General features: G+C 39.0%; 2 protein-coding genes across 7 annotated transcripts in view; both read left to right on the top strand.

Annotated features, from left to right (window-relative positions):
* The window catches only part of sdk2b (sidekick cell adhesion molecule 2b), a 306,701-nt gene extending 275,733 nt beyond the window's left edge, over positions 1-30,968 (top strand). Inside the window, exons 25-46 of one of the 5 annotated variants that reach the window (XM_041974085.1) lie at positions 1-42; positions 728-843; positions 1,027-1,216; positions 1,362-1,460; positions 1,889-2,083; positions 2,225-2,426; positions 2,796-2,899; positions 5,925-5,995; positions 6,536-6,665; positions 7,318-7,374; positions 8,159-8,260; positions 9,865-9,980; positions 10,365-10,551; positions 12,161-12,298; positions 12,679-12,840; positions 12,935-13,060; positions 13,842-14,006; positions 14,162-14,302; positions 15,701-15,860; positions 22,514-22,643; positions 28,178-28,234; positions 28,764-30,968. The exon at positions 1-42 is cut by the window's left edge and continues 196 nt beyond it. In XM_041974085.1, the coding sequence (XP_041830019.1) occupies positions 1-42; positions 728-843; positions 1,027-1,216; positions 1,362-1,460; positions 1,889-2,083; positions 2,225-2,426; positions 2,796-2,899; positions 5,925-5,995; positions 6,536-6,665; positions 7,318-7,374; positions 8,159-8,260; positions 9,865-9,980; positions 10,365-10,551; positions 12,161-12,298; positions 12,679-12,840; positions 12,935-13,060; positions 13,842-14,006; positions 14,162-14,302; positions 15,701-15,860; positions 22,514-22,643; positions 28,178-28,234; positions 28,764-29,186 (3,113 nt within the window). In that variant the 3' untranslated portion in view covers positions 29,187-30,968. Of the gene's footprint in view, positions 43-727; positions 844-1,026; positions 1,217-1,361; positions 1,461-1,888; positions 2,084-2,224; positions 2,427-2,795; positions 2,900-5,924; positions 5,996-6,535; positions 6,666-7,317; positions 7,375-8,158; positions 8,261-9,864; positions 9,981-10,364; positions 10,552-12,160; positions 12,299-12,630; positions 12,841-12,934; positions 13,061-13,841; positions 14,007-14,161; positions 14,303-15,700; positions 15,861-22,513; positions 22,644-28,177; positions 28,235-28,763 lie in introns of all 5 variants that reach the window. The other 4 variants (XM_041974084.1, XM_041974082.1, XM_041974087.1 and 1 more) reach the window with 4 other exon arrangements.
* Positions 30,969-35,221: 4,253 nt separating this feature from the next.
* cdc42ep4b (CDC42 effector protein (Rho GTPase binding) 4b) lies at positions 35,222-57,463 on the top strand. 2 transcript variants are annotated; one of them, XM_041974400.1, is made up of 3 exons: positions 35,222-35,418; positions 37,133-37,217; positions 53,369-57,463. In XM_041974400.1, exon 3 carries the CDS (start codon positions 53,555-53,557, stop codon positions 54,551-54,553), a length of 999 nt encoding a protein of 332 aa, XP_041830334.1. In that variant the 5' UTR covers positions 35,222-35,418; positions 37,133-37,217; positions 53,369-53,554; the 3' UTR covers positions 54,554-57,463. The 2 variants fall into 2 exon arrangements, with proteins under 2 accessions (XP_041830334.1, XP_041830333.1); XM_041974399.1 differs by lacking the exon at positions 37,133-37,217.
* Positions 57,464-72,089: the final 14,626 nt, after the last annotated feature.

The raw sequence follows: 72,089 nt of genomic DNA, 5'->3' as shown, positions 1-72,089 counted from the left end.
GACCCTGGAGCCAGCCAGTTAGAGGCAGGACAAGGGAGTCTGGTGAGTGAGCATCCCATTTGTCAGTCTGTTAAAAAAAATGGTTGTCTACATATAATATACACACTGCATTGTATTCTTAGGATTACAAAAAGATAGCATTGATCTGTTAGAGAAATAAGCAGAAATGCTCTTTTATTGAGTGGACTGCATTCCCCTAATGTCTCACATTTTTACAAGTTTGCTGCAAATGAAGGCAGCCTGAATCATTTTTAAATAACTGCATTTCAGGCATCTGTGCAAATTATCTTCATTATTAGTCATATTAAAGGCAAAAAGAAAAAAAAAAACCTGCAGTTCACACTTTGCCATATGTGTGAGCAGATTGTTTTCTAGTCTGATGTCCCTCTTCATAACCCACTGAGATTTAGGCAGACACTGCGTTTACCTCTCTCACTTCAGCATCTTATCACTCTGAATGAAGTAGAATGGAAGGAGTCTGAGGAAACTGAGAACACGTGGACACAAATGTGGAATTTCTTTGCCCTTTTTTTCCACACACTCCAGCAAATTCTTAGAAATGGAGCATTAAATCTTAGGATGAATGCCAAGGAGGCAAAAAGGGTCCTATTGTTTAGTATTTTTCTTTTACATTTTCTGTTGGCCTGAAGAATACAAAAGTTCAAACACACAAACTTTTCCAGGTGCAATGTTTTCACCCTTTTTTTTATCTTTTATTATTTTCCAGTTCCCTCGAGTGGACCCACCAATGTGTCTGCCTTTGCCACAACTTCCAGCAGCATCCTGGTGCGCTGGTTTGAAGTCCCAGAGCCTGACAGGAATGGTCTCATACTAGGCTACAAGGTTGGGTGTGCTTGTTTTTTTCTGTTTTACAGATGTTCAGTATTTATTTTCTGAGCAGCCAAAGAGCCCCGATTAATTGGCAGAAATGTCAGTTATTTTAAGGCTCTGCAGAAATCAGCACAGCAGCAGTTTGTTCTTCATTTTCAAAGTCTCTTTTCCTAAACTGTCTCTTCACCTGATCAGGTGGTGTACAAAGAGAAGGACTCTGACAGTGTGGTCCGATCCTGGACAGTGGAGGGGAACACCACCCACAGTGTCCAGCTGACCGGTTTGGGGAAATATGTCCTCTATGAGATCAAGGTTCTGGCTTTCACACGGATTGGAGATGGACGGCCCAGTTCTCCACCCATCTTGGAGAGGACTTTAGATGATGGTAGGGATGACCAACATTGTGCATTACAGTTATGTACATGCAGATTTTCTTATTTTCATATAAGTCAAGAGAAAACAAAGTGGGATATGTGTTAAGTCTAAAAAGACTTGGAATTCTAGAGTGTATATCTGCTGCTTCCCTGCAGTACCCGGACCTCCAGTGGGAATCCTGTTCCCTGAAGTGCGCACAAACTCTGTCAGGCTTATATGGCAGTCCCCTGCTCAGCCCAACGGGATCATACTTGGTTAGTAACACATTTGGAAATATTTTATTTCTATATTCTGAGTCACAGAGTCTTAAAATGCATCAGGCTCACAGATGCAGCTCCTGATGACTCCCATCATATCGGTTATGATGGGTTTTTTAAACTAAATGGACAAGACAATGTTCAGTAGGGAATATTAAATCTTGGTTTTTTCCGGCATCGCTGAAAAGGGAGTTGGACTCCCTTGTAAGTTAATTTGGGATTTCCTTGTGAGAGTTTGATTCATCAAACATCTGGTGGATAAATCAGTTTTAATTCCATAGTGTGTCAGACCCATAAAGTAGCATGCAAGAGCAGCTGCTAATGGAGTCAGAAATGAAAAAGCTGCTTGTAGCACAGCTTGACTCTTCCTATATTTAGGGAAATCAACACACAAAAAAAAGTTTATTTCTCTTGCTCCTCCACAGCTTACCAGATCACCTACCACCTGAACTCCACCAACAGCAACACAGCCACAGTGGATGTTCTGAACCCCAGCGCTCGCCAGTACATGGTGACCAACCTCAAGCCAGAGTCCGTTTATGTGTTTCGGATCACAGCGCAGACAAGGAAGGGCTGGGGTGAGCCGGCTGAGGCGTTGGTGGTCACCACGGAGAAAAGAGGTAACCATAATTCTAAGTTTGTGAACAAACAAGTTGCACTTTCACCTTCTGTTGTTCATTTTGTTCTCATAAAGAGTGTCTTAGCCCAGTGGGTATCTACTGGAAGCCTCACATCCTCACTTGCTTTTCTGGTTCTTTCAGCTCGACCCCAGCCAACAAGCCGTCCCAGGGTCCCTCAGGCTAACGTTCAAGCCCGCCAGGTCTTCCTTTCGTGGGAGCCAGGGAGCGATGGCCTTTCCCCTGTGCGTTACTACACTGTGCAGCTGAGAGAGCTTCCTGAGAACAACTGGACAGTCCACTCTGCCTCAGTTAACCACGAGGCTAGCTCTTACATAGTATCCAGGTAGAGTTCAAACAGCTCTTGCTCTTTTTAGTAGCATAATGTTTTCTTTGTTTTTTCTCTTTAGATTGAATGGATCATAAAAAAAATATCACACGTCACTTTATCATTTAATATCCCCTTCTTGTCACGTTCGGTTTAACATTTTCTCAACTTGCAAATCAACATTATTCTTTTATGGAATAACATTTTTTGAGTTTATGGCCTGGAACATAAACAATATAAAGTTTCCAGTTTGGTTTAAAGCGAGCAAAGTAATCTGCTAGTTTTCTCGCTTGTATTACTTGTTTCACAGTGAGACAGTGTTTTTAAGATTTAGTGCTGTAATAAATCCTCAAGATTGATGCATTTTATTGTGCTCCTATCCCAAAGGCTAAAGCCCTTCACGTCCTATCAGTTCAGAGTAAAAGCAACCAATGACATAGGGGACAGTGAGTACAGTGAGGAGAGTGAAGCCATCACAACTCTACAGGATGGTAAGGATGAAATTTTAATTCTTTTTTCAAGTTTTTTGCTTTTTATGGGGAGTGATTGTTGGCATATCTAAGTGGCTTCCTAGAGTCTCTTTGGCTGTCTGATTTAAGTTTTAATTGAATCAAAAGTACTTAAGGCTTAAAGTGTTTTTAAGGAAGACAAAGACTCTTTCAGTCCAGTTGACTGCATTTATGCAGCTCTTTCATGAATATTATTACTCTGCTGGTTTGTTTGAGTGATTCTGTCTGAGCTACAGCACAGACAGAGACATTACACAAATTGGCAATGTGGCACCTTCTCACAGGGCTGTGCTAAAATCTATAGTGGAGATTTACAGTGAGATAAATGAGGGAAAATGTGGAAGTAAAATGCTGAGAATACTTAACCAATCAGAAGTGTTTAGTGACTTCTTAGCAGCATTTTCTTTAGTTACTGATCTCTATAGTGAAATGCAGGATGTCCACATCCCTCTTGAACTGTCTAAATGTTCCAACTTTCTGGTGAAATTTCCTGAAAAAAGTAGGCAAAATCCCAATGACAGTCTTGGAGAAAAGGGGGAAGAAACAACAAACATAAACTATTTCAAAATGTCGAGCTGTTGTGCAGAATAAATTAATATGGTAATGCACCAGATGCTGCATGATACTATATTTTGTGGTCTTTGTTTTTGTGCTTTGTTTATTCTTTGTAATATTTCCAGTTTTATTCTAAAATAACCCCTCCCTTGTGTCCAGTTTGTCATTTCATTTCTAATCTTTTGGTTTCTGATTCACACAGTGTTTCCATCTGTTACCAATTACTTTAATCTGTTATTAAGTTGAGTAAGTTTTCCCTCCTCTCTCTGTTTTGTTTATGAGTTGATGACCTGTATTTGGTCTTTTGTTTTCTCCTCCGTTTGTTTCCATATTTATGTGTTTGTCTAGCTCAAGCTTTGCTTGGTTGTTTTCTTGGCAACCTTTTACAGCTAATTTTATGATTACAGTCAAATACTAAAAGAAAATTCTCCCCATTTTCTTTTCCAGTGCTCATAGAGTTAAGAAAAGATGACAAGAAGAATTCATAATGACCAAGAAAAAAGTGACTTTGCTGCAACGAGAATCCAACCACACTTATAATAAGCTGTGATGTGGGTCTGCAGAAACCACAAGAGATTTAATAAATATTAAAAAGTGCTTTAGATACTCATTTGAATTCTTTTACACAGAGGCTCTACCATATAGTTCGTATTAGTATAATAAGTTATTATATGAAGTATTTATTATCAAGGTCTATAATGTAAAAAAGAAAGAAAAAAGCTCAAAAACTTTGTTGTCACAGGCTGCTCACACTCACCCTTCTCTCCTCATATTTATCAAATGATCCTTTGACAGCTGTATATGCAACTTTCTTTTTCTAAAGAAAATTGTGAAGGAAGAAATGTAACTCATTTCCTTACTTTAGGAAGATTTGATCAGCTTTTATCATGACTGCTACTGAGCTGCTTCTGGGTCATTATACCCAGTTGGGAACCATTCTAAGCAAGGGGGGAAAAAGATTCCAGTTCCTCATTTGTGAAAACTTGCCTTCCATGTCTTGTATCTGGGTCTGACTGTATAGTTATGTTATAGAAAAGAAAACAAAAAAAAAAAAAAAAACGGGTAAAATGGTGATCAAACTCACAGCAGCATAACAAAAACACAAAGAATTCAGGGGACGAACTCAACCAAAGACTCTAATATACACCGTAAAATATAACTTTGGCTTTAATACAATTTATTTAGTAGATATAACTTCATTTTAATTAAGCTGATAATAAGACTCATCTTGAATAGGTAATTTGTTCTTTGGAGTAAAAGGTTGAATAAATTAATTCAGTGTTTCCACACTGTAACACCTGGCTGAAATGAATGACTCGTTAAGAGGCTTGCAAAGAACCTGACGACAAGGTCCTATCTGAATTTGAATCAGGTGTGTTGAAGAAGGAAAGCATCTAAAACATGCAAAGAAGTGGTACTTGATGACTGGAACTGAGAAACACTGAATTAATGCACTTAAGCTGAATTATTGTAAATAAGGTTATGTAATAATGGTTAAGGGCGAGGGGATTGGTGCACAATGCTCTTGACTTTTATTTTAAAACCATAAATGAGAGGTATTCATTGTATGAAACTTTGTACTTTTAATACAGTAGCTTAATAATTATCAATTCAATTATCAGGTAGCTTTTGACAGTATTTTTGGGGGGTTTAAATAAACTATATCATGACCATTTTTTCTAATAATAAAAACTAAAATGTCTCAAAGTATCCTTTTTTTTTACTTTTACTTTTTTCTTGTTGGTTTTCTCCGTTATCATGAATAATGATATCATGATATCATGAATTCATTGTGACCCAATCCATATTTATTCAGCTTAGCTAAGGAAATGTGTGATCTGCCCACTACACAACTATTTTTATGTATTTACAGCATACTTAAATTGAATTAGTTCATTTAAGTTCAACAAACTCAAATCCTTCCACATTAGTTTTTAACACTTGATTTAACTTTTTTTTTCTTTTAGGCAACAAATTTACATTTGTTTTTCAGTAAAGTCAACTTGTTAGATTTTACAGTGTAACACTAATTACTCTACATGCTGCAGTTCAATTCTATCTGATGGCATTCCTGTATCAAATGTGACAGTTTATTACAATTAAAATATTGAGTAGAAACCAAATTCATTCCTTTTTTTTTCTTTTTACAGTTACTGAACATAGAAGTTCAGCATCTGCATGAATTAGTTTATCACCGTTGGCAGTAGCACCATGTGATTCATGTGTGCACCATCTGGATTGCCATGAGATAAGTGGGGCTTCCTGAAAACTTTGGCAGCAGCAAAAAGTTTGCAAACTGCTTTTCTCTACTCAGCGGTCAATGCATCTTCTGTTTTGGCCGTGATGTGTTTACGCTCCCCTGAATGCCACAATGCACGGACAGATTTAGCACCTTGAATTGTGCACATTTTCAGGTCAATTGAGCTAATCGCTCTCGTTTTTATTTCCCCAGCGCCAGACGAAGCGCCGACCATTCTCTCCGTCACGCCACACACAACGACGTCGGTGCTGATCCGCTGGCAGGTGAGAGCAGACTGAGTTCTCTTGTTTTCATTGTTTGCAAGAGCCAAGATGCGTTTGAGTCTGAGAAAGTTGGCTCTAATAAGAGAGTAAGGATGGCACGCAGCGAGCCCTGTACTTACAGAGTTCAGACTTTTACACACAATAAAATAAAAGCACCTTCTTCCACACTCACACCTGAATTAACAGCTCATAAAGAGGAAAACAGGAGGCTCCCAGACACTATTTGACTTTTTATGGAGAACACTTGTGGAGTTTATGGGGATAGAGAGGTACTTGTTTTTTCTCAATGCCTCTCCTCCATGGACTTGCCCTCTCATGTTCAACCATGGGGGATTTCACTGCATTAGTCAACCTGTGGATGAGCTCTCAGTCTGAGAGGAGATATTTTTCTGTCTGCATGTTTCAATTACTGTAAATCTCTTAGAGATAAACCACACGGTAATTAACTTGAGCCTCGCTGTGAAACAATCAGTTTCCTATGCTGCCTTTAAGGCTTTTCTTTTGTTTGTTTTTAACTCCAAATTTACCCCCCTCTCTTAGCCACCCTCTGAAGAAAAGATCAATGGAATCTCACTGGGATTTCGGATCCGCTACCGTGAGCTGCTGTATGACCGTCTCCGCAGTTACATTCATACGGTCAACAGTGTGTCGGCCTGGGCTGAACTCACTGGTGAGGAAATAAGCACTCCTAACACAGCAAATTCCACTTCTGAATACTAAAAGGAAATAAATTTTCCACTCTGTTTCCATTTAGAAGATCCTTTGAAATGCACATTATGAAAAAGCCACAATGAAGCATAAAGAAGCGACCAGCAACCTCAAAAATAAATTCAGCAAAAGTATTTTGAGAAAAATATGCAGTTTCTGCACTTTTCTTCAGTAACACATAATTATAAGAGTCACCGTTCCAGCTGATTATTCCTATGTCAGCAACACCATTATTTCCATTACAGAAAAACTGTCACACAGGCCCACTCTGTTGCCAAGATCTCCCCACCGGTCTCGACACTTCACAGCAAAACATTTCATCTTGTGATCAGTGGCTATCAGCCGCAGGCTATTATTAGGTTTACTCAGGAGCCGCTATGTTTCTACCACCCGACTACACAGCCTGTAATTTTACTCTTGTTGAATCATTCTGGAGCTAATTCAGAGTCATGATCACTGTGATTGTGTGAGGGTTTTTTTTCCCCCAAGATAATAATCCTGACTTTCTTAACAATGAAAGTATTGGACTTTGAAACCTAATTGTGCTGTTTCTGCATTACCACCCCTTCATTTTATCTCTTTAATCACTTCTTCTTTCTTCATATCTACTGCAGCCCCCTACAGCATCCGGAACCTGAGTGATTCAACTCTCATCCAGTACGAGTTGGACAGTAAGTTTTGTTATGTCTGACAAAAAATACAAACATGAACACATACGTCTGCTATTTCATTAAACCCTGAAAGACTTTTTTTTTTTTCCTTTCTCTTGAATCAAATTACGTCTCCAGTCCTTTCAAACAGTGATAAAGAGATTGCTGAGTGTCAAGCAAATGAACACATTTAGCTGTTTATAGCTACAGTACATCACATAAGTGCAAACACTTCTGCTGAGGGAAGTGGAGAATTTGTAAATGGTAAATTTTGATAACAGAGTAGCTACAAACGGATTGTCAGACATGCTTGTTGGTTTGCACTTTTCATCTTATTTGGATAATGACTACAAAAGTGGATGGTTACACATACTTATCTATCTATATCTCCTGAACCTCCACACTACAGAAATCAGCATCTTCATAATTACAGTGTCTCTGCAGGGATTTGTAATTAAAACAGAAATTATTTCTTCAAGCAAGATTATACAAAGCAGAAAAGAAAGACAAATAAATAAATTAAATAAAGTTTAATTCTTTGTAATTTTGTTGTCTGGGTGGGTAAAAAGCCATTGAGGGACTCTTAGTATTTAATTACTGACTTCAGCTAATTGTCTGTGTCCCTGGTGGGAGGTGAAAGGATTTGGGAGAAGAAACTAGGTCAGCTGATGTCATCACTATTGAAAGGAGAAGCAGTGGCAACCTTAACTAACAGTAAAATTTCTTTGAAAGTCAGAACTAGAAGTACAGATTAACCTCTACTTTTTATTTTCTATTTTTTTCCAAATTTTTAATTCTACCCCAGAGCTAAGTAAACACAAGCGCTATGAGATACGCATGAGTGTGTACAACGCCGTGGGTGAGGGGCCTACCAGCCCACCGCAGGAGGTGTTTGTCGGGGAGGCAGGTATGTGCATTTCCTGTCCTCTTGTTCACCATCATCTATATATAATAAATTACTTCATCACCCTTAGTATAGGTTAAGGTAATCCCATTTAGAAAGATGCAACAACTTTGCTTATAATTTTTCTTTAAAAAAATAAAGATTTTTTCTACTTTTTAAGCTGTAATGCCGTCTCTTCTCATTAGGAATGTGGAAGTTACAAATGGGTGAAAAACTAGAGGAAAATATGGGAGTTGCTGAATACACATTACCTACCAAACTGTTCTTTTAAGCTAGTCATTGTTCAGTGTTAGGTGATTAGCAGATGGCTAATTAGTATAGTCCCTCCTAGTCTTCAGTCATGTAGGGGGGAACAACTAATGGCTTATAAATAAAGACAGTGAGCACAGTGTATTTTATATAAAGCTGAGATATATAATCTGGACCCTTTAGTTTAGAGCTCTGAATGTTAAACAGATATTTTAAAATAAATCCCAAAATCTATTTGGAGCCAATGTAAGGTTTATAGCATTGGAGTAATGGAAGAGCATTTGCTAGAGTGAGTTAATAGTCTTACAGCAGGCTTTTGTATACTTTAGAGCGGTGAAAGAGATGATTTGTCCAATAATAACTTTTCCCATTTCATCTACTGAGACCATATGTCATAATTTATCAAAATTTTTAAGTGAAAGACACAGGAAAAAAAAAGGTTTTGTGTGCGAGTTGAAACACAGAAAAATCAAATATTACACCTAGATTTTTCTTTATTGTTGGACTTAGCAGCTAAACAAACAGAAGCAAGTGTCTGATTGTTTTAAAGCTCCACCACTGAACTTTGGAAGATGTTCTCACTGAGGTGCCTCCAGCGACATCAAATTTGGCATTTGTTTTGTATACTGTCTCTTCTCTGAGCTCTCTCTAGTGAGCATACAGCTGAATGTCGTCAGCATAGAAATGATAAGAAATGTCATCAAGAGATTGAATTAGGCCAGACAAAGGAAGAATCTACATTGAAAGTAGTACTGGGCCCAGGACTGAACCCTGTGGAACCCCACATGTGAGAATGGTACTATTAGAAATTAAGTTGTTCATCATAACAGAGGAAGTCTTATCTGATAAGTTAGAAGAAAGCCAATCTAATGCAGAGCCAGAGATATCAGCCTAAAACCCTAAGCCAGTAAAATGTCGGTTGATGGCTGCACTTTGATTAAGTAAAATGATTACCTAGCAATTACCTTCATTGTATATTCAGGGACACATTAGAAAATCTATTTCTCATACTTCCTGATAACATACACACACAAACGTATTTTTTCTTTCATGAATTAAACTGTTTCTACTCCCCAATCACTGATAAAGAGAGAAATGAAGGGAAACTAAGAGATGGTGACAGAGCAGCATGTAGCGTGTTTCAACGGGGTAATGCAGACACAGGACTCTGTGTTCAAAGCTATAATGGAGCAATGACAGTTTTGTTATCATTTATTTATTTATTATTTTAAGGTTTTATTTTATTTATTGTTTTGATTTGTTTAAGGTGTATTAAACAGTGCTGCTCTGTATCATAAAGATAAAGATTTTTTTTCTTCTTTTTTTTTAATGTATGTTTAATTTGTGTGACATGACAGTACCCACAGCCCCACCGCAGAATGTTGCAATTCAGTCTGCAACAGCCACCCAGTTGGATGTGACGTGGGACCCTCCACCCGTGGATGCACAGAATGGAGACATCCAGGGCTACAAGGTCAGATCCCACCGCCCCCTGGACTGCCTGCTGGCCTCAGAACAGCTTGTTTTATAGACCCACTTTTGTAATACAACGTCATATATGCTTACAAAGATATGTTCTGCTTATATCATTAAATATTCACATTTCACTTCACAGGAGATTAAATCTGTCAGATGTTAATCACTATTAAATGGACATTGCTACACTTTTAGCTAACCATGTTTTCCAGAGAAGCTTTCATTAAAAGGTTTAGTCTGTTGCCCAGAAAAACATTAGCAGGAATGAAAAAAAATCCTATCCCTGCAGAGAGTTTAAAACAGGAATTTTATAGAAGCAGAAAGCACCATTGGCATTTCTCAATATGTATTTATTTATTTATGCCCGTGTTATTCCATGTAGATTTACTTTTGGGAGTTCCAGCGTAAGAACGACACGGAGCGTCTGCGAACTCTGTTCATGCCTGAAGCAGGAGTGAAGCTGAAGAACCTGACTGGATACACTACCTACATGATAAGCGTGGCTCCCTTCAACGCCGCTGGGGACGGACCCCGCAGCCCACCGACAAGGGGACGTACTCAGCAAGCGGGTACATGCTGCTACTACTCGCTAACAGACACGCAAAGCCCTGAATTAGTATGAATGAACACAAACAGCTGAGATCAGGCAAAGCTAATATTTCTGTATATAATGAATGAAAACTCTGTGGAGACGTACCAGACAAATGGGTGACATGACTACAGCCAATAAATCAGTGTGTACAGCTATGTTCATTCATTAGTCATAATTCTGTGCTGGTGGTAGCGGTGATGATGTTAGTTTGGAGAACCCTGAGAGCTCTCTCAAAGCAGATGAGCCAACCATGAGGAAACAATTTGATATGACGATGATGCTAATCACAGTTGTCAGCATGCCAAACCATGTTAGCAAAACCACACAGTAAGCATAAGTTTCAAATCAGCTGACGCACTGCAAATTTGTTCATTGAATTAGGTGTTTTGTCTAAACAGTTGATGGTAGAAAGTGTCTTCAGCAAGCTTGAAGTCTGCAGGCAGGTTGTTTGCAGAGCATGACTCTCTTTCTTTCACACTTTCTTTGAGCTCTGCCTCATGGGAATTTCTGCTAGTATCCCCTTCTGCAAACACGTCAAAACAATATTTGTCTCCCAAATCTCATGTGGAAAAAAAAGCTAATTTTGGTACACTTAACTAATTTGTCTTGGACTAATAATAATCTTATTTTTAAAAGAAAAAAAAAAGTTCCTTTCAGTGGTCGCTGTTATATGAAGAGGAAGCAGATGACAAGCTGGAGGGGAGAGGAGGAGGGTGGAGCATTAGGGAGATAGCTATCCCATCCTTTTAGAAGACAAAGAGGCTTTGTCTTCAGTGAGCGTCTCAGCTCCTGCACGACATGTTGAAAGAAAACAGGGCAAGCTGTGTTTGAGGCGCAAGCTCAGCCTGCTGTAATGGGGTCTGGAGTCCAGTCATTGTGACTGTGAATTACTATGACCTGGGTCAGGCAGTATTTGTTGCTGAAAAAGAGCCTTTTAACCTGCTCTTGTGTGAGCGAAACTGCGCTGTTGACCCAATCAGAGCTGTTCTGTTAGTGAACAAGGACGCAGAGTCAATCCCAAAGCTCTCAGACAGTACTGTAAGAGTCAGTCGCAGAAAAGCAGCATCAACACTTTCTCAGTTATGGCTCTTTACTTGCAGTAAGAAAAGCTACAGTCGGAGCTGTTTAAACCTGCAGATGTAAATACCACTAAAAGGAAAGTATAACTTTGGCAAGCACACATAGTGGTAAGCTTTGAAGAGCCTCCAGGTGGAGCTGATGTTAATATTTCCACACCTATCAGGTAGCCAGTCTCAATTCACCCAAAGTAACCTCAACAACAAAATGTAAAAACCAAACACACAGAGTGTTTTGCATTAACAGAAAATAGGTTTGCAGAAGTCTTATATCTTCTAACTTGCAGATATGGCCTTTCTGCCCCTTTCTTACATGAGTATGTGATTGTGGCTAACCTTTATCGTTTGCTTTGATCAAAGTAATCTCTGACAGAAACGGACACATCACTCCTTTTTCTATCTTATGTCCAAAAGGTTTGTCCCTGATAAAAACAAAACCCAAAAACTCCTTACACACACACTTCTGTTGATAACACATGTCTTCTGATCTTTGACCTCTTTACATTCCAGCTCCAAGTGCCCCGAGTTTCATTCACTTCAGCGAGCTGACCACCACCTCAGTAAATGTGTCCTGGGGCGAGCCCACCTTCCCTAACGGCATCATTGAAGGCTACCGTCTGGTCTACGAACCCTTAACACCTGTAGATGGTAATCACTCATTCCGGTCGACCTCTACTTTTGACTTGCAGGACACTACAGGATATCTTGATTATTCAAATCAAACTTGGTAAAATCTTGTGGCGTGTCTTACTTTTTTTTCTTGAGCTTTAGGCAAACCATCACATTAACCAAAACAGCACATATTTTATTATCCTTTATATATTTGCTATCATCCCAACTACAGTGACGGATTGCGAGCATATTTCCCACTACTAATTCCATCACTCTGTTTGTGTATGTGGGTTCTTGCCTGTGTTGAGTGTGCACCTACATTGCCTGGCCTGTGTAAGACCTGCTTTAAATGTGGTGTGTTTGTCCAGAGTCTTCAGTGGCCTGTGCCGACTGTCTTCACTCCCCCTCCCCCCCAGGCGTCAGTAAGACGGTGACGGTGGACGTGAAGGGGAGCGGCCCGCTCTGGTTAAAGCTCAGAGACCTGGCAGAAGGTGTCACGTACAACTTCCGCATCCGGGCTAAGACCTTCATCTATGGGCCTGAGGTGGAAGCCAACATCACCACTGGACCCGGGGAAGGTAGCTAAGATTATTATTATTATAATTATTATTTTTAATTCAAATGTAACTCTGTTTTGATTATTTACTTTAAAATGTTATTATTCCTCCTCAGGAGCCCCGGGACCCCCTGGAGAGCCTTTTATCACACGCTACAGTTCGGCCTTGACGATTCACTGGACCAGCGGGGATCCAGGACGTGCTCCCATAACACGCTATGTCATCGAGGCCAGACCCTCAGGTGGGAGTCTTAGATGATCCCCAGCTCATGTGACAGTTTGACAAAAGGAAAGCAGTGTTAAATGTCAACATCAGCTGGCCAGACTCTGCGTCCCCGGGATTTTAATAGCTTATTGATTATGTCATCACAGTTGAAGACAATCGGCATCTTGTTTCAGTTGTGATTGACAACGGGTTGGTGGGTGTTGGGTCTGTTGGATAATGATTCATAGGGCAGAAATTTTGTGAAAAGGCTAGTAAAGACTTTTTCCCAGATGCACCTCTTCTTTTCTTGCTCACAATCCAACAGATTTTGCTCTCAGGACGATTTTTTTTAATGCCCACAGATCAAATTATTTCAGTTTTTTTAAAAAAAACTTTAAAAAGTTCAGAGCATGCCAGATGAACTCTTGTGCTTGTTTATGTTTGTGTAGGCCATTAAAAGCATCAGACGTACATTGGTATTTACAAGCAGCAATGTCTAATAAACGATCCCTGGCAGGATTTCCGCAGCGAGCTGTGAACCATTTAACTCTGTTTCATTTGAAATATGGCCATGTCGTTATTTATGTTGTTGATTTGGTTGCTGTAAATTTTTACGTGAGCAGTGAAATTGATGGATTGTGTAATATTTGAAGGAATTATCAATTACCCTGAGAGCTAGGAGTCAGACAGGCGCCTTATATCAAAGAAACAAACAACCTGTTGGCAATGACATACTGACATTGTTTAAATAGTTTGGTCCTTAAATAATTCTCTCATATTCCTCTTGGGTTAAAATTATAATTTAAATTCCATTACAGATGAGGGTTTGTGGGATATCTTAATCAAGGATATCCCTAAGGATGCAACATCACATACATTCAACATGGAGATACTTAAACAAGGCATCAGTTATGACTTCCGGGTAATTGGCGTGAATGACTACGGCTATGGCTCTCCAAGTCTACCTTCTCCTTCCATATCTGGTGAGCTTTCATGTACTTGTTAATAGAATTGAATGAACTGAGCACTATTAACTTTCAGACTTAATTAAATTCCCTCAGGTCTTTTAAGACTTCATAGAAGAGTGTCCACATGTTTTTAACAAGCATGCATTTTCAATTTTCTATGTTTTATCCAGCCCAGAAAGTGGCTCCTTTCTACGAGGAGTGGTGGTTCCTGGTGGTGGTGGCGTTGGTGGGGCTCATCTTCATCCTGCTTCTGGTTTTCATCCTCATTATCAGAGGACAGAGCAAGAAGTATGCAAAAAAGTCTGAATCAGGTGAGTGCACAGAAATTTGCAATTAACTGTGGTGGAAACTCTGCGTTTTGCTTCCAAACACTCATTAAATCGATTTGCACTTTTAAAAGAAAAAAAAAACTTTTCGGAGAGTGCTGCATTCTGACTTTGAATGAATCTGACCATCAGCTGAGAAAACTGAAGAGCAGAGAGGCTGAGAAGAGAGCCATGCTTGTTCATTCAATGCAACTCTGACATCAGCGGGTGTTTCCCTCAGCTCAGCACTTTTGCCTTGGCTGTTTAGCTGCCAGGCAGGGGAGGGAAGGGGTCCCTGCGGGTCATTGCCCATCATTCGTACTGACAGAGGAAAAACAAGAGGTTCCTTCTCCCTCCAACACAAAGACACTGTCAAAGCCTCCATATTCCCTGCTAGGAATCTGCCCCAGTCTACTGGACTTACTAAGTTAATTTTCCTTTTTTTTTTTTTCTTTCCCCATGTGTTTGCGTAATTGCCAATTGACCACAAGTAGACCCGGAGCAGCCACAGAGGTCCTGGCCTGGCTGTGGCACCATCAAAGTGTTTTTAACCCATAACACTGCATGCAATATCCTCCCCAAACATTAATCCTTTGCAGAGCTGCTTAATAAAACTGCCACTCTGAGTTTAAAGTGTCTTTTATTTATCATTACAAAGAATCACAAAAAATAGTTATTTTATTCACCATTCATGCAGGATTCACAGTGTCTTTGAGTCTTTGTGCATGCTATGTCTCATCTTGACTAGACTTGTTACTTGCCTCGATGAATCATGCTTAAAGGAATACTTCAGCATTTTGGGAGGCAGTTTCATGAGCTTCCTTGCTGAGAGTTAGATGTGAAAATCGATGCCGCTTGTGTAGCTGTCTGCTCAGTAGAAGACTGCAGCTAGAAAAGTGTTTAGATCAGCTAACAAAGACTGGAAAGAGATGGAAACAGCTCGCAATGCTTTCTCTATGAAGAAAATGAAATCCACATTCCAGGCGACTAGGTGTTCCCTTTGGTCTCTGAGCTAACCAACTGCAGCCTTCAGCTGGATATTTTGTTGTATCGACCTTTTCAGCTAACTTTTTTTGACAAGACAGCAAATAAACATATTTTCCCCTGAATTATGAATTATTGATGAAAGTCTCAAGAATTTGTAGCTGAATGTTTGCTGGAGTTGGATTGACTGCACAGCTTTTAAAGTTTAACTTCCAAATGCTGTTCTGTAATATCAGAAAGGCATACAGTTAACACATAATTTGCAATAAAAAGCTGCACAAGTCATCCATCTTTTTCTAACAATGTTTCTATTTACTGTTTTATTTGTAAAGTTTATTTATCCACTCACTGATCATAAATGAGCTCTACATATCCTTCTGGACGCTAACCTGCCTGTTCGTCTGCCCTGTGGTCACACAGTGTCTTTGTACCTGTGTCCAGGTAATAACTCCAACTGTAACGCTTTGACCCACGGAGACATGGTCAGCCTGGATGAAGGCCGTTTTCCCGCTCTGGAGCTCAACAACCGACGGCTTTCTGTGAAAAACTCTTTCTGTCGGAAGAATGGCGTCTATACCAGGTGAGGATGGTGCGCACACACGATGCACATAGAATATTTAATCTAGATGCCTAATTTAAAGTGTAAATTAAATAGCTGTATGAAATGACTGAATTATTTATGGAAATGTTACCTAATGCCTGAAAGCATTTGCAGCTCTGCAGAAATAACACATTCTTCTGTCCAAATGCAGTATATAAACAGATTCATGCCTGCTTCTACTTAATGAGTGTCTACAAATCCCCAGCTTCACTGGTCCTCAGACTGGGGGCCTTATTAATAACTGAGGACTTTGACTGACGCCTGTGCTGCAAGAGGGTCTGAGTCAGAAGTCCCTACAGTGACTACATAACTTGAATTAAATCATTAGAACTTGTTTATGCTGAAAGTAAAATGTAGATTTAGAAGCAGCTGCTGTTACTTTGTTGAGGACAGTTGAAAGGTCTGCAGCAGCTTGTCAGCAGTGACTTTATTTCATGTGGAAATCATATCCTTTGAAGGAGGAGGAGTTCAACGAGACAGGTGCGCTCAGATATTTCCCTGCAATGGTTTTTGTCTCTTCTGTGTTCACACAGTCGAAAGTACAACGGTTTGTGTAGAAGAATATGGGAAATTTAGTTGTGTGGCTTTGTATGTCTGCATATGTGTGTGACCTTGAGGACAGATCAAAGCAGCAGCAGGTCTTTGAGAAGCTTCCAGGCGGCTTTTTACTACTACGCCCCCGACCTGAAGGAGGAGGCTGAGATTGAAAGAATGCACAGATGTACTCAAAAAATCATTTCTTTGAACTCAGAGGAGAATTTCAAATCCCAACACCTGAGCCTCCGATTATAGATTAATACTGCAGCTTGATCTCTGGTCTCAGAATACCAAAGACAGGATGAAGCCCTCGGCTTTATACACGGATAAGAAATCACATATTCTTAATCCCACTGTATTTACTCTAATTCAGAGCCATGTTGGACAGCAAATACCATTTATGACCGAATCTCAAGGTGATTTTCTCTCTCTGGTGATTATCTGTTCAGTACACATAGGGCAGAACAGATGAAAGTAATCAGAAATATATCATTTTTTGCCTTCTGAGAGGAGATTAAACAATCAGATTCTGTCACTTACATGATGTTATTGTAAAAAATCAACACAGATATTTTTAGGTCCAATGCTTTTTTCATATTTTGACTGTATATAAAATGAAATAAAGCCAATTAATCTTTTTGTCTTGCTTGTAAAAATGATATGTTACTGCAGACATAGCACCCCTCTCTGCACTGTTGTTGATCTGATAGGACAATAAATTCAAGTATTATTACTACTTTTGCTATAATTTTACCAAAACTGACAATAACATTTGTTGCAAGTTACAGAACTATGCTAGCCAACAATCATTAACTAAGTTTATTAAAAGACTAGCATCTGTTGTAGCTTGTTTCAACTAAAAGAAATTTGAAAACTTAATTTAGATCATAGAGTTGTTTCTGTTGTTGTTTTGACATAACCTCTTAAATCATTGTAATTATAATGCCACAAGTACTAATATATTTGTGGTACTGACTAGTTAGAAATAACGTGCTTTGCAAGTTACATAAATACTAGCTTAGCTAACTAACAGGTTAATGCGCGCTATAGGTTGTTTCACTTACAATATTTAGGATACTTGGAAACTTAATTAAGCCCATGAAGCTTTTTCTGTTGTTGTATTGACGTAACCTAATAAATCATTGTAATTATAATACCACAAGTGCTAATAAGTTTGGGGTGCTGAATGGTTAGAAATAACATTGTTTTTGCAAGTTACACAATTATGCTAGCCAATAAATGTTAGCTTAGCTTGCTAACATGTGAATGTCTGCTATAACTTGTTTCACTTACAATATTTAAGATATTTGGAAACTTAAAGTAAATTAGGCCACAAGTTTTTTTTTCTGTTGTTTTGACATAACCTAGTGAATCATTGTAATTATAACGCCACAAGTTAAAATGACAACATATTCTTCAGGCAACTTTTAATTGAGTTCTCCAGTTCTTCTTCCTTATGTAATGTTCAAGCTATTTGATAATGAAAGAAGCTGACAGTTGCGCTGACTTACATGCACATCTTCAATCAATTTGACACTAATGAAGACAACGAATTAACAAAATGAAGCAGATATTATAGAAGGACAAACTCACACATAAACTATTTTTTTGTATTATTATTAGCACAGATTTTTTTGTAAACATTTTTTATAGAACAACACGAACATCTGCAGTTTAATTGCCAGTTTACTAATGTTATCGCTCCAAAGAAGTGTACATCAGTGTAATTTACTGCTGTTATACAGACAGATGGATTGATAGCATCTTTCAAGTGTGGTGTTGTCTTTCAGCAGTTTGAAACCAAATCTGACAGTCTGGCTTGAGGTTTAAGAAGGTCTCTGTGAAATAATTCAGTGCAGATTAACATGGTATTAAAAACGCTCTTGAGTGACAAAGCTCTTGAACACTTCAGACATGTTAATGACTCCCTTTAGATGAATGCAGCACATGGAGAGTCTGATACTGAGGGAAGACTGGGGGCACTCACCAGTTCTCACTCCTTACCTGACATACTGCTGACTGAAGTTTGCTTCAAAGGGATTAAGTGGACCTTTCTCTGTCTAAGTGAGCGAGATCTTATAAATAATTTACACCTCTCTCGATAGTGTATAGGAGTCGGGAGATGGGGCAAAAGTGGGCTGAGATTCTTCAGTGCTTTTATATAGACAGTTTATCATAAAGTCCCAGTTGACTCACTACAGCATTTCTTCACATGCACTGTTCTTTGTTTGAATCGCAAGGCAGAGAAATTGATGATAGTTTAGTTTGTTGAAAGACGTCTCTTTGGGCATAAGTTTGGAAAGGATTTGAGAGCTGTGATTACAACTTTGTTGATATGATTTATGAGCTGAACATATGCTTAAAAAGTCAGTCACATTTGCTCTAATGGAAAGTATTGAGAGGGTGCTATAAACATTTTTATTGTAAATTTTCTGGTGAAACATAAAGCATACTAAAGTCCCAGATCACACTGTACTCGGTACATGATTCAAATCAACATGCATAAAATTCAAGCTGCAAAAAAAAAAAAAAAACTTTATCAAATTGATGAAAATTGAGTCTGGGCCTATTGCAGAATTTATCCTATTAGATCCTACATAAGACATCTGGAAATCGAGTAAGCCAGAGGTTTTGTGTGCCGCTAAACTGAGCAACATTTATAGCTCAACTTGGTTAGTTAATTGGACTAATCTCCTTTGTCCCAGTATGCATGTACAGGAGGGAAATTGATTTATTGGCTGAATATTTTTCTGACACTGGGACTCTGTAGACTGAGTGTAAAACAGAAATAACTTTTAACCTTCTCTGTTGGGAATTATGGTCAATATAGCCAAAATATGTTTTACTTACATCATTTTTTGAATAGAGATCTTTTTTTAGATAACGCTGCAGTTTGTTTCATTTTTGTTTTTTTAGCAAATGTTTTACACAGCTATTAGTTGCCACAATTATTTTTGAGTCACAATTTTTAACGGGTTTAGCTTTCTAACAATTAAAGAAATGTGTGAATTAAAGAAGCTTTCTTAGCTTTTTGGCTGTATTGATTTATACTTAGGCTTGATGATTACGGTTTGTTTCCTGCTTCTTCTTCTTTTTCTGTGTACAGGAAAGGAACTATTGAGCCAAGTACCTAGACCAACTTGAGTCTAACTCACCTTATATTAGCAGGAATGATGTAATCCTAAATGGATTATCTGGGTGTGTTAACCCAACTTTGACAGGTTTACGTTGGTATGATTTCAGTCGGACTAACATGCTCACATATATTTTAAATGCATTCGTTTGGACTAAAGCAATATTTTCCTTTCTTTAGTTTTATGCAAATACAGTAATTGAGACAATGTGTGAGTACAATATACATGGAAAGAAAAAAACATTTGCTGCCTCATACTCTTTGCTGTTGGCTTGTAACCTCATGAGTCATTCTCAACTAACTTTAAGAACAAAAATAAAGATTCCCTGTTGTAGTAACTGATGTTACACTAGGAATCTCCTGCTCTGAGTAACAGAAGTAAAGGGACGGTTTAGACCTTCATTCTCATGTCATTTTCTTCCGTTTATGTGTGAAATGATTTTAAAGGGCAGTAACTCTTTTTTTTTTTTTTTTTTTTTTTTTTTTTTTAACCAGACTGGTCTTTCAGTTTGATCCTGCAGTGTGGTGTTCAAATATTTGTGGCAGAGTTTTGCAAAGATTTATCCGTTGTCCTTCCAGCACTTTAATAATGCAGCCAAATAGTTTCTAATAAAATCTGTCTCTTTCTACAAGAATGAGGCAGTTGTCTCAGGAGTAAATGCAACTGTAATGCAATTTACCATGATGTTATTTCAGTATTTCCATATGTGGTGACTGTTGAATCTCTTTAGACATAAGTAGAATTTAGAAACACATTATAATAAAAGATGTCCCTTCACATCTTGCCTGAAGTTAAGTGAATTAGCTTTAGGTTGATATAAATCCTCAAGTGTAACTGAATTGTAGCTTGCTTGATGATTTTCCTGAGTTTTTTTTTTTTTTTCTGTTTTGTCCACACTGATGTTGAAGTAGCACATCTTGTGAGAACTGCTGGAATTTACCCTCAGCGTGTTTTAAATACTTTCCACATAAATTAATTTGGAAAAAAGCTTATGCAAATGCAGTTTGGATGCATAAAGCAGCTGTGTGCACTGCAGTGGCTCCACTGGCAGCGACTGGCGGCCGATGCTGCGGCCTGGAAAGTCAACAGGAGTCAGTGTGTCCCAGCAGTCTCAGCCAAACCAGCAGTAATCAGCAGAAACAGATGGGTGTTTGTTTTAGCAGGACGAGAGACAGGGGGAAAACATGGAGGAGCTTAGGCACAACAATTTTTCTTTCTTCCTTTGTTTTCTTTTTTCTCTTCGTTCTTTTTGAGTTTACATAAAAATAAAAAAAAAACTTGACAAAATCATTTTTTTTCATCTTTGCTTCTTCTTTCAGCTTTCAGTTTCACCATACAACCCTCTTTTTGTCACTAAGGAATTCCTTGTCTGCTCAGTCACATTAAGCTTACATCCAAGTGACATATTTGATTGCTGCAGCATGCCACTGACAGCTTAATCCGTGGCTTCATTCGTGTAGGTTGTGATAATATTAGTCGGAGCAAAGCCTCTGACTGCCATTTATTTGATGACCCCTCGTGCACTGCAGGGGTTCTGTTTATAATTTAGTCACAAGAGCCAAGTGATCTGACATTCCACAGCCCACAGTGAGGGCTGAACTAGGGAATTATTCATTCCAGGAGACACTGTCTGTAAAGAGCCACCCCATGAGTGTCCCATGACTCTCATCAAGTTGCACTCCCACACATACGCATGCACACACACACAGATGAGCACAACTGTGAACTTGAAAAGCAAATGTAATACTTCAGAAATGAATTTGAATGGAGACTTTGAGTTATTTCAGTGCAACAGCTGCATATTTAGTCAAATGAAGAGATCTAAATAATTTTAGAACAACTATTACAGCATGCACAGTTTAAAGTACTAGAACTCGTCAAAACCCTGTTCAATAGCAAAAGCCATGCCTCAGTAATGACAGTTTACTGGTCAACAAAGGTATGGTACCTCAAAAAGATATATCCATCCATTCATTATCTATACTGCTTTGTCCATTAAGGGTCATGGGAAGCTGGAGCCTAACCCAGCATTTAGCAGGTAAGAGGCAGGGTACACTCTGGACAGGTCGCCAGTCCATCACAGGGCCAACACAGAGAGACAAACAACCATCCATGCCCACACTCACTTCTAGGAAGAATTTAGAGTGACCAGTTAACCCAACATGCATGTCTTTGGATGGTGGGAGGAAGCCGGAGTACCCGGAGAGAACCCACGCATGCACAGGGAGAACATGCAAACTCCACACAGAAAGGTCCGCTGTTCAAACCTCCCCCCAGCCTCAAACCAGCAACCTTCTTGTTGTGAGGCTGCGGTGCTAACCACCGTGTGTGTGTGTTAATTAAATGAAGAAAGATTTGGGGTGATTAATGAAGAGGAAGATGGAGGATAGAAGAAGGAGAGAGAGGAAGAAAGTTAAATGAATAAATGAATGACAGAGAATGAAGGAGAATGATGGATGGGTAGGAGAGGAAGGATGGATGGATGAATGCATAAAGAAGGAAAGATGGATGAAAGGGAAGCATGGATGAATGGCTGGGTTATGTAGAGAAGAATGGATAAACCGATAGGTGAGGGAAGGGAAGAATATATTAGAGGGTAAATTGGTGAAGGGATAGGGAGGGTGAGGATATGAAAAGCTCACCAGGTGGTTAAAGGTGTGGTTGAGGCAGGACCTTAACAAGTTAACCTCATTAGTTGTCTAGTTAATGACCTCAGCATCATCTGTATAATCAGTCAAGTGAAAATACAAGTCAAACTTAATTTAAAGCTTTACTTCTGGGTTTATTTTATGGAATTTGAAACATTTGTTTTTGCAGTTGAGCTAATTGGAAATGTCTGTAACTATCTTTGCCTGCATGTGCAAAACTACTAAACTACTGAGATCATCCTCCAATTATCTTGCATTAAGAATTAACAGTCAGCTGAATTAAACTGATTGTTTGCCGGCATCTTTTTACCAGGTCTCCTCCCAGGCCCAGTCCAGGCAGTCTTCATTACTCGGATGAGGATGTAAGCACCAAGTACAACGACCTGATCCCTGCAGAGAGCAGCAGTCTAACTGAAAAACCCTCGGAAATCTCAGACTCACAGGTGCAGTAGCAACACTTCCTTTAAATTTATATCTCCTCTAATAACAATCCTGTCTGCATTCTGCAGCATCTGTTTCATATCTGTGTCGTATCTGCCATCTCCTTGACTTCATCTGAAATTCAGCTTTTGCATTGTCTGCCCCACTGCGTCTCGTTTCTGTCCACGCTGTCCACGTGTTGCCCTTTCTGTGTCTGTCACCTGAATGCATGTGGGCTGCAGAGGTCATCAGATACAGACACAGCCATGCACACAGAGATATGAGAGATTGATGACTCTTCTCACTGGCGGCGCAGCAGTTTTTAGACCGGGCAGTAACCTGTGGAGAAGGTCACCCAGCAAGCATCCACCTGGGATCCAGGTCACTGCACTCAGCTGCTGCTCATGTTACGTAAGACGGTAAATGAGGGGAATGCACTCTGGATATTTTATTGTAGAGCTTGTGACATTTTTAAAGCTGCCACACCAGCCAAACAGCCCATCCAAGTTTCCTTTTGAAGTAAATGATCCCTGTGGAAAACTTTCGTACTGTACTGGCCTTCTAAGCCTTTGCAGAGCCTGACTACGTGGACACTGCACACCGTGCATCATCAAAACTCACAGCCTAAGATTTTTAAAGTCTTCCTAGCAGACACTGTCAAGATTGATAGATTACTAAGAATTAATGCTGAAATGTCTGATTTGTGGCCTCAGTTGTGTGCCGAGCTAAACTGCTTTTCCCCAGTAAGTGAGCAGAATCAATAGATTGTGCTTTTCTCTCCGACTATCTATCTTCGTATCGATCAGCCTGCTTGCCACCCTTAAATCAGCTTTTTTTAAACTCTTTCCCCCATATCCAAACACTTTTCCTTTATCCAAATACCTTCTTCTGTGTCTTATATACATATAGGTTTTTTTTCTAAACTCAATTCCTCCCCAAAAAAATTGCTTCTGTCTTGTATGTTTTCTTTCCCTTCAGTCTCTCATCTAAATCCAGTGGCTTACCCAGGAAACTTTTAAATTGGTGGCCAAGGCAAGATAAAAGTTAGTGTTGAGTTGCCTACTTGTCTACTATGTTATTATTGGCAATGGCATAGTTAACAGCAGGATCATTGATAACTTTGGTTAGAATAAGTGTGTGAAATACAGGGATTATTGGGTGTCTGGAAACCCGTAAATAACAGATTTGAGTCCTTTTCAATAAAAAACAAACAAAACTGATCACAGATTTTAAATAATCTTATAGAAAATCTTAACTCTGAAAGAGTTCGTTGTAAAAGAGCTGTGATTGTAATTGGTATTACAATCAAAAAAGTCTATCTATTTATAAAAGTAAAAATGCTGCTCATGATCAGAAGGACCAACGATAAAGGATGACCCACCAAACCCTTAAACCCCACCACCCCAACCCACTTCACACACTAGTTATCCATGCGTATAATGTTAGGGCACTGGAACAAATACATCTGAACACTTCTTCTTTTCTTCTGTCATTAATTTAATTTATATTTCATTTCAATACTCAACTCAGCTTTATTTATACAGCACTTTGTCAAATCCATAGGAGCAACCCAAAATAATACAACAAATAAAAACCTGACAATAATGAAAGCAAAGTAAAGATAGTACTAAATGATAATATAGTGATAAAAGCAAAAAGGTAGACATTTACTTCCCCCCATTACCTTAATCCATCTCTGGTATAAATTCCACAGCCAGACGTCTCTCTCCACTCAACCTATCAGGACCTAAGTCTTGTTTCCAGATCAAATGAAAATCTCCCCACAATGAATCACTACAGACAGGACCTTTCACTGCATGGCAACATCCCCTCCAGCGAAGCATAAAGATATTTCATCACCTGTCTGACATATCTACCGTTCACACTTAAAAGTTGTCAAACACGACCTTAATGCAGCCACTACCCCCTCAACATGAGACGAAGATGCTCGCCTGGTGCCACACGGCACAGATTTGGGGGCTGACATTTTTTTGTTTTTGATGAACTGAAACATACAGAGCCCTTCCTTTTACCCCAGGGCTCCCCTGCCGTACCACTGACAGGCTGCCATATCAACACCCACTGGTGCTTTCGAAAAGTCCAGCAATGCTCTTTGAAGTTGTATTGAGCGGATAACTCCGAGCTATCAGTGTGACACCGTGTTGTCTGTCCTCTTTAATCCCCGGGGCGCTCCTCAGCAGGTATAAGTTGACTATTGTACTCCTCGTCACAAGGAGATTTGGAGGAAGCTAACATTGACTTGGCAAGGCAACAATGCCCCCATTACTGCTCTGCTACCCTGCAGGTAAAAACCTATTGATGTTTTTTTTTTCTTTTTCTTTAAGAGGACAAGGCTTCTCATTTTCCAAGGTTGTGTCTTGCTGATGTCTTTTGTGTGTCATTTAAGGCCAAAACTGGTCGAAGACAGATGATCTCATTTTTGAGTCAGAGATGGATTGTACATTATTCTCTTTCTCCAGAATGCCATTCCGTGGGAGAGAAATGAGCGTGTCTACTTTCACTCACATACCTCCATCTGTCTTTCTCCACCTCGATCTCCTACCCTCTGTCTCACAGGCTACTGTAGCTTCTTTGGTCGAGACTCACCAGGGAATACTCTGCAACTCTGTAATGTTTGGGTTGTCACCAGTGGCAACGCAACACTTTATTTTCACTGTGTGCCGCATGATGTCATAGCAAAGAATGAAGTCAAATTATGAACACAAACAAATCAGACTGCATTAGACTGTGAGAACAAAACAGGGAGAGGCGGGTGGACTGGATGATGTGGATGGAAACAGACCTTGTAACGCTCCTTTTGATTACAGATGGATCAAGTTTTAGAGGACAAGCTTGAGTATACAGTTTGCACTTGCTTCCATTGTTCTTATAAGAGTAAGTCCGCCTGTTGGGGGCAGGATCAAATCTTAAATCCGTTTGATATTTGCTCCGGTGAAGCAACATCATTTATAATGTTGAGGGTTAAAACTAATCCATGACTTGATCCTGAATGCACAATGTGACTTTGACAAAGCAGGCATGTTTTCTATACACACTTACCCATTGAATTTAAAGGAAAACTGTGTCCAAAACATGGTTAGTTTATAAAAATGTGTAAAACTTTTGTCAGTTTTAAAAACAGGACAGTGGACAGATTAACATTTTTTTTCTTTGTATGTATTTTCTTACAGGTTTATATGTGAAAAATGCAGGTTTGTGACTTTATTTAAAGGCAAATAAGCACATAACAAATTCAGCTTTGAAATAGTAATTGTGGAACTTTTAAAGCCTTCTCCGTGAAACCGCTGTGGGGCCAACATAACCCCTAAAAGTTTGAGATTGGACCTTGTTGGAAAATATGTACCGTGAACAAGTCGGGGTGCCCTCCAGCCCTGCGCATACTGTTATTGTCTTTGTCTCTGGGGACCCCCACTGTGTTTACTTCATCAATGAGAGTGTCATAGGCAGCCCACCCCTCCCTTCCTCCATGTTCTCTTTGCAATAATCCATAACTGAAGGACAAAAGACTGACCCACTCTGTTGTATTGGGGCATGCATGAAATTCAAGGGGGATGGGGGACCTATTTACCGGGAGATTTTTTTCTTTGTCTCATGTTATTGTGCCATACCAACAGGGAGGGAAAACATCTTTATTTAATAAAGAAATAATTGTTCACAAAGCTTTTTTTTTTCTTCATTGGGAGGGGATCTCTGGATCTCTGGACAACACAGAGATGACAGCACATTTTCAGCAGGCTGATGTCAAAGGTCAAAGTTCTTTGAGATAGCTTGTCCAAACAACAGACTTGTCTGTTGATAATATAAAAAAAATCATCTCTAATTTTCTCCTATTTTCTCTCATTGTTTCTCTGCTTCTGGCATAGTTAGCGCTTATAAATGGCAACTTTATCATCCTGATCATAAAATAAGTACTGTCAAGAGGTTTCACCACATAATTACGTAAATTTCTTAATCTCTTTCTCTGTCTAATTTAACATAAAAATGATGAACAAACATTGAGTAATCAACACTGGCAGGCTGCACTGTATCTGTCTTACACATTTCCTTGCGTATTTAAGATGGTTATTCCCTTGAGGCTGAGGTGCAATGCTGCATTTCATGCCTAAAGTCTGCTTCTTTCACAGCATTCAGCTGTGGTAATTAGCTTGTAATGAGCTGGAGAAAAGAGCTGTATCATCGGCCACGATACACCAGAGGCACATTGTCGAGCATCCTCGGTTGGAGCCTTGACTTTGTATTATTGGTGATAAACCAAAAGAAAAAAGGCAGACATGTAGGAATGGTGTCTGCTTTTGTGCAGAATGTTTTAATAGTTAGAACATCTGTTGCGCGTGCTCCATGACTGAGCTGGGGAGGGCAGGAGTAGTGCACCGTCAACACTTGGTCTGCGCTCACTCTTTCCCACTGCCACACACACACACACACATATATACAACTGGATTGGTGTTTCATCTCTCAGTGCAGTGTTAATTCCTTCAGAGTGATGTAATACCACTTGAAGTGGTTCAGTCTGTCTTGTTGGTCCACAGTGAATGGACTCTGTTATGTTGTTGTGTTGCTAAACACGCAGGCGTGACTGGAATGCTTTTCAAAACGGCCGGCCTTAAGTGTTTACAACCGGGTAAAAGTATTGCAAATGGCTCTTAAACATGTTCTCACTAACCCGTTTCATACTTTTATCCTTTGTTGACAATAAAAACTATTTAAAAAATAGAATAAAAGAGAGAATTTCGAAGAAAAATAACTTGTGCAATATCTGCTGTTGATCAAAAGGACATTTTTTTTCTCATATGTCAACACAAACATTTTTCTTTTTGGACATTCATATACTCTACTGCCTTTTATATAAGGGTTTGCCATTAGAAGAATGTTGAGACAAAGGGAAATCTGAGAGCACAGCCATATGCCTCACATATGTGCTGTGCAATATTCAAAAAGCTCTGGACTCTACGCTCAGAGTGCATGCCAACAGTTGTGTGTCTGTCTGAGAAAATGGAACACGATAATAAAACCTGCTACTTTTATAATCTGTTACTGTTGTAATACACCTAATGCATGCCTAAAGCAACCTTTTTGGGAAATTATTCAGTGACATTTTTGGCAAAAGATGAGCGTGCATGCTTTGGTGGTGGCCAGGTGATAAATCACATGCTGGCCTGACAACTGGCAGAGTGCTTTTGTGGCAATTAAGACGATCATGAGCGATCCTCATTCAGTGTTCAGTGTTCCTGTTACCTTTTTATTTGATGCATGAAATCTTTCTTGACATGAATTCAATAATTTTCAGCCAAACCCTCAGCAAGGTGGAGCATCTGTGAAGCTAAAGTCAAACTGAGTTAACACCTAAAGAAATATAACTCTAGCAAATACTGCTTGAGAAGGTTGTTTTCATCCATTCACACAGAATGGCACAAAGGGTCTACACATACATATATTTATATATGTATTTTTGGTATGATCACCATCATGTCTTGGCCATTTTAATCATTCTATTATAGTGACGTGCTGTAAAACCCATTGTTTTGTTCACCCATAGGAGGCGCTGGTGTTTTCATATGGGACAGGTGGCCTACATACACTTCCACTGCATTTGGTGAGGTTCCAATGGCTGCCTGCTTTGAATGTTTGTGGCCCTTTAGCTTCCAAAATGGTCCTCCATCAGATCCTTTTCCCCCAGATTCCCATTGTATTGTAGGGTTTAATACATCACCATACCCTGTTAAAAAAAAAAAAAAAAAAAAATACAAAGAGCTTCATACTCGATTGAAAGCCTGATTGACTGGTAAAAGTCCCCAAAATAAACTGACCTTTGCCATCTTGTGTTGATGGTCTGGTGACTGTGCACGCTTCAGTAACATGTCATCTTTCCGCAGTCATGCTTCAACCATCTTTGACCCTTTTTTGTCCATGTGTTCTAGTGCCGTGTTGTGAAATATGCACGTGTGCATGTGTGTGTTATCTGAAAAGGGATGACTGTGAACTGATGACTTGAAATAATGCAGTAACTTCATGCTCATTTTTATTTATAGCATCTGCACCTCCTAAAGCTTAACCTGCAAACAAAATGGAGATGCTAACATTGCTAACTCCACAAACCAATGTCTTTCTATTTTCTCTTTCAGGGCAGTGACAGTGAGTACGAGGTCGACCCAAACAGACAGAAGACCCATTCCTTTGTCAACCACTACATAAGCGACCCAACCTACTACAATTCCTGGCGCCGTCAGCAGAAAGGAATATCCCGAGCGCAGGCGTACAGCTACACCGAGTCCGAGTCGGGAGACCCGGAACACTGCGCCCCACCTCCGCTGCCCCCTCTACCTCCACTGCCGCCCCAGCTCAGTTCGCCCAGCCCTCAGCCTCAACAAGCCCAGGGCCAGCCCCAGGGTCAAGGCAGCCTGTTCAGGCCCAAGGGAAGCCGAACTCCCACTCCCTCCCAGCAGAGCTCCAACCCCCCTAGCCAGCACAGCACCCTGTACAGGCCCCCCAGCAGTCTAGCCCCTGGCTCACGGGCCCCTATCGCTGGCTTCTCCTCCTTTGTGTGAAAAAATGATGAAAATGACGAGAAACTTCTGGAAATACAACCTTGTGTTGAAGAAAAACACAGCGTTGCATAACGCGAAGTCAGCCCGATCAGGTCACTCACACCCGTCTGTCTTCTCATCACGTTTCTTTTCTTTCTTTCGTATTTTCTCTTGTTAGCCTGGACTGACGGAACAACAAAAATAAGACTTTCTAGAGCACTTTTTCTTTTGTCTAACGCGTGGAAGTTTGTCAATGTAGACTTTATTTCTCTCTCACTAGTTGATAAAAACGTCTAAAACATCTATTCACTTTTTGTTTTGCTAGCAGAAATACTTGCATGACTTTTGCTTACAATTTTTTATTTTATTTTTTTTTGTTGCTTTTTTTTGGAACGCGTTTATCTGTGATCCCTTTGGTTCTGTACAAAGTCACAAGAATCTTTGATAACAAGCAAACATATAAATATATCTATATATACACTATATATAGTAGACAAAACCTAGAAGATAAAAATGGAGTCACTGCAGACTCTGTATTGATGGAGACTCATGATGGAGCCATATTGAAAGAAGAAGTATTTGTTTGGACTTGAAACAACAATGACAAAAAAAAAATGGATAAAAAGATAGACTCTATGGTGGAACTCATGCCAAATTGAAGAAATTTGAATGTTTAGGCCTGGAGAGTTTGAAGAAACAATCCCACTTTACCATGGAAACAACTCTCTGGCCTGATAGCACACAAATGTATCGAAAAAACCCCTGTAGAGTTTGACCATGAGTGGCTCAAACACCCAAGACTGCTGTGCCTGAAAGATCCTGCAGATATATGAAATGAGTGTATATCTGTAAAATTGAACATATTTAAGTCATGTTGTGGGTGTGTTTCAGAGGATCAAAGCTGCCTTGAAAGAGAAACACTTATTTATGATATCCGGCACCAGTTGTGACTGAACTGCTGATGGTGTCCTTCGTCCTCGATGGTGGTCCCGGCACTACGAGAGCCTTCTTTTAATCCTGATACATTGGGGCTGTGAATCGATTTGTATACACAACCCTTATTTCATATTTCACCTTTTTTGCTGGCTCACATAGAAACACATCAGAAACGCTTTGAAGTTTAACGTAAAACTGTTGCTGGGGGTGGGGTGCTGTCACATTGCAGCTGCTGGAAATGCTTGAGTGTGATTTTTTTTTCTGTTTATGTGTAAAAGAAAAAAAAAGAGGGGGGTTTGTTCTTGGCCTGGTGGTTTGTTTTTGGTTTTCCTTTCCTTTCCTCTGCCACTGATCACTATCACCGGGCAGCAGTGAGCCTGCACCAAGAGATGATGTCATTGAATTGCCTCACCCCTTTCTCTCCTCTCTCTCCCTTTTGTGTAATCAACCACTCTGTACTATTCAGGTGTGACTGTGCTGTCCCAGATCCTAAAGAGGTGTGTGTGTGTGCGTGTGATTACGCTTCTTGTGCGTAAGCTTTACAGATTACATTCACTGTATGTTTGTGTATAAAAAGATTGTCCCGCAGCAACTTTAAACCTGCCTGGAGCTGCGCTGCAGATGGGTTGGCGACGGCCAGCCGCCTGCCAGGCGCACTCATAACGCTATTGTGAAGACTCAGTGGTGTGTTGCTAGTTTCCATATTTCAGAAAGCAGAAAAAGTCATATACTTCTCTTTTTGTTTTTTGTTTTTTTTTTCTCTCTGTGGGGTGATTTCATTGTACGCAACAAAAGCTTATCATGCAGAATCTGAATGAATATATGATCACAATACATTTCTGAAATAAATTATTTTTCAATGTTAAAGGTTGTGGTTTTGATTGGAAATTTTATAGGGGGTACGCGAAGAAGGGCGACATTATAAATGGGGGTTCAGGAAATTTTGTTAGTGCTGAAAGTAGGAAATGTCTTGTTTATTTGAGTGAGAATCTGCAATCAAATGTCTAAATGCGCAGTAATAATCTAGCTATTGATCAAAATTTAGGTAAGAAAATATTTAGATTTTTCTTTACAATAGTTAATTTATAACAACATCTACATGCAAAGCATAGTCAGATTCTGGCTTAAAGAAGCTCTACTAAACTTTGGACAATTTTTGAGCTTTGGCGCCCCCTAACAAAGGTTAATTCAGCATCTGACTCGCATCCTGTCTTTTCTCTGAGCGCTCTCCAACCAGTAAAAATCAGTCCAATGTTGAGTCTTGTCTTATCTTATGCTTAATCATTTTCTCTCTTTCTTTTCCTTGCTTCCTTCAGTAATGTCCTCTTGGGTTTCTTGATTATTGCTAATGCTGTTTACATAAGTCTTATTCACAAGTAAGGTCTTAAATTGGCTTTACTTGCATATTTAGTATATTTTCATATAAACATCTGTTCAGAAATCAAGAAAATCCAGTCTGAAATCTATCCTCACAGTAGAGTTTTTCTTTTTCTTTAAGGTAAAAAATCAACAGAGTGAATGCAATGATTGCAGAAGAGAAACTAGAAACAGAGGTTACATTGATGAGAGTCCAGTTTTGTGAGTGTACATATAACTGGAAATAATATAGAGTTATCATGAGAAATGTAGGTAATATATAATTCATTGCTATCATACATCATAACTCTGGTATGCCACTGATGAAAGTCGGAGCTGACCCAGATCAAAGTCATGACGGTACCTGCAGCAAAATTCAACTACAGTTTATCCATTTGATTACATCATGATTGAGAGTTTAGTTTTATGCCTGTTCTTGTCAACACCAAGTTACAAAATAAGACTTTGATCAGAAATCCAAAACACAAAAGAAGCAAGCTTATGAAACATAGTCTGTCTAAACATGTTTTTAATTAGCATTTCTGCCAAACAGGTACATGTTGTATACTCAAATGGATGTGCCAGCAAAACGCCACAAAAAAAACAAAACATATGAGATAATGTGTGTGTCCCCCAATGTTAGATATTGGAATGGTTTCTGCGTTTATGTGGGATCTGGCCTTCTGACGACATTCCACCTAACCTAAATGTCACTCTGGGCAGCAATAAATTGGATCCGTGCAGACGCTGTGAAATCTTGTTACCTGGTTACAAATGTCCCTCCTAACTTCATCTGTGCTCCAAGATAACAATTCAATAGCTCATCATTTGGTTCTCAGCTGGTTAAACTGCCTCAGTTAGTGCCTTAGACTCCCCCCTTTGGATACACTTAAAGTGGCACCTGTAAACATGCAGGGTGTGGGTGATTTGTTTTTAAAAAAGTAGATGGACTAAACAAACACATACTTTTAAAGTAGGGACACATGTACAACGTCAGATTGTGTTAGGTGCTAATTGGATCACAGTCAGTAACCTGATCCAGGGCTAACCCACTAAACACACAGGCATGAGAAGAGAGGAGATTAGATGGGATAGGATGGAACAGGGAATTGGAATGAGAGCGTCCAGAGCTCTAATCCCTTTTTGTGAAAACACATGGGAAATTTTCCTCTGACAGAAGAATTGCAGACAGGAGGCATTTCACTTGTTCAAATGTTGATTTCCCTCTGTCTCTGTGTGTCTATCCCTTTAGGAAATGAATGACAGAGAAAAGAGTGAGCTGGTGGTCTCTGTTAAAAAGGGAGCCCAAGATGCTAAATAGCCATGATGAGTTTTGAGAACCCACGGTTGGAATATTAAAGGATTCAGACAGAAGGTGTAGTTCAAAGGACTTTGAAGCCATGAATTTAATTGCCTCATTTGTGAGCTTCAGAGGTTGGTTTGGGGATTTGAAGAGGATACACTGGCAGTTGGTGAAAGAATACTAATTTGAGAAAGGATGGTTTTCTAATGTACTGTTTATTGGAAGCTTAAATTGGTTTCTAGCTTAATGTGCATTATGGGAAAGACGACAAAAATGGCAGAGCCCCTTTGCCCCAGTCGACCATCCACCTACTCCTTTTTGCAGTTTAGATGTAGTTTTACCTGGAATTGTTGAATGAAATCCAAGTTGGTCATAATTTTATTTTCCCCCCCACTGACAAGTTTCCATTAGAGAAGAAAGTACTTCCTCTCCCCTTTTCTTATTGTAGCCTTCTCAGGCTGTATAGTATATAACACTCAACACAAAACCACACAAGGAAACCATAAAAGAATTTGGGGCCCACTTCAGGCAAAGTGTAGCGCTCCGACTGATCCTTTCTGCAGATCTCAAAGGTGCAAACAGAGTATCCCATAAAATTCTGCACCTCTAATTGGCTCATCATGTATAAGAACCATAATGGTATTTACAGGTGGGCAAATTCGGCTTTGACAGACAGGTGGGGGTCTAAGAGTTCACACCTGAAGACCAGATGAATCGTTTAATGCTGATTTCCACATGGTCTAATGTGTCACACATCAGACGCTGTAAATGTGCCCCAAGTGTATGACAATAAAGACTATTTTTAATGCAATCTGGAAATTGTCAGGAATAACAGGAGAAAATGGCAGCATGTCTACCCTAATTACTTTCATGGCTATTATGACTTAGAGATAATATAAATCAATATGTTGGACCTTTAATTATAGTAATAAAAGAAAGAACACTAATTACTTTTTAATTCTATAGCCTCTATCCACACACTGACTCTTCTGTCTACACAACACACACACAAAAAGAAGCTGATTATATTAACCTGGTGCTATAAATTGTGTGACAGGGGTGTTGGCAACCTTGGTGGGAGCAAATGACCTGAGCAGTGTTTGCAAGCTTTCTCTCATTATGATGACAAGAGCACTAAACCCAACTCCTAAATTTATTGACTGGATAGTGAAAAAGATTTTAAACACAGCTATGATCCCCTGTGACTCCAATAACACCAAGAAATAGTAAAAGAATATGAAAATATATCATCCTATGTTGCATACTGGGAAGGGAGCATCATTAAGTAGGCAATGTTGTCCCCTAATCTCTGTCTACAACCATTTTTATGTAGTTGGTTAGATTTGTTATTTGGCTGAATATGGTTAAATTGAAAGGAGAAAGGAATGGATCTAAAGAGTCTATCTATCTGAATGCAAGCTATTAATTAACAAGCACAGTAGCAAATATCTCACCCAATTTTTTAAAAGAAATTATTAATGTAAAACAAATTTTAATACTTCATAACACATCTGTCTGTGTTTAGTGATGAAAAAGATGTGTTTTAATATTGAAACTCATCTTTTCTTTTAACAAACAATGGACAGATTTATTTAAAATTGTGGTTATAAGGATTAGAAATTGACCTAGATTGGATTTTAGAGGCTGTTCCTAAAGTTTGTGTGAAAAAACAATATCCTGAAGCAAGAATTTAGGCTCTATGTATACAAAATAGAATGTAAAGTTGCTGTTGCATCCTGGTTGATTTGCTTAGACACGATACCTTATTCTCACTTACTTTGAGTGCTCTATTTTGCATCCCTGAATTTTACTCTCAAACCTTAGGATAAGCCTCTAAAATCTACCTGAAATTATCTTTCCACTATATTTGGCCTGTTTTAAGGCAAACAACCCAGAAACTAACTGAGCAACTCTGGTTATAAGTGGAGGTAATGGGAGAACACTCCTTAAAAGATGGTGCTTTTGTCCCTGTGGGGTACCCTCACATTCTCTATGCAGCCTCAGAGCAAGCGGGAAATACAATATGGCATTAAAATAAACCAACATGTGATGTCAATTTTATGTTCTCCATAGCTAAATGCGAAACAGAGACTTCGAACAAACAGCTTCTGTCACAGTGGTCATGTTAACCTCTTATTAAAGAATTTCTTTTTTTCCCCACAACTTTATAAAGTGAGACAAGCATCATTTTAGTAGTTTCTTACTGGCAAAAAAGAGTTATGCAGCTTCCCAAACTAACTCAAACTGTAACTTAATGACATCTTTCATGTGTTTTTCCTGTAACTATTTGAAGATCTCATTTCAAAGCTATTAGTCTTCAACAGCTGGATAGGGAGCCCCCACCAAGTTGAAGTTCTCGCCATTGTTACAAGTTGAGGATAAATGGTGTACTGTCCCTTTAACCGCAGCAGGAGGTGGTTCTCTTGGGCGCGTGAGAGAAGGGGCAGGGGGGAGGGCCGCTTTGTGCGCCACACAGATACAAACTAAACGGACATTGGAGCAGCAGCACAGGGACTATCCTGCTGCAACTCTCCCGTCTCTCCTACTCTGAAAAGTAAACTAAATCTGATCCAGCTGTTTGCTGTTCGTTGGGCTTTTTACGGAAACCTGAGTGGAATACAGCCTGAAACTTCCCCGTCGCGTGGACCACAAACAAAGGTAATATTACTTCATGTGCGACTATTGTTTTAAGGTCGACTGCGCAGTTACGGTGCGTTTAATTTCTCAAATTGTGATGTTTTTTCGCGTGTTAACTTCTAGTATTTATTCGGCTGTGGTCAGGGTGTTTTGTATGTAGTTTCCAGACTTCTGTGGGACGTCTGAGAACAGACGTAGGTTGAAGAAAAGCCAGCGGTGTGAAATCTGCATCTCATTTGAATGTCAAATGTGCTCGTGGACAATCAACGCCTGGCAGTCTCATCGGGTTCTTGGCTGTCCCATATGGAGCCGCGGCAGTGAGCCCTCTGGCGTCCTCTGTATCCTTCATCAGCCTGGCGAGGACAGCAAAGTACAGGGCAACCTATAACATTAAGAAAGTCGAGCTTAAAGAGATCAAACACAAGATATAATTCTTTGTGAATCTTGGCTAGTCTGATGGCAGCTGAAGGAGAAAGTTTCCCATTAAAAATATAGATTTAGGAGAAAATAACAGCTTGAATCGTAATCTTGAGCACTGCTCCTTAAACTTTTTCTTTCTTTGTAATTTCAGTAGATCTCTGAGTACAAAGGTTTTAGATTAGATTTTGTGTGTAAAAATGAAAGTGACCCATTTCTCATTTAGTATCCTTATTAGAAGCTTGTCCAGAAGCAACTTGTCAAGAATGACTAACAACTTACTTATTCAGCTTGTAGAAACCAAATATTTGAAAGTAGGTCAAAGATGTTGAAAAAAGTGTCCTAAATAACTGTTTTCAGTGACAGGACAGGATATTATTTAATCAGAGCCAGGACAGATGGACTTCTAAGGCATCAGCTCTATTTGCTAACAGTTATGTAACATCAATACTCTGCAGTAGGATCACAGTAACACACTGAAGCGTGCTAAAATCTCTGGAAATCTACCCAGAGCTTAAAACAGCTTCTTTTACATTATCCATCACCCACAAAATGTCATCATTAGTGAGTTTTTCTGTTTTCAGACCTGGCATCTGCCTCTTGCGGTTGTCATGGCCGATAAGCTGGATAATTTACACCATGGTGGCTGTGTACCTGCTCAGCCTCATCCATCAGGCTCTAATTGAAAGCAGTATAGTGTGTGCTTGACTTTAACTACAGTGACCATAAAGTCTGCAGGTCCACTTTATAACACCCTGTTTCATTATTCGCTACTCATTGCCAGTAGCTAGCTCCTCATTCTTGTTAAACTGTCACTCTGAACAATAGTAGAAGGCTATATGGACTAATGGGCTTTAGATTGGTGTTGTCTTTGCACAACTCTTGCCCTCTGACCCTGTCTTGTACACAAACATATAACCACACCCTACCAACAGGCCTTGGGTCAGTCTGGATTTGTCATATAGCTTGATAAATCATTTACGCACTCTGTAGTTTCACCTTTGTTTAAAACAAATTAGGGAAACTTTCACCCTAGTTTGCACCTTTAAGTAGTCGTATCTTAACCAAGGTTAGGCTTATTTTGTTCCTCGTCCTGTCAGCATCGACACTTTTTCTTGCATGCTCTTGCTTTTTCTGTCCCCTCTCCAGCGACATCAGTGCTGCATTGGTGCACACAATCCCAGAGGTTTCAGCTTCTTAGTATATGGCTTCTCTAAAGGCTACCAGGCAAATGTCTCTCCATAAAGATCTACTGTGCCAGAGGGGAGGGGGGGAGTAAGTGTATGTGTCATCTCTGACTGTGCTTTTTTTTTTGCAGCTGAGGTTACTTGAGTTTGCTCTGGAGGATACTGCTACAGCGTTGTGAGGAAGCTGGCTACCTTCCCAACGCTGACTGTGCTGAGGTCATTACAGTTTTTTATTGGAAAGAGGGTGTGCAGAAGTGGGGGTTGGGGACAGGCAGTTGGAGTCATACACTTATGAACATAGTAACTTCAGGCAGTTTCTCATGCAGTTAATAAAGTCAGTGGATAGCTCATTTCCTTGTGAATAACCCTGAGTTTGGCATTGGTTTGGGTTTCTGGAATCTTTACTATGTGGTTTCTTGAATTTGTAGGAACATTTTTCTGTTTATACACAGGAATAAATACAGTATAAACAGGTTAAGTAGAGTCAGGTGCAACAATTTGTTGTTTCCCATGTCTCAGGAAGTGACTGTGTAAGGTTTATAGGAAACCAAAAGGTAATGATGAGAACAATCTTGATATTTGGTGGCAGTTACATTGTCTATACTTGAAGGAAAATGTATTTCATGGTTAATTACTTAAAGTGAAGTGGTGCTTGAGCCAAGAAAAAGAAAATCTGATTGTGTTTTCTGAAATGGCACAAATTTTCCTGGAGCGAAAAATATTTATTTACTTTTATTCAAGACTAAAGTCTATGGGATTAAAATTTAAGCAAAACTCTGGTGCAAAGCAAAGGAGTAAGCCTTCCAATTTCTGCTAAGTATTAATCACTTCAAAGTGGAGGGGGTATGTATTTTTTCAGCCTTTATACAAAATAGTGGGGATTATGTTGAACTCCCTTTGGGGAGTTGTTTTGTCTCAAACAATTACAGGATTCAACCTGCCTGCAAAGACAGCAGCGAGGTCCTCAGACTTTTCAGAGAAATCAAGCTGAGGATGTTTGAGTTAATCTTTGGACTGAATTATGTCTGCGCCCTCAGGCTTTTTAACCCGCTGTTTAAAAAAAAAAAAAAACATGACCCACAAGCAGCTCAATCTGTAACCATAAAACAGGAAGTCCCTGCTGCTAATTAGCAGTTTTATTCCTTTTTGTAGGTTTGGTCTGTAAAACAAAGATGTCTGCCTATAAACCATCAAGCCTCATTAAATATGTATATAGATTTATTTAGATAGAATTTTTCTTCTTCTTCCCACAAAGGGATCTTTTTTTTCTTCTTCCATTCATGTTACCAACAGTATGGTGACATGCATAGTTAATTCACACTACAGCTAGAATTCAACCTGATCTTTTTGTTGGACCACAGTCCAGACCTCTTGTTAGTTCACATGCAAGGAAGGGGAATTGAGTCATTTTCTGAAGCTTTTCTTAGAGCAAGATGTTATGGACTTTTTATAAGAAATGTTGACATTCTGCTGCTTCTGACTTTTATCTGTTTAAGATCATTGTACAAACGTTGTCTATCCCTAAACGATCATTTTTGTCAGATGGTGCTAAAATTGGGAGTAAATTTGAGAAGAATGCTTCATACAATTATAAGTTGATGTAGAGTCTTAATGTGCTGCTTTTCAGTCACAAGTACTGATCACAGCAACTGTTGTAAGAATTTAAAGTTTTTAAGATGTGCTTATATGTTGCTGTTTGTACAAAAAGATGCAAAAATATAAAACTGACACACGTGGCACACCTGGGCCCATTGAAGTCTAGTTGAGCGTATGCATGCCGGAGTTATCTGATCTGGACATGTTGTGGGAGCACTCGCATCAGGGAAGTCCGGGGGACTTGGTTTGATTGGGCGGGGAATTCTGAAAAATTTTAAACTTTGGTTTGGTTTGGTTTCACTCTGCACATTATTGAAGCGGACCGAACCGGATAAACTGCTTGCTAGGGGCGGTATTCCTTGAAACGACCACTGACCAATAAAAAGACAATCCGGGTCATTAAGGGACCAGGACTGAAAACAGCTTGTTCACTGCAAGTAAACAAAAGAGCAACAATACATTTATGCACTCTGGATAAAATGGATTTCCGTCTTTTACTTTTCAATTGGACTAATTATTCAGATACATGTCCAAAGTCCAGTTTTGATCAGACTGACAATCATTTTTATTTCTAGTGTCATTAAACCATACCTAGTATTACAATAAATCTTGAAAAAAGGGTTCACTTTCTCTTTTCACAACAACCTGATATTACCTGACACCCAATATCACACACGTATCTGTTTTGGTTTTTATCAGTGTGGTATCATAGTTTAAGGGGAAAATAACCTGTTCAACAGGAAAATAATTCCTGTGAGTTGTTCGAAAAGAGATGTGGTTTCTCTCTGAAACCATCAACAGTTAGAAGCTACAACTTCGAATCATGCATGTTTTCACAATAACAACTTGCATAATACAAAACTTTACTTTGGTTACAGCACAACAAAGTCCTTTTTGCATCTCCTCTTTGTTTCCATCAACAGTATTAATTTTATGCTGTAAAACCAGTCCAGATGATTACCGGGTCTGACGTAAAGGTGACTCCAGACAGGCCAGCTTGTTGGCTTCATCTCACATAGCAAACATATAAGAGCATCCTTTTTACTTTAAATTCTAAGAAAGCAACACAAGACAACAGTGTCAGTCATCAGGAGGCACACCTGTTCAGCTCGCACCACATAATCACTTCTTATTGTGGTGCATAACAATAGAAACATAGTTTTGAGCAAGTGTTGCAGCATTGCCTGCTAATGGGGACTTAGTCATACTGATTTAAGGAAATTTCAATATGCAAAGGTAAATGGCTTTAACTAGTTGTAGTATGATGTTACAACAGACAACTGTAATAGCATTAATTTGACCTAGTTTAACAAAAGCTAAGATTTTTATTTCACATAAAACAACAACAGAAGGTATTTAATAGTTTTTCCTCAACTGTTTAAATTTACATTTCTCCATGTTTTTGTGCAAATGCAGCTTAAAACTAGCGGCTGGGCGATATGGCCTAAAAATAAAATCTGATTTCTTTTTTCAAACCAAATCAGATTTCCGATTTTAATAGATTTTTTTTTTCCCCCTTTCTTAAAAACATGTTAAACTTTTACAGTTTCTACAGTATAAACACTTTTATATCTTACATAGAGATATGCACAGACAGCTGCATCTGTGATCTCTTTACGTCTGGATCTTTATCATACAGGATTCACTGCAGATGACCAGCATCAATGCACTGATGTTGGTCGTCTCTTAACAAGTTTGTGGGCTGAAGTTGTCTTCTGCATCTTGAAGAGAGAAGCATTTCTCACTGCGGTTGTATGCACAGCTAAACTGCAGGTGTTAATGATGGCTCATTTCACTGTATATCTGTTCTGGTGCAGAGGGAGAACTGAGTAGGATTTGATTAATCGATTTTATCTATTAATTGTCCAGCCCTACTTGAACAGTTTAGCTGAACTCTGCAAATGAATCTGTTTGAAAAGATTGCTGGTAGATTTTTCTTTCCTGTTTATTACAAACCTCACATCGAGGTTTGTAATAAGGCTTCTGCAGTTAACTGTGTATGCATGTTTGCATTGAGTTAATTCCTCCACCAATAACTATACATGGGTTGTGCAGTGTGTGTTTGATCGGGTCATATATTGAAAAAGGACGTGATAGGTGATGTGGAGTTGGCAGTTCTGGTCCGTTTTACAGTCCAGTGATTTTCATTGTTTCCTTGTGCTGTATGGTCACAAAAACAGGTGGTTCTCTCAAGCGTGCGGAAAAGACGTGACTTTTGGTCACCCTATGCCAGGAAACTAGTTCAGAAGATGGGAACAGTCACATGAGCTGTTGTGTCAATTGTCTGACAGTCCTGTGAGAATTGCCTGTTTCCTTGTGAGTAAGGGTTCACACATCTTCCTGTCTGAACCTCTAGAGGACATTTCCAGGTCAGCAGTCCTGTGCTGTGACTGTACTGAGGTGAAGTTACAATACCTTGATAGATAAGGATCCAAAGCCTTTGTGTCTTTGTATTATATGGATGTGAATCACTTTAAAATATGGGTCTTACCTTTAAGCCCCACTTTTATGTGTACTTTTGTGTGTAATTGTGTGTGTGTGTATGTGTGTGCACATGCTTTTTTTTTCCCCCATGTGCATGGGTGTGCCAGGAAGGCTTGTTATTTCTTCTCTATTGTCCTCTGTGTGACTTTGCTGGGTTTTCAGTTACAGAAAATTTAGCCTCGTGTTAAAATCAGTGTGTATCTGATTATTTTTTAACTGTTTGAATCAAAATTGCCCAAATTTGCCCATTAACCTGTGAGCCTGTTCATGGCAGCTGGAGGTGTTGATGGACTTAAAACGTTTCATTCACACGCAGCCACAGCATGTTGTTTGCACTTCACTAAATAAAAGTTAATGCTCACAGTTTTCAGAAAGTAATTTGTTTCTGATTTTATAAATCAAAGTAGTATGTAAGGTGTTTTGTAGGAAAACAACAATCAGAGAAAAATTACTTGCAAAAAGAGTAAACTAATAATACTTCAGATCTGCCCAACAGCATGAGCTGGTTCTTCAAAAAAGCTCTTTCTCAACCAAACCTACAGGTTTTAGTGAAGCCTTTGATTAAGTATTGCATGTATATCTTTTAGCCCTGGATGCCCATAATAAAATGAGTATGTCTCTGCAACCACAAGGTCTATTTGAATATTCTGAGTCATGATTTAAGAGATTTATTGAGATGCGTAAATGTGTTACTGATGAAGAACAAATGAAACACAGAGCACAAAAAAAAAAAAAAAAAAAAATCAGGCTTGCCTAAAACGAAACGAACAGAGTCCATCTGGCTTGTTATCTGGGTACAGTTTCAAAGGCAGCAGTCTGTGCTTTTGGGGTGTCATGCACATGGTGTGGGTAACTTGCACATCTGTGGAAGCACCAATAACACAGAATAACGAATACAGGATTTTACGCAACATATGCTTCCATTACGACATGTTTTGCAGAGGATTTGCTTATTTTGGCAGGACGATACCAACCCCTCATTCTGTAAGTTACGACAGCACGGCTTCATAGTAAGCGCACGGTGCTAAAGTGGGCAGCCAGCAGTATAATAATTAAAACAAAAGGATAAAATGAGTAATGTAAATAGAAAATTGACCAATAAATTCCTCTTTTGATCAGGATTGGAAAAATCCGGAGGCTCCTCGGAAATGAATTGAAAGAAGATGTGGTGCAACATGGTGGTAAACATGCCTGTATTTAAACTTTATTTGAAATGTGTCACTGTTTTAAATGAAAAATGATCACTGGAATCTCTTTATGATATCCCAACTTCTTTCTTCTTTTTGAAGCTGGGGTGTTTACTTCAACATAAATTTATATTTACATGATTTATTCTTGGTCATTAAACAGATGCTTTTATCCTAAGTAGCTTCTGTCTGAAAAACAAAAGCATAAAGAAGGTAAAGCAGAAACAAGTGGCACATTTTTCAAATTTGACAAGTCAGAATGGTTTAATCACCACTTTCAACATGATGTTGACTGCTGGGTTTGTGTGTAGCTGATTAATTTATTACACGTACCTTGATTAACTGTATCTCGGTGAGCTGAGCCTCTCAGTAATTCATCCCAGTTTGCTTAGTTAAACATTCTTTAAAAGTCACATTCATAACAACTTAAATTTATGATAAATCACAGTCTTGTCACACAACATCATGGTGGTAAATCATAGAAGGATAAAATTATGCAAAGAATGTGCTTTACAAACATTCAGGCTCTGTTTAAGCGTCTGTCTTTGTCCTGTTGTGGCGTTTTTTTAAGCTTCAGATAGGTTTAAGTGGCCGTGTTTGTGGGCCTCTGTGCTGTTTTGTGTTAGTGTTTTTGTTGAGCAGCTATCGTTGAAGTTAACACCACGGGGGTTTACTAACTCATCTTGTTAGTCGGGGTTCGTTGCCTGAGGCCTTTATAGCCAGGATTGTGTGTTTGACTTCAGCAGGGAAGCAGCTGATTAAAAAGACCAGGAGCCGTTGAGAAGTTGACATAGTGCAGAAAACGGTCACTTATCTTCCAGTCACACTGAGCAGCTGCCTACTGATTTTACCACAGTGCATGTGTTTGTGTGGATTCGTGTGTGTCCGCTTCGTTACAGACTTTGTTATCCCTTTGCTGATTTGACACATTTTGTTTCCACAGGCTTGCAACTTATCTAAATTCATTTAAAAAAAAAAAAAACAAGGAAAAAACAGCAGCCATTGTAGCCACTATATTAAACTTATTAACTAGCAAGGCACAAGCCAGCTGTGTATTTGGCATTCAAGCTGTAGGAGAACATTATGTATTCCCTCCCTGTCTATTATAACAAACAATCCTCAGTAGAAATTCTGCTTTGTTTCATTGTCCAGCAGGCACTGGACGGTTTATTCAACCACTTGGCTCAGATCCTGACCCCTGGTACCAGGCGTGGACGCTGTCTGTTTGTAAGCGACTGATGGGAAGGATTTTGATGATTATACAAGTACTCTCATGTGCACAGTGCACATAAGCACACACAGAGTTTAGTACAATCCCTCCACTGTAGGCGTAATGAGGGTTTGGATACATTTCATGCAGGACACGGTGAAAGACCGTCTGTCACTGTTGGCATGACCGAGTGAATCCAGTAGGGACACCCTCCATCACCCCTTTGAGGATGTGTTTCTCTTCAGTGCCTCCATCTGTGCCTACCCTTTTGTGGAAGTCCCTGAAGTAATATTGACCCATATGCAAAAGGTTGCAACCCTCTGTCATTTTTAATTTGGGATGTTACATGGAGACAAGCTGCATTTTTTCCTAAAACATTTTCTCAGGAGACGTGTGTCTTGGGTGGCAACAGCTTATTCTGTAATCAAGAAACATGTTCATTATCTGTTTGGCTTGTAGCCATGAATCGCGTCAAGTGGAGAGTGTGTGGCTGGAGAGCAGCATGACAGCCCACCCAGTGCTTTGTCCAACCACGCACAAGTAACGGCTTTATTAAAGGTCAGCTTGACTGAAAACACTGAGGATTTGTTTAGAAGGTTGTCCTCTGCTCCTGGATATCAGGATTTAAAGAGATTAAGAACAAATAATATCTTAACATGGTGATGTAGTGATTGTGTAAACTGTAAAAGGAGTTGTCGGAGGAAGTTTTACCACATACCAAAAGGTATAGTGTTGGTATATTATGGTATAATGTTGTGGTCGGACACAGGGATGTCTGTTTGGCCTCTGGAAGGCCAGCGCTTTAGGGGTTTTGGTCCTGGGCTCCCCTCACAAAAAGCAGAACGCCAGCACAGACATGCTGGTTTTATTTGCACACGTTGAAAACGCTGTTGTTAATCCTCCTGTGGTTTTGTTTTTTTGTCTGGGTGGTAATGGGGCTTTGCAAGCTAATCCACTACAGTTTACATACACTCACACAAGCACTCACACACAGAAGGCCTGTAGTGCATTATCATCATTCTACCAGAGATTGTGTTACAAAACATAGATCACTCCTTTATATAATTCAGAAACAAGAAAAAGGAAAACATTGTTAAATTGTAACACTCTGAATTATTGCTTTCAATTCATTAGTTTTGCAGTTTGATCCAAGCTCTGCCTCAGTCAGTGATATGGGAGTCGTCCTGCTGGGTGATGCGAAGTCTGGGGGGTACAGGGGGGATGGCTTTAATCCCATCTTATTAAGAGAGGACATCACTTTCTTATACTCCTTCCTCTTGTCAAGCACCTCATAGGAGTAGTCTTCATAAACTCTGAATGAATGACCCTGGTTAAGCTTCTCTGAGCCTCTCAGACCAGCTGTTCCTTTTCTGGAAGTGGCTGAAGTATAACAGAGTTATAAGTGGCAGAGTATAACAAGTCATGGCTTTGGTTTGAGGGTCGTGCTGCGGTGAGCCTAGTCCAGTTCAGGTGCAGAAGAGATGATTTCCTCACGGCCTCTTGCAGAAGTTTCGAAAAGAACTGCATAGGTTGTGGACCTTCAGTTCTCTCAGGGAGCCCAATCGTTTCAGTGTCTTTTATGAGTATTCATAAAAGTCCCTAGAGCTTTCCCATCTTGGGCTGTGTCAAACTAGTTTGTTCAGTCTCAAGTATCAAGGTTTTTTTTAGTTAGCTTTGAAGTTTAACTCTCCTAAGTTGTTTCTGTGATCTCTTAGGGGGCATTCACACCAGGATAGTTCACTTGGTTGAATTGGGGAATTGGTTCACTTGGGGAGTGCAACATTCTTCTGGACCGGGTTTGCTTTCATGCTGCATTACAAATATGACCTTTTAAATAACATGTCCCACCTCCACCAGGGGGTGGAACACCAAGAATTTCATAAGGAGAAAATGAATCGCACAACAAAAAATAAAAACTGTTGGTTAATGCTGAACAACTTTGGTTTCTAGTACATAAAAGCTAAATATGAAGCTGTATCCAATCCTAGCAGTCCGGGGTCCATCAAAACTTTTCCCGAAGTCTTCCATGTCTGACTGCAAGCCATTTCTCCCGTCCAGAGTTGCAAATTGTCCCACACGTGCTGATTTTTTGTAGTCCACTTCCTGGACATGTTGGGGGACTGTTGTGAATGTGCCTTTAAACACATGGAAATTTGGTATGAAGCTGCTCCGCTGGTGTAGAAAGGGGTTTTTCCCTGTTCTCTTTTTTCCTTGATATTTTCATATTGAATGACAGTTTATGTGCACCACAGTGGAAGATATGTGATTATTCATCAATATGATGTCTCATCATTGTTTGTAGTCTAAACAGTGATTGTGGTGACATCTGCAACCTTTATAAATAGTTTTTGACTGCAGTCATAGGTGTTCAGACTAAACAGGAGGAGGCTAAAGGGTGGTGGGGGCTCCAGTGGTGAGGGGGACGTGCTTGAGTCGTGTGTGTGGAAGGTCAGTAACTGAAAAATGTGCAGTGAGTTAATCTTTAATTTTTGCTGAAAATGTATGTTTGTTATCTTTGGAGTAGTAAGAATCCGTATTTATATTAGGAAAAAAAATACTGATGAAGACCTTAATATTTATAACTATAATTTTTTTTTTTTATTATTATTATTTTTACATTTGCATTACATTTCAGTGGCCATCATGAGATCAACCTCTGAGGTACCCTTTTTCTCATTTTATTTACATAACATAGCACATTGTTGAGGGCAAACTGGTGTTTTACCTTTACTGGTGATGCTCACTATTTCCCTCAGTTTCAGTGTCAGGTAATTAACTCCAGGTGTTTTTATACACATTATATATCCATTTAACCAAATAATGGAGTTAAACCTGTGTGAAATTTGTTTGTTCCTCATCACATGGGTGGTGAAATAGTCTCTTTCTTAACATTCACAGTTCAGGATATTTGTGTCATTTGTCATACAGGGTTTGCCTTCAAGCAGTCTGACTAGATATGAAGTTAAACAGGAAGGACTGGTTTTGTTTGTAGCAAGCAGTAATTAAGTGCAATGAAGGAGCAACTAATAGTACTAGTTTGTCAATAACAGGGTCAGCACACGGTTCTAAAACATGTCAAAAGTTGGTGATATTGCTTATACTGTTCATATCAGTCCCATATTTTAGACTTGCATGTGATTCGCTTTTCAGATCTTACAACAGTTAAGCAAAGTGAGCTGAAGTTTTTTAATGCCACATACCCATGATATTTTCTCATCTATTATCGATGTGGTGAGGTTTTGCTTTGCTCAGAAATTCTGGGGGGACATGAAAAAGAACTTTGAACCACACAAAAAAACCACAGTGAAATCGGATGGAGGCTTTGCTTATGAGCTCATACCAAGACTGTGGCTACATGATGCGAGTCAAAATCAGATTTATAAATACCTGGAACATTTAATTATTAAACTTTTTATAATCATAATGTGTTAGTTTTTACCACAACCTTCTAAGTTAGGCATGTGTGTCATTAGCATATTGTCAGTACTAGCATTAATATCAGTGCCAGTTATTGATGTTGATACTAATCAATGGTCCCATCAATACAGCTCTCTATAATATAAAAGTAAACATAAAGAAGTGACTTGTAAATATGTAAAAAGATTAAACGGGGAGAAAAACATAGTGAGCAGCACTATTAAAATAAATCATCCTGTTTATACCCATGACCTCAGACTTACTCGCTTCTCCCTGTTAGTTCACTGTTTTCATTTATTTTTAATGTACAGACCTTAGATCTGCATTGGCTGTGCTGCACGCTATACATTTTATCTATCTATGAGCTGCTGCCACTATTTAAAAAAAATAAATAAATAAAACTTAACCAACTGGACTTCATAGGTGTGAATGGCTGCAAATTTTTTCAGACTAAACTTTGACATTTTTCTGTAATATTCTGCTGGGTGAATAACTACAATAACCACGAAAAGACATTAATATGACAAACAGACTAAAAGCTTCAAACATAACTTAATGTGTCTGGGTTGACAAGATAGAGGAGCCTGAAAAACCAATTTATTGTCTGAATAGTGGAATCACCCTGACAGGGCAATGATTAGATGCTCTGAGCTTAAGGTAATTATCAGTTACCACTGCTTCATGTCTTTCAAATGATTTATTAGATGTGGCCATTTGTAAAGCTGAAAGCCCTTAAACAAGCAGTATAGCTGAATGTCATAGGCCTAAATTTATTATCAGGTGTAGCTGAATTTGCTGTCAAGCCTAAAGGGACGATATATAGCAAGAGCAGAACTGGGCCCAGAATAGAATCCTGAGGGACTCCACTTAACAGGTCACTAGTCTATTCATACTTCTAGTCAGATTTTTTTTTATGCACACTGAAATTTCTGTTTGAAAGACAATAAGTGAACCATCCTAAAACAACACCGGAAATCCTCACCAAATCCTGAATCCTGTTAATTAAGATGCTGTGATCAGGACTGTCAACATCTGGGGCAAGGTCCAGCAAAACTAGAACTGTAAACTCTCCAGTGTCTGCTGCCACCATAACGTTACACTATGAGACACTTTGAGAAGAGCAATTTCAAAAGGCGTCTAAAACAACTGCAAACTATGTCCTGAATGAATAACTGCAGATATGTTTGTATGCTATCTAAGTCACTAGATTGGGACAGCTGCATCTTTACACTGTTAGCCGCACTGTAGACAGAGCTGTTGGATCTGCTTTGTTAAAGCAATAGTCAGTTACAAAAGTTTCCTCAGGCAACTTTCTTACCTGCAAGATGCTTTTTTATTTATTTAAAATAGATATCAGTATGTCCTGTAACTACTGGAAAAGGTGTAGATTGCTAGGAATTTGGGTTTTGCTGCTTATCATTTCATAGAAACTTTAAACACCAGCTGTCTGAAACTGTTTAGCTCCTTACTTTGCTGCCAAAACAGTTCAGACCTGTTGGGACAGATATTTGGGACCTCTGCAGTATTATCCTGGTGTCTGGCACTGTGACATTGGCAGCAGATCCTTTGGATCCTGAGGATCAGGAAGAGGCCTCTGTGGATTGAGGTTATTGAGGAACATCACACGAATGCTGAATTTAGTTGGAACCTGGAATGTTTAGAGGATGAATCAGTATTTTAAGACTCTTTCTAATTTCCTCAATCCATTCCTGATTTTTTGTTTTGTTTTTTGCTGTTGTAGTTTGCATTGTCCTGTTGGAGTGTCGGTGACACTGATATGAGGTGCCTTGCAGCAATGTTACGATTGCCAGTTTAGTATTCACATGAATGTTACAGCTCAATGATTCCCTGTTCACATTCCACTGCAATGATATGATCAACGTCATGTTTGTGTGGATAGTAAATGCAATTAGAAGGTCATAAATCATACAGCTGTTTTTTTTTCGTCTGTTTTAGCACTGTGTTCTGTCGTGCTGTTCATCTACCTCTCTTCAACTCGTGAAGTATTTCATGATCAACAGACTTTTGTTATTCCAATCCTTTTGACACCACCAGCACCTCCCCTCCCCCTCGTGGGAATGAAATGTTTGCGCTGAAAGTTAGGGGCCTGACAGAGTAGGTGCAAATGAAAGTTGCCGATGCTCTTTGTGAAAGATGGGAACTTTGCATTGTTATGCAGCTCTGTTGATTAATTGATTAGGAGTGTCATAGTTGGCCTTGGCTAACTGGTATATGCATTAGCATATCAATGTAACTGAGAATGGATGGGGGAAGGCTGTGTAGTTCAATGTTAAACCCATTTTTATTGTTGCTCAGACAGCAAAGATTTAACATTTGATGTTTAAAATTCACAATTTTCTTTTCACAGATGAAATCTTAATCATTTTGGCAACAAAATGCTAACATATTGTGACATTATTTTAGTAGTTTTAAAGTATTTTAGGGCAGTGTTTTAATCTGTAGATATGGAAGTAATCAGATAGCTGTTGTGATTATCCTCACCCTGATTCTCAAGCTTTTGTCTGGAAGCTTCCACCTCCTAAATACATTTTTTTTTTTCCACTGTCTCACTATCACTTTTTTAAAGGCAAGCATAACAAAAACAGTCAGTTTATGCTTACTGGTGTAGTGTGGTGGTATCAGAGCTGTGACTGGATGAGCAGCTAAAGTGGCATAGGGATAGTCAAGCGTGTTGTTTGATATGTGGGATTTACAAGATTTACAAGAGTAAGGCTGAACAAAGCTGAGTGTGTTGTTTTTCGCTTTTCTCTCTCTCTCTCTCTCTCTCTCTCCCGTTTGTGATGTCATTCTGCCCATATCAGAGTCTACTGGTGATATAAGATGCTCTTAATCATTCATGGCCCTGTCACCAATTGTCTCAGTTGGAGCTTGAGTCACATGGCACTGCGAGTGCACACTTACATAAAGGCTTTGTCTCCAGCTGGCACAAGAACTGAGGCAATAATTCTCAGCTCATACAAATTAGATAATATCACGTCTTTGTAAACATTCATTCTAACACAAAACATGTCCCAATTTGTATAAGTTATTCTTAACTATGTAATAGTAGCATAGCATGGTCAGCTTTGTTAAGCCTTCAGCCAGTGTTAAGGGTGAAACTGGACTCACACTTGACAATGTTTATTGTTTGGATGTGTAGACCGTGTTTAGTGAACCAATCTGTGAAAGATTAACAACAGAAAAGTGAAAAAAAATAAATGCAACAGTCTCATTCCTTTCTCCACAAATATCAAGGTCAAATTTAGCAAGAATAGTAGTTAAAATAACTGAAAATGAAAAGTACAGCTGTTGCAATAACAAATCATTAACACCACAGCATTGATCTGTCAACACAATTAAATCAACTACAATATTTTTTCATTTTTATGATTGAATGTGCATGTACTAAATGTTAAATAAATGCTTCGTTTACAGAGTGGTTAAGCCTTGACTTTGGCTATCAAGTAAACTTCTTGCTGGACTGTGGACATGTTGGACAGATAATCTCCTCCAGCTGCCCAGTTTCATCTCTTTGGGCTTCAGTGCAGATTCTCCAGTTGTGCAGGGTGTCCACCACCACCTGGGCATCATTTTACCCTCTGCTGGTGCAGACCTTTACCTGCTACAGGGTGGAATGTGACGACTGGCATTGGAAGACTGTGTCGAGCTTACCAAAGGGGAGTCAAAGACCTGCATTGTTCCAATTAACATTTAATCATTTCACGCAAATGGTGAAAACTTCTCTTCTTTATCAGTAGACATTAGTATGACAAATTTTCAGTAGCTCCCATTCCCATCTTTTTTATTCCCTTTCTAATGCAAATAAAAGTGGAATAATTTCACATACTGTGGCATTCCTGCTCTGGCAGCCCTTTAAAAAAAAGCATCCAAAAGATATTAAAGAGATAGTACATGGGCACCTAGAGTTTATAAACTAAGCTTTGAAAAATTATTCTGGCTCATCTATTGTGGGAAAAATGTTAACATTCCCTCAGCTAACTACCCGAACTTGTAAGGAAAGCTAAAATCTAATTTGCTTGTTTATGATAAATTTCTCTTACAAACGCAGATTTGGCTATTGCATTAACAAATTCACTGGAATCTGTCATCTATTCATAACATGACAGATGTGTGGACCTTATACTGAAGCAGTAAGGCTCTCTGGACTCTGCCACTGATGACTCATATTTTACAGAGAACTGAAAGGCTCAAACTGCATACGACAAGGCTGCAGGCGGGCCATACTTCACCTTTTGTCAAGGCCACAATAATGGTGTCTGATGATCCTGGTTTTTTTTAAACTACTCTTCATCAAACATCAAGGGGTGCCAAGAGGCATAAAATGGGCCATTTTGTATAATGACCTGAGGTGTGAGGTTTGCACCTTTTTGATATTTGAGAACTCACTGACATTTTTTCTGCTGAGACTGAATATCTTCTTGTGACATGGCACATCAAAAGCATTCCTCTTCAGCTATATCACTGTGGAGGTTGTCTTATTGCCCTGCATGTGACCACCAGGAAGGGTTAATCCATCTGAATGAGCTGGCCGCTTCATGAAGGGGATGAAATCTTTTTCTCCTTGCCTCCAGCCGGCTTAGGAACAGGAAGTCCAATAAGGTGGCCAGTGCTCTGCTCTCATGTTCGAGAAATAGAAAACTTCAATCAGTGGGGAGGAACACATTAGTTGACGAGTTTTCTACAGTGGTCAGCCACACATTCAGCAGCCTTTTTTTTTTCTTTTTTGCAGGAGTTACTAATTGGCTACTGCACAATGAATGAAAGGGTTTACCTACCGTTAGATCATACTTCAATAATTTAACCACGGTGTGTCTGCTCACAGGGAATTCAGTGGTATTTGTTTGCTTTAAGCTGTAAGCTTACAATTTGGCATCCAGTTGCTGTTTAAATAGCTTTCACAACAATAAGCTTATTCCAGTTGTCTAGCATTATGGGGTGAACTTGAACTCAGATGGCTTTTACAATAGAAATTGAAAATAAGCTTTTCATTTGCTCTCTGTTCAGCCTTTGTGCCAAAAATGCATCTGCTCCATTAGTGCCAGAACTACAGAGGAAGTCTTGAATGAAGTTGTTGAAAGCAGAGAATAAAACTGCGGTAGTGGACAGAGTTCATTTGTCTTATTTGGATGATCTGTCATTTGAATGAAGGGCTAAATAAAAAATAAAAAGCTTTTATCATCTATCAAACCCTGCTCTGTTCCCCTTCCCTCTGGTGCCACAGTTGCTTTCCAGTTCAATGGGTTCTTGTCAGAAATGCAAATGTTTTCATGGGTGACGTTCTTTTGGAATATTGTCGAGTGAAGCCCCATTCATTCATGGAAGAGATACGCAAGCAAGCCTATGGCGTGGGCTTCTAGCTCCAGTTTGACAACACTCAGTGATGGTGTTGCTGTCTGGCTAAAACAATTGAGACCCTTGTTAGTTTCTGTAACACATGGAGATTGTTGACGGTAGCTTGCCCATAAGTGGGTGTTTAAACCTCTTTTCCTTTCAGTTCCGTTTTAAGATCATGTTTCAAGACTTGAGTAACAAGTGACTTTGGTCTTTGAGCTGCATTAACACTTTAAGTCAAAGATTATCAGAATGAAACTGACATGTCTGGAAAAAGTAATTTACAAAACACTTGCACCCATCACCAGAGCACATATCAGTATAATGGAAGGTGAACATGGATGTGTACTAAGTGTAAATAATAAAATTTCAATAAAATTAGTTGGGACTCACATGGCTCCTTCGAGGCTAAATTAGCTAGAGAGGAAATACACAAAGCTAGGAAACATTTTATCTCCCCGATTATCAGGGTGACAAAAGAATGTAGCTGATCTGGACTTTCTAAGTTGTGCTGTAAGTTGACCCATGCTGAAAAAATGCTTCTCCCCTCAGTTTTTTTTTCCTTCATCCTTTTATTCCTTTTAGCTGAACTGCTCTGGCTCCCAGTATCCTGTCTTCCTGCTTATGTAACAGTGAGGGGCCTAAATGGGAACTAAAGCACAGCGGTAACAGCAGCGTTGTAGCCCAGTGAAAAACTGAGGGAGACAGCAGATAGAAAGAACCTCAAAAAATGTATCAGAGGAATGGAAACTCATTTGAATTGGAACTTACTTTACCATGGCAAACTTCACTGGTGGTCTTGTTACTGGATTGAAGCGGAATAAGCTATGAACTTCGTACCAGAAAAGCCCCTTTCAACATTACATAACACCCTCACAGACTTTTGCATATTAAAGCTTTTGCTATTCTAGAACCCCTCAAGTGAGTCTTCATTTTGAAGCCCTGGCAGCAAAAGTTTCTGTGCTTTATAGAAATCAGGAGACGGTGAGTTATTAGATCGGCAGCAATGAGAAGCAAAAGCAGGGTTTTATATTTTCATTTGAGTATACACGATGTCTGTTTTTAATGGCATGTTTCCAGATTACATTTGGCTTTAATGCTCTCCATTGTTCTTCTTTTAGGCTGATTCATCCTCAAGATGAAACCTGAGCTGAAGGACCAGAATGGCTGCATGCAATAAACACCTGGAAATATACTTTCTTTGATAACATATCACACACTTGCCAAAAAACTTTGGAAGGAACTCTCCCCAACGCCTACAAAGCCCAGTTTGATTTCCATCTGAGGATAATTAAAAGACTGCCATCATGCCTATTCTCAAGCAGCTGGTGAACAACTCTAACCAGTCAAAGCGGAGGTCTCGGGCTGACCTGACTGCAGAGATGATCAGTGCTCCATTGGGGGACTTCCGTCACACCATGCACGTCGGCCGAGGAGGCGATGCCTTTGGGGACACTTCGTTCCTAAGCACCAGATCAGGAGAACCTCCCAAAGAGCCAGAAACAAAGCATGGCTCACCAGGTCCCAAACCGGGGCTGCTATCCCGCACCTTCAGAAGCAGCAAGCGGTCTCAATCTGTAAACCGAGGGGACAAGTATGAGTACAACACAACGGGGCCTTCTGCCGGCTCTTCTCAGTTTGTGAAAAACGCCATATCCCTGCCTTACCTAAACGACGAGAGCTGTAACAGCAGCAACCAGCTGCCGAAGAGTGTTTCCTCAAGCCCGATGAAGACGCTGACAGAGATCGAAGGGAAGCCGATAAACGGTGCAACTGCAATGGCATCGCGGGATGTGGAGTTTGATGAGCGTAACTTTGGGGAACTTACGGATTTGCCTCCATCTGTGCCTAAATCAGGCGGGATGAAGCATGCAGAGTCTATGATGTCCTTCCATATTGACTTGGGGCCCTCCATGCTCGGGGATATCTTGAGTGTGATGGAAAAGAAAAGCTGGGAGGATGACGACCTGGGCTATGAGGAAGGTAAAGGCAGCGAGGGCCATGCATCCCCTTCCTATATTCCCCACATCGATGATGACGATGACGCAGAGGAGCGGGCCCCTGCAAGGCCACCTCGAAGCACATACCAGCACAAGGCCATGGTGGATCCCTACACCCCGGAGCTGCATGCAAGGAACAACCACCACAACACGGATAGCTGCTCTGTGTCCAGCTCAGGCTCGGATAAACCTCAGTACCACCTCCACGACGGCGACACGGACAGTGCAAAGTACAGCTCGCCCCGTGGAGAAGATGACAGAGATTTCACCTTCATGGATGAGGATGACGACGAGATTCGAGTGTAGACTGAGCAAATATTGCTGCCATGAATGGTTTTCGAGGGCGCTAAATGAGAGCCAGTTTTTAGGGGTTATCACAAGCTGGGGAATCAGGGCCACGTGAGGTTTGTTATTGTAGATCGATCTAATATCAGTACACCTGGATCAACATCATAAATAAAACCAATTAAGCCTTTTTCACTGTGCTTTAGAAAGGAGACATGAGCTCTGCTTGAGCGCAGACGGCTCAATAAATACCTGTCTGGATATGTTTGGGTTGGTTGATGCAATTCTTGCAACATCTGAACTCTGAACACATTATTTTTGGTTTTTACAGAAGTTCAAAATAATACTGGCTCCCACGTTCAGACCCTTAACCAAGAAGGAAAATCAGTGGAAATCATTCACTTTTTAAGAAGATTTAAAAAGTCAGAGAGAGATTAAAGAAAGGATGTTGGGATTGGACGTTAGACTCTGAGGTCAAAGTGTAAGAAAAGGTTTGTAATCAGCATGAGTGGGAATGATCATGGAGCCAGTGACACTGTTTTGAGATACACTCTAAACAGTTCTAGTTATTACTTTTATCTGTCTAAGTTTAAGGATGATTTATGCCATTTTTACATTGTTGTGTGTACATACAGTATCTTTAAGTTGGTCTACAGTAGCCTATTGTATTTGAGTTTGGTAGTACATTATTTTTGGGAAGATCTATATTCTTAAAATTCCCATGTAGCTGTGATATTTATTCATTCATTATCATAAGGGATGGATCAGTCTTAATGTAAACTGCAAAGTCTTAAAAGGTTTGATTGGTGGGCTTTTGATCTTTGTCACTACAGAAATTTAACGGTACTACAGAGCGATCCTTTGCATCGAAGCTGTCGTTATGACACGGAGCAGGGAACTTGAGAAGACATGAAATGTGTAAATCACATCACTCCTGCTGAAGACAATGTGAATTGTCAAAAAAAGGCCTTTTTGTATGTGTTCCTTGGTACTTTTATAAAAGAAGACAGAAATGATGATTTTGCAAGCGATAATGAATGTTGTCTCACCTGTAGTTATAAAGGAGGTTGGTAATATTAGCAGGTTAGCGGAGAGATGTACTGAAGCGAGTATCTACAGTAAAATTATAACAGGCATTTAACTGTCCAGCATAGGAGCCTGGGCTCATCTTTAAGTGGAGAAAGAGGATCTAACAACATGTACAAGTGTTATTAGAGCAGAGCGACTTAATAAAAGGACATGTCTCAGATCCCTGGGAATAGAATAAATTTTCTGACCCCCAAGGTGATAATATTCACCTTCTCTTCACATCCCAGATCACATAGTAGGAACAGATGATTAAATCAACCAATCATCTGGCCTCGACCAGTCTGTTCATTAAATGTGTTAGATTACCGTCCCACCAACCAGCTGGGACTGCTTCAGAACCAGCAGGGTTGGGAACAGAAAGGTGGGCTTTCTCCTTGGATTTTTTTAATCTTATTTTTGTGTGTGTGTCTTTAGTCAGCTTTTACCACACACTTACTCACTAGGTGGCTTTCAGGTGTAAATGAAAGAGAAATGTACTTTCACTATATCCATATTCTTTTTTTAACATTTGATAAATGGGAGTTTTGACTCCTGTTGTAGTTTCCTGTCGCTGATGCAGGGGTTTGTACAGAGAATCGGGATGCTGTGCCATTCTGCCTCGAGCTGTTGTGTTGGAACAACGAACGAGCTGCGAGAAGTTTGGGAGTTAAAACCTGTCTGGAGGAAACTGCCAAGTATATGTTAACCGAATTAGAGCCTGACTGATACGGATGTTCAGGGCGGAAGCAGACATTAAATTGTAGCTAGTAAAGGAAAATAAATATTTCAATATCTGCTGATATTCTAGAGACAAATGCAAACATTATAGATGTATGATTTTGTAAGGAAAAGGGAAACTGGTGGGATTATTGTTTAATGTTCTGTTCTACACACCTGCAACATGCACTCTGCTACATGTTGCAGGCAGAGCTGAAAGTAATGTTTATAAGAGTTAGGGTGGACTCTTATTTTATAGCATAATCTATTTTAGGTTATTTCATATCTGCACTACATGGGAGCATTATCCACACTGCATCAGTCAGGCTCTGAGCTTTCCTATCAGGAAAATGTTTGCTTGGATATGCTGTTTTCAGCATTTGTGCGAACCTCTTTCATATTTTCATAATCTGGGGAAAATCTCGATGTTTTCTACTGGGGCTGATCTAGCTCCTCACTTTCAGTATCAAGAAGCTAACTTTTTTTAAAAATATATATTTTTTAAAAGACAGAAGAAACACTCCTTATGTGCTGTTATTTTAATGATGGTATTATATCTAGTACCATGGGCGATTCCAGTGAACAATGTTTGTTATCAGCAGTGCGAGTGGTGGGAGTCAGAGGAATGTTGGCAGTTTTAATAAAAAGCATATTTGTGGTCAAATTGTACGTTAACAGCCAATCTAAGTCACCAGAGCTTAAATTTAAGGTAATTGGAGAAATATGAAAAGTATACTAAATTACACTGAAAGACTTTGTAATTGTTGTGTCTGGCGTTTGTTGTCGCTCTGTGGGGAAACTCCTTAGTAGGCCAGAATAAACCATTTGACGAATGTACAAATACCGTCTGCCCCAAGGTCTGCTTTAAGTTTTCCATTCTCTGAAAGCAGTGGTTTGGTGAGTGGTGAGAAAAAAAAAAAAGATAAGGACTGCAAAAATCCAACCGGCTCAAAGTTCAGCTGTAGAATATTTTTTATCTTTTTTTTTCTATACTGTGGCTTTAGTGTTATGCCGAGTATGTACTGTTTTTGTTTCCTCTTCCATCTTTTGGTTTCACAGTTTATTAATATATTTACCTCCTTCACCTTTCTTTCTTTGGAATAACGACTATATTTTTCAATAAAAGAGAAAGCTGGTAATCTTTAATTACGGCTTGGCTCCTTTTTTCTCTCTAATCTCAGTAAGTCTTTCACCACAGGCTGCCTCATTTTCAAACTCATTTGTGAGTTTATTCACACTCTGCTTCCAAAATACGTAGAGCACTGATTGAAATCTGACCTTGATGTAGCCCCTACAACGTCTACTGAGGGAGCCGCTGAAAGAGTTCCAGCCACATTCGGCGTTTAATAAACACCCAGTCTGAGTAGATTATTATACACAAATAACCCTGGAAAGAAAGATAAAACCTTGCCAACAAATTTCACATCACAGGCAGCACGAGTCCTGTGAGCTAATTAAACCCTCGAGTCTGACATTGATTTGAACAGGCTGTGGTAAAAAAAACATAAAGATCCTTAAAACTCAGACATAACTTATGTTTCATGACGGTCTATAAAACTACAAATATATCTAAAAGACTGAATTAACTTAATTTTATTCCCTTCACCCCCCATTCAAGCACAAATCTAATCTAATGACCTTCTGAATATGCGCCTGTAACACTATTATCTCCATTATTGCCAGAGTTTACTCACATGGTATGCATGTGGCTTGAGTGCTCCGGACCATGATCAGTGTAATGAAGATAGAACAAGCCTAAAAACAACTAAACTGTTCAAATGGATTAACACAGTTTAACGTTGATTATATCTGAATAATTGGCCCCGCTGTGAATCTGGAAAGCCCAAATCGGCTCCATCAGCCAGTCAATGATGGAAAGTAATGAAGTATTTTGACCTTGAGTCCAATTACAGGTTCAGTGCAATTTTACATGTATATTTGCATTTATTTGTAAAGCTAACCCATGAACCCACAGATAATTTTGAAATGCAGGAGTCTGGGGAACTAAAAATGGATTATTAATGGATTAGTTCGTTTACAGATGTGCTACTATCGCCCTCTAGTGTTACTTTTATGCAAATGCAAGTTAAGTCTCAAGGACATTTTCTAGTGTTCCTCTAACTTTAAGGTCAGCATCTATTATTTTAATTTATATCTTTTCTATAGAATGTTGTGGATTCAAACTGACAAATGTTTTGACTTTTCAGAGAAAGGAGAGCACATTGACTTCTAACGCTTTCATGAACCAGCAGAAATGGTGAAACTCAAAGTAGAAAAAAACCAGCATTACCTCAGCTTCACCCACTGTAGCAAGTTTGAATAAACTTTTAGTTTAAGTGGGCTGATGTGTTGTTTTCTATAGTCTTTTATAAAAACTGTAATGTGTATGCCATCAAAACCCACCAGAAATTAATCTGAAAGCATCTCAGGATTTAATGAGATCTCTGAAGTGGACGTGTTGCTTATTCAAATGTCTACTTGAGGCTGCAGACTCCAAATACAGTATGAGGTTTTAAAACTGGAAAGGAAAACTTTCTTTCATTGCTGTCCATCTCAAGGACAGCTCATGCATTTACTGCCTGGCCAAAGAAAAAAGTCGCCACCTGAATTTAACTAAGCAAATACGTAAGAGCCTCCTACTGGATCTTTACTGCATTAGTAAACAAGTTATTTAACCCCAACTGATGCAATGAGGAGCTTCTCATTTCTTAAACAACAATATGGAAAGACACATCCCATGGTTGTGGAAATTATGTTAGTCTGTTTAAGAAGGGTCAAATCATTTGCATGCATCAAGTAAAGAAAACATCTAAGGAGATGCTGAAACTGCTACAACGGTGTTAAAAACCGCCCAATGCATTATTAAAAATTGGAAGGATAGTAGTCTTCCAGGAAGAAATGTGACTGGAAAAGAATCCTAAATGATGGCTGGCGATCACTTAAACATTTGGTGAAATCAAATTAAAGAAAAACACCAGTAAAACTCAGGGCTATGTGTAATAGTGAAAGTAAGCATTTCCACATGCATAATGTAAGGGGAACTCAAAGGATTGGAACTTAACAGCTGTTAAGTTCCAATCCCCTTAATGCATCTGATTGCTAGGGAGCATAAAGATTGGACTCTGGAGCAATGGAAGAAGGTCATGTGGTCTGATGAGTCCAGATTTACCCTGTTCCAGAGTGATGGGAGCATCAGGGTAAGAAGAGAGGCAGATGAAGTGATGCACCCATCATGCCTAGTGCCTACTGTACAAGCCTGAGGAAGAAGTGTCATGATCTGGGGTTGCTGCAGTTGGTCAGGTCCAGGTTTAGCAGCATTATGTGTCCCCTGATGGCACGGGCATATTGCAGGATGACAATGCCAGGATTCATCAGGCCCAGATTGTAAAAAAAAAAAAAAAAATGGTTCAGGCAGCATGAGACATCATTTTCACATATGGATTGGCCACCACAGGGTCCAGACTGGAACCCAATTGAGAATCTTTGGGATGTGCTGGAGAAGGTTCTGCACAGTGGCCAGACTCCCCCATCATCAAACAATGTCTTGGTTAAAAAATGAATGCAACACTGGATGGCAGGCAGTTTATATCACAAAAGTACATACGCATTTGTCTTTTATAGTCTGATTTGAAATGCAAAAGTGAGAGAATATCCTTGGATCCAGCAGAGATCCAAAGACTTGAAGCTGCACTGTCTGCCTTTTCTTTCACTTCATCTCCCATTGTTTATGTTGGGGTATCTTGTGTTGTTTCTGGTGTGGGAAGAGAGATATTCTGCAAAGACACAAGGCTTGAAGTAATCCCTCAGTCAAGTGTTGAGAAAAACAATCTCAAGGTATGTAAATCCTGTTTGTCACAGAAATACGAAGCCTCCACTATGTGAACATGTTTTGGTAGATTTAAAATGACCTGCCTCCTTTTTTGTGCAAAAATAACAGGATAACATTCTAACTAAAGCCTCTCCAGCATTTAATGGCTTGTCAATATCAACACATCAAACAACACAGCTTTACACAGATAGTTTCAGTGATGCTAGCTTTGTTTCATTTGATGTCTGGAGGAGCACTCTACCTGTATCAGGAGTGTGACTCACTGGAGCAACTGGGTTGAACACACTTTATATCAATACATATTTTATGCTAATGGAACAAATGTAATAGTTTCTCATTATCTCAACATGCAATTTTAACTTCATTACAATTGTCAGTTTATAATTCTGCATGCAATACCTCTTAATCACCAGTAGATGGAGCCAGTGGGATTTTGGACATTTTTTCATTCCCTGTTGACACGAGGTTAGAGTCAAAGAACTTAGGCACGATGGGTTTATTTAGTCAAACTTTTTGCAGCTGAATGAAAATATAAAATCTTCTGACTCTGAGGAGATTTTTTTAGAACTAGTATGATGCTTTCTTTGTTGTGGCTGTGTCATAACAGCATTTGAAAGTACAGTTTGAAGATGATTGTGACATCATTTTTACATTACAGATGCTATAGAGTCTCAGGGAAAATACTCAAGTTCTCACAGAAGAAACCATTAAAACACATTTTCTCTGTTTGCATTCCTTCAGTTATTTTCTCCTCTGGCTGTTTCTGCTTATCTTGGAGCAAAACTGTTGACACGTGACTCCTGGGCTGTTATTTCCCCCTTCAATGCCTCTGAAGTTGCTACCATAATTGTGTGAACGTGAATTAAAGGAGAACATGATCTCATCTGCTCCTGGCAGACATTCACTTGAAAATCTGATCTACACACAAAGCAAAAGCAGTCAGGTGTATGATAATACAGTTATAGGACTTCAAAGCAAAAAAAAAAAAAAAGAAGTTTGTAATAGAAAAGAAGACTAGCTGATAATCAAGTCTTTTAACACTTCTTCCCAAATATCTTTTGAATGCATTTCTTCTGTAGTGACATGCCTCATTGACTGCTTATATAATGAGCAAAAACCTGAGTTTAACTTGAATTTAGGACTTAGTATCTTGTAATTTTAAAGAGTAAAAATGGCTGTATGTGTGTGTGTTTCTGCTTCTCACGTCAAATCCTTTGATACAGCTTCACTTAAACTCATCTTTGTACAAACATCGAAGATCACTTCCAGACTTACCAGCAATCTTTCCTCCTTTGTTTAGACTGAGCTGACATGTATTCCTTGTAATCCACTCTTTTATCCTGTAATAAGACAGAACTCTACTTATAAGCAAACAGGAAACCTGTTTAAATTACATATAGAGAGAGAGACTAGAAGAGAATAAAGGGCAAACGGGTGCAGAGATTTATCAAAACGTGCAAATATAAATGGAAAAAAGACAAAATGCTTGAAAGTCCATGTTTGGTAACATTGCCTAAACCCTCTTGATGTTGGATGTTGGCTGCCTTGTGTTCTGGTCTCTGAGTGATGATACCACACGGCTTCAGTATTTTTTTAGGTCTGAGCTTTGTGGAGGATTCATCACTCCATCAGACCTGTTATCACTGATCTTCAGTCCAGTTCTTGTGTTGTTCAGCAAACTTCAGCCTTTCCTGCTTGTTTCTCTTCTTTCAGAATGTCGTCTTCCATGGTGACCCATCATGTCCGGCATTAGGTCTTTACTGGACTTTTTCTTATGTTCAAGGATGCAACTTTCAGATACTATTTATCTGTTGCACATATATATGTGTATATTTTTAGATAGATCAACCACTTCTTCTTTTGTCCTCCATTTATCCACTTTCTCATTTTTTTTAAGAACACACTGCAGACCACATGGCAATACACTTAACAGACTGTTAAATTCTGTTCACATTGAATTCACATTCAATTAAAGAAACAAAAACAATGTGTTTTTCCCTAAAAGTCCCTTAAGATTCAATTTAAAATGAGTTCTTCGCTAAGTTTGCTAAGTCTGGTTCATCCATTGATTTAGGTGCATTTTTTATTCTTGTGTGATTCACTCAGAGAGAAGTGGCTTAATTCAAAAATAAATAAAAATAAATAAATGAATACACACACACACACACACACACACACACACACACACACACACACACACACACACACACACACACACACACACACACACACACACACACACACACACACACACATATTCCTTTGAAAATGACCAAGTAGAAGGACTGGGTTAAAAATGAGGTAAATACCAACAATGTCCAAAAAGAAAAAAATGATTGCTCATGACCACTTTAACAGATTATAAGTAATTATCTTGATTATCAGATTATCTTGTTCTTTATTTGGGCGGTTTTTACCCCTTTTTCTCTTTTTAATTTAATGTACAGCACTCTGATCAGCTGTTATGTTGTTTTTAAAGTGCATTAGAAATATAATGGTATGATATGGTGTGGTGTGGTGTGGTGTGGTATGGTATGGTATGGTAAGTGTGGTTCTTTGAAAGCAAATTATAAAGAAATGAGGGGTGGCCCAGAACTTCTGTACATAGACTATACAAGCTTGAGTGAGTGAATTTAGATTTCATCTGCCATGTGTGGCTCATGAGTCTCCTACCTGTTCTCCTGCATGTGGCATCCTGTAGTCATGTCCATGTAATTCTGTAACTATCATTATTATCACTTATTCTTATTCAGATCGTTGCCATGGGGTATGCACTCAACCACACACATACATCAAATGCTAAAATATGAAGTGTTGTTGAGCCAGTCTGAGGCAGCCAATTAATCTTCTCTAGCGAGCTAAAACAAACTAAGATGGGTGAATAATGACATGAGTCTGAGAAAGCGTGTGTGTAGTCTGACTGAGCTTAGAACAGAACATGCAAACAAAAACCTCTGGATTTCTACTGAAAACTGCCATTAGGTCACTAATAAATATTTCTACATTGACATTGTTGTTTCTAATATATTATTTAAAGTAGAAAGCTTATTAAAGTCATAAATGAAGTAAGCTGATGTAGGTTCAAGGTCTGACTGATAAATTCTAATTAATGAGTCTGGCAGGTGTTTTTCTTTTCTTTTTTGTAAACCGACCCATGGCGTTTTCAGCTGAGCACAGCACATTTAGATGAAGAGAAAACAGCTGCACATTAAGTGCTTTCAGCGGAACACTCTGGAATAACAGAGGTTTGGAAATGACCCCTTTGTGTGGGTTTGACTGCCTAGATGGAGCTTTTTTTTCTGGCTGTAGACATTTTAAGGAGGCTTCAAACCTTGGGAGCCCTCAAACCAAAAGGAAACCAGACAAGGATATTTTCAACCATGCTGCATATTTGTCCAGGTGGCAGAGTTATCTGAGCAGCTTCAGTTTCTCTTCATGTTGTTGAGAGGAGAATGAAGCTGATGGTACACATTTCTACATAACTACAAGTAAAAATAAAGATAGAAATGCATTAAAATCTCTGTAATCACATATATGAGAGGCATTAGTGCGAATAGCACGGCTAACCTGCACATCTGTGAAAGGTCATTAAAGTAACACTATTTAAATTTCCAACTTTAAAAGTCTGTGCTTCCGACTCGTTTTGATGGCCCACTGACATTCATTATGCACAGTCCTGGAGCTATAATTAACCTGCAGCATCCCAGCGCTGACAAACTGCACTTTACTTTCCAGCCTGGAGCATTACATGACAGCTGTGTTTTGCTTTGTGGCATCTAGATATCGACACAACGACCATTTGAATGTGCGCCATGGCTTTTTCTGCAAAGAAACACAAGAGGGCGTTTTCGGTAGAAGAGAGAAAGTGACAAAGCAAAAGATAAGACAAAAGTCAACATCAGACTGACTTTTACTGGTTGGGGAGAGCTCAGAAAAGAGCTGTCTCCAGAGCTCTGTGCCTGGATGTATGCAAGATGTATGCCGAATTAACTGCAGTTAGGGGGCACCAAACCTGTCAAAGTTCAGTAGTGCTGCTTTAATGCTGAATGATACAACAAGGTTTTGGAAAAATATACTTTGACCCAGAAGACATTTATCCAATTCTGCACATATTACAATGACATCACTCTTTAGGAAAATAATCTGTGTGCAGAACTGGTCTCTCTGCTGTCCAGATCTGTAATCTAATGAAAAGATTTGGTGCATTAAGGGAAATGGAAAAATACCAAAAGAAGAAGAAGAAGGAAAAACAAAACAAACAAACAAAAAAAAAAAAAAAAAAAAAAAAATGCACAGAACTGCTGAATACTATAATCATAAAAGCTTCAGGAGTTTTCTTAACAGAAAAGCTGATGTAGAAAAGTCTATAAAATGTCTTAACTTCAAGTTTTTCTTAAATATCTAAGAAATTAATGAGACATTGTTGAAGTGGTGAACCAGTACAAGTACCTGGGAACTGTTCTTAATGACAGGCTGACTATTGAAGCCCATGTGGGTTCATTTCATAAGAAGGCTACAGTGAAGGTATTTTATTGGAAGCTTTGTGATTTTAATGTGGATTTTACTTTCATAAAAGTGTTTTATTCTTGTTTTATCGAGTCTTTATTAACTTTAACTACCTGCCTGTTTGGTCTTTTAACATGTAAATATAGAAATAAACTGCTGGCACAGATTGTCCGGGTGGGCAGTATGATAGCTGGCACAGCCCTGAATAACCTCGCTGATCTGCACGAGATGAGGTCAGTGAGAAAAGCCAGACTGATCCTGTCAGGTCCAGACCACCCACTGTATGACCAGTTCAAACTGCTTCCTTCCAAACACAGACACCTGTTGCTGAGGTGTAGAACTAATAGACTAAAAGATTAATTCATTCCTGCAGCAATTAGATTTATAAATGATCTGTTGTTAACTGATCTGAAGCCCTGTAGTTAGTTCCTGCTGTAGAAGTGATGTTTTAGATGAGAATGAGTGTGTCTTAATGCACAATTTGGCTTGAATTCTGGTCTGCTCAGGAATGTAGAGGTTGGGCTGGATGTCATAATAACAGCGGATGAAAATATGGGCTGTGTTGCTACTTTTAAGTCTGACTGTGGCTCAGGTTTGAGTTAATATTAAAATGTACTTTGTTTCATGAGCTAATTTTTATAAGCATTAAATGTGAAAGGAAATCTGCTGCAGTGTAGTATTGTGAAAAAGAGAGTAAAGCGAGAATAAGTGATTATAAAGTGGGTGTTATTTTGTGTGTGAGGTTGACCTTATACATCCTGCGCTGTTGCTACTGATAAACAAGCACACAGTTCCTCTCGGCTTCCTGCTGTCAGCTGAAGAGTCAAAACCGACACCCTTTTTCTTGCAATTTCACCCTGTACAGGGTGGAGAAGGTCAGCTTCCTTCCCTTTGAGTAAGTTTGCAGGAGGAAGAACTGGAGGGTGCGGTGGCCAGCTCCATCAGTGCCCCGGGAGGAGGTTGCCAGTGAGATATTTACAGAAAATGCAGGCGTGCCCTGCACATTCCCTCCCTCAGAATGAAAATGCTGGGGAGGGATGTCACAGAAACACAGAGAAGGAAATGAACTGCACTCCATCATCATCACCTGCACCTCCCTTCTTCCTTTAGCGTTTATGTTATATTATTTATTTATCTGTTTCCATGTGTGTTTATGAACATTTCTATAAATATACAGGTGTTTTTATAGTTGTGGTCAAAGCTCCTGGATTTGGATAAAGCCTCATTTGCATCCAGAATTCTTCAGGTTTGGATGACAATGTCCCTGTTCCATGACAAAAACATGAAAATAAAAAGCCTAACTATAAAAAAATAAGCCCCAAATTTTGTGCTAAAATAGAAACGTGCAAAAAAAAATTTGAAATGTGTTTCTTAAGAAGTGAAAGAGATGTTTGAGACAAACTGTGGTCAGAATAAAGATTTAAGTGAGACATCTCTTATTGTGTACAATCAGTGTATCATTTGTTCATTTACTATTCAATTAAAAATCGAAAATTAAAAGCATAAATAATGAACTTGTTTTTCATTATTCTTTAGGGAATCTTAAAAAAAAAAATCAGGCTGTTTTTGAACTTTTGATTTGAAGTTGATATTTTAAAATTTAAATTCTTTAGAACGTCTTGAGAAATAAATTAAAGTAGATAAACAATCACCACAGCACAGAAACTGATTTTTATATTTGATTTGTTGGATTTCTGTGCCCCGGAAGTTGCTGTTTCCTGCTTTGAGTTTTAACTAAGTGGTGATATAATATTGTATGGGCTCAATGTAGTACTGCAGTGGTTCCCAAACTTTTTGAGCCACGACCCCCAAGATCAAGGGTTTTTCAGATTCTTCCATCACGTTCTGGTCACAATCAGCTATTATGTAGATGAAATTCCTTCTTCCTGTGGGTTACCGCCACTAGCTGGTACGGAGTGTGGATCAGAATGTCAGATGCAACAACTGAGTGGTTAATTGTGTGACATATCAGACGGGTCATCCTGCGTCCATCCTCTACATATGAGACTTAAAAAGCTGTCAGAATCTTTATAAATAAGGACAATAAGTTGCTTTTGGGTGGATTCGGTCCACTGCTTTAACAAGGCACCTAAATGCCTAAAATCAACATCTCTTGCAGAGATAATGCCAATTGTTTATTTGTTTAAAAAATAACGTGTATATATATATATATATATATATATATATATATATATATATATATATATATATATATATATATATAACAATGATCTGGTGACCCTTGGAAATTATCTTGGGACCTCTAGTTTAAGAAAAGCTGTAGTAGCTATATTGCAATCTCCAACTCCTAACAAAACACATTACTTTTAGGTGGATGTTGGTCCATCTAACCTATTAATAAAATAATAATAATGGAAAACAAACTTGTTATTTATTATATTTTGAATTGAATATTAAATATTGAATTGTATATTATATGAACGAATGATATACAAACTGTGTACGCTGTATACAAGATTAAATTACTCCACTGTAAGCCACAAAAAGACCAATGAATCTCATTGGTTTTTCTCCCACATCTGTGACTTGTCTCTACAATCAGGGCCTCTGCAGAGGAATTATAGTCATCTTTTGCTACTCATATGGTTTTTCTAGATGATGAACAACAGAAATTCCCTGAATTTATTTTAAAATTCCCTTTATTTCATGGACAAAGAAGGATTTTTATCCCTTTCATTTCTTGAACTTTGGTTTTCCTCCTTCTTCTCAGAATACTACTGTCTTTACAACAATCCCTTACCATTTATCATGCAACAATAAGCCGCATGTAAAGGCGCACTTCATCATCCGTCAAGTTTACTTAACAAATCAAACAGCTCCATGTTTACTGACAGTGGTCATAGCCACCAGCACGTTAATGGGCCATTAAACCAGCCAATCACAAACCTCAAACTCTTGTTTACAGTCATTAATTGATGTGAGACGACCGGCTCCTTGCACAGTTCACTCCAGTAATGGAAGCTTGTAAGGTCACAGTTAAAGTACAAGAAGTTGGTGCAGAGTGTTTAGTTTGACAATTTCATGCAGATGAGGGAATTTTTTTGTTGCAACCATCACAAAATGTCTAAAAGAAGTTCTGCCAATAGTCCTGCCATAAAAGGGTTGCAATTACACTTATGGCAACACTTATGCATGTCAGTATTTGAATGATTAACAGGATTTATGTGGTGGCATGCACAGGGAGACATACGGGAGCTTGTTAAACCACAGAAGAATTCGGAGGGTGACGAGCAATCCCAAGCCTTCTCATTTCCTGGAACTTTTTTGCCAAGCATGCAAATGGCAAAGAAGTCTGCATGAGGACCACACACAGTGGAGTCCCACACCTACACTTTAGGTAAAGAGTTTATTTACATGGGCTGTACATGTATCATTCAGCTCAAAAAAGGGAAAAACCAAATACGTCTGAAAATGATCCCTTTCCTGACCTGAAAAAACTACTGAGAATGAAAATGTCTCTATAAACTACATGGATCACCTCTGAAAACACAGAACCTACAGATTCATTCAGCTTGCCTTCTCAGATGCATTAAGATTGTATCTTGTCTTCTGACTACAAACCAGACTAAGGTAGAAAACTGTCCAACACTTCACTTTCTTAATCCTCAAAGCATGACCACATATGACAGCAATATGCATCATCTTTATTATTTTTCTGACAGCCCGCTTAGCTCAGGAATGATAATGTTAGTTTAAAATAATTTACTTATGCATTATGCTGGCGAAGATGCATGTGAACATGACAAGCTATATCAAGATGTTACTCTAAGTCCATTTACTGCATGTACAGTACAGTAGTACAGTAAAGGCCAAAGTCAAAATCAGGACCAAAAATCAATATAAAGAGAAAAAGGAAGTCAAAAACAAAAGAGCCAAACTCAGACTTGGATGTTTAAGCCCCTTTCAGTCTCCAACCTTTTTCTTCTGGCACAGCTGGTGCATCAGTTATGATGCATAACCCTGCATGGCTGCTCTACACATAAAAAGACATTACAATGAACTGTTTATTAACATCTCTGTCAGCTTGTGTCTCATTAGATCTGTGGCACACATAGTAGTGTCCAATATAATGTGTGATTAGCTTTTATAGCCAATAACTGCTAGTCCAGTCAGTGAACAGAAGCAAATCCTGCAGGTTTTCTGACTTCCAAATACAACACAATAAACTGGCCTTAACAACGTTCCTACTTTAACTCCTGAGTGAAATGGAAATGCAGCCCTATCACTGCAAAAAGGTAACTGGTTAAACTGTGAGACTCTGCTGTGGTTACTTGCCAGTTTAAGAATAAAATTTATGTTATTTTTTCACTGGTTTTTAAAACTCCTTATGGTCCTGCCTGTTTATCAAAAGGCTTTTGACTGATGAACCCTCACAAACTCTCAGTTCTTCTGGAAGAGAGCTTTTAATCAACCTAGAATAAGAACAATTGCCTTTGGACCTGTGGAGTCGCCGTCATGTTTCTAACAGCCGGTCTGCAGCGTGGGAGCACAGGAGGGGACGGTACTCTCACCGTTCCTCTTCACACTGTACACCTGTACTTCCAGTACAACTCCTGTCACCTGCAGAAATACTCTGCAGGGTGTATCAATGATGGACAAGAAGCTGAGTACAGAGAACTGGTCAATCATTTTGTGAGATGGTGCAGTAACAATCGCCTTATCTTGAAGGACAGACAGAGCTATGCTTTTTGAGGCAACTGCGATCCTTCAGTGTCTGCACCAAGTTGTTGCTAATCTGTTGTGGAAAGGTCAATCTGCTATGTAGCCGTCTGTTGGGGCAGCAGCATCAGAGCCAGAGACTTAATGCATGTGAACAAACTAATCAAGAAGGCTGGATAACTCTGGAGCCGCTAGAGCTGATTGTACAGAGAAAGATGCTGCACAAGCTGCTGAAGATAATGGGCAATTCTTTCCACTAATAATAATAATAATAATACTAATACTACGACCACTACTACTACTACTACTACTAATAATAATAATAATATTGGTCAAAATGATTACTGAGTACTGTGTATTGACTTACTAAACTGTAATATGTTTTATTGTGATCATGATTCTAATGATCAATAACAGCTTTTGGTAAATAATTCTGTTGTATTGTTGGTCAGATTTTAATTTACTTTTACTGTTTTATATTTGTTTATTTGACCTTTATTCTGATTTAATCCTGTAAAGTTTTGGGATTTGTTTCATTTTCTCACTTCCTTCACATTTCTTCAACCTTTTGTCCCTTATCAACCCGTTATATATTGTTCAAAAAGTAATCTTTTCAAGTACGTTACAGCTGGACTGCTGCAGGGTGGAATTGTTTTTTTATATTAGTTTGTTTATTAGCATTTACACTTAGTGCTACATTCAGGTTTGTATGAAAATTGCTATTGCTGATTTATTGACTGATGATTGGTGAACAAACAAACAAAACCTGATGCACTCTTGACCAAGTGTTGAGATGCATTGATGGAAGACAATAACACCATTTTTGACAAAAGCTGGCAATGCATTCTGTCCCAGATGAAAGACAATCACAACTATGCTGAAATCTTTGCCAGCTGCCCCAAAATCGTGGTCCTACGTCAAGTTGTCGCATTGTTACAGTCCTGAAACCAAAACTGGTTTTGCATCCATCACAGTGACAGTGTGCTTTAGTAAAACCAGACTAAACCAGATGAAGAATAGCGGAGCTGACTATTCTTTTCTTGGAACAATCGTAAGATGTTAGCATGACCCATGACTGCTTAAACTCATCCTGCTCATGAACTGAATGATGTCTCTGCACTGCGAGGCATATTTGCATAAATCAAGGATAGTTTTTCACTAGGCATAAATACAGTGTCTTCCTGTAGTGGTGACCTGTCTGACATCTAGTTGACTGGTTGCCCTTAACACACATACACACACATATATAAACACATTATAAAACCAAATACACACAGCATTACTTTCTTTCATTATATGTACATATATATATATATATACATATATTGTCTGAGTAAGGAACCCTGTGACAGTAAGAGGCTCACAGTAAGTTTTGGTTATGTTTAGAAGAGTATATTTATAAATGGTAAGCCCACCCAGCATGGCATGCTTCAAATGCTTTGGTAGTTACCAAAAGTGGCATCAATAAAAGCCGGCGGCGTTCCGAAAGCTATCCACATTAGCAGAAAAAGAGACAACTTTAACAAGATTTGGGATCTTTCATTGGTAAAAACATGAAATCTTACATATTATCAAGGAAAAACTGTGCTTGCAATAGTGGAAACAGTCCCTCATGGAATTTCAGGGGACTGGGTGTGTCTGCAATGTTTTGAGTACGCGTCAGGTCACAAGGCCAGGACCTTCCTCTTTAGCATGTCCACAAAAAAAAAAAGCTGCCCACTCTCTGTCACATGCTCGCTCACACTCCCTCTCTCATTTCAAACACAAACACACACATTAGCCAGATTTAGCTGCACAAAGTTTCCACTCCTCTGTCCGCAGTTTCAAATAAAACATCCACTAAATTTATATTTAGTCAAGCGTTACTTCGTAAAAAAGCTCTCTAATGAAAAACAGCAGCTTCAGGCTTCATTTACAAACTACTTTTACACAGAGAGAGCTCAAAGTAGAAAAGTGCTTTGGTGTGATTGTCTGAGCAGCAGTCTGGAAGATCTGCTTAAAACAGTCTAAATCTAAAATGTTTAGAAGCTTCATCTTAATAAGAATAAAAGACATCTGATTTAAACGATATCTACCACTTAACTAAATGTTTTTAAGTATTAATCAGCTTGGTAACTGAAAAAGTGGCTTCAAGCTGTTCCTAAGAAGTTTTCAAAGGTTGATGGAGCTCATTGTCCTGTTGGAGGAGGCGGCTGAAGTGAACGAATGCCTTCTGCAGAACTGTTTACTGTAAATGGGTGGTGAATAACATTCACATGAATGCTAAGAGAAATGTGTTATTCCCCTGATCTGTCAGGCTGTTTGGTGCACAGTTTATGACTTTCATTTTCTCATTTCTCAAGAACAATTAAACATCTCATATAAAATGAATAAATACGATGTAACTGATACATAATGAGCTTAAAATATGCTGGTTTTATCCATTTATGTTGAGAATGTAATTAGGTTATTTACCATTTTCAGTAATAAAAAATAGTGTTGTGTTATAAGTTGTTGGAAAGCCTGATTAGTCACCTTTACAACAAGGTATAACTTGTAAGGATTGGTTTTCTTTGAAATTAACTACACAGCTAAATATGTGGGTAGTGCTAAAAAAAAATGGGCCAAAATCCCCAGTAATATTGCAATACATTTGCATTGAGCATGAAGTGCTGCCAGGTGTGTGCCAGTCACAGATGTATAACTGGCACCTGATTGGCACCTCATGCTGAACGGTTCGGTTCGGGCCATTGTGATTTGGAAGTTTTTTAGAATGGT

Source organism: Melanotaenia boesemani, chromosome 21 (assembly GCF_017639745.1).
Source record: "Melanotaenia boesemani isolate fMelBoe1 chromosome 21, fMelBoe1.pri, whole genome shotgun sequence".
In the NCBI taxonomy this organism is placed as follows: Eukaryota; Metazoa; Chordata; class Actinopteri; order Atheriniformes; family Melanotaeniidae; genus Melanotaenia; species Melanotaenia boesemani.
Note: the sequence above shows the minus strand (reverse complement) of the source record. Positions and strands in the feature narration are given on the sequence as shown.

What these genes read in the sequence shown, in the direction of transcription:
- cdc42ep4b (XM_041974399.1), top strand. Translation starts at nt 53,555, where the DNA reads ATGCCTATTCTCAAGCAGCTGGTGAACAACTCTAACCAGTCAAAGCGG.